Consider the following 65,863-nt stretch of genomic DNA (forward strand, 5'->3'; position numbering starts at 1 on the left):
AAATAACTTGAGGGGGCAAAGCACAGGTGAATTTTCCAGCTGACTAACAGGTTGATGGTGGTCGGAGAATAGGTATAAAACATTTTCAAAACTTTGGCAAAGCGCTGGATAAATGCTTGACACTGTATATTTGCTGGGTCAAATTCTGCACTCTATCCAGTTAAACCATATTACTCCAAGGTACTATTTCTAAATTATCCCTGAATTACAGATATATGTTTCTTGTAATGAACTCTGGGAAGCCTTATTGTAAAAAGCGGAATAAGAATGCAAAATATAAGAAGGACATGGACCAGTTGGAGAAGATTCAGAGGAGGCCACGAAGACGATGAGAGGGCTGGAGCACCTCTCCTGTGAGGCCAGGCTGAGGGAGCTGGGGCTGTTCAGCCTGGAGAAGAGGAGGCTCCGGGGAGAACCTATAGCAGCCTTCCAGTGCTTAAAGGGGGCTACAGGAAAGATGGGGAGAGACTCTTCAGCAGGGCCTGGTGTGACAGGATGAGGGGCAATGGTTTTAAAATAGAGGGAGGCAGATTCAGATCAGATATTAGGAAAAACATTTTTACACTGAGGGTGGTGGAGCAGTGTCCCAGGTTACCCAGAGAGGCGGTGGATGCCCCATCCCTGGAAACATTCCAGGCCAGGTTGGCCAGGGCTCTGAGCAACCTGATCTGGTTGGAGATGTCCCTGCTCCTGGCAGGGGGATGGGACTGGATGACCTTTAAAGGTCCCTTCCTACCTAAATCATTATATGATTCCAAAATATGGTGTGGGTTTTTTGTCTTACTGGTGCATTATACAAATGCATAATTCAGTCTAATTACAATAATTTCATTTTGATACAGAAGGTCTAATGAAGTTGCACCTTTGCTCAGTACCACGAATCTTACTTCTGAAACATGTTTAAAATGTAATTTGTAAGTAAAAATGGAGGGTTTTTTTTTTCTCTATAGAACTACAGGACCATTTTAATCTGCTTAATTTTTTTAGAAAGAGAGATTATTGTGTTTCTGACAAGGACGGGCCATATTGATTCTTTAAAAATTGTGTCTTCTGGTCTGTTTGTTCCAGATTAGTGAAATTACCATGTGAAATTCTACACAAGTTATTACACTTTAAATACATTTGTTAATGCAAAAGTGATAAAACTGAATTCCATTTGCTCTGAAATGACAGTCTCCAAACGGCAGCAAACAAATTCCTCAAAATGCTACCTCTATTTTTGCCTGTCCATTCCGTATGGTATTTGTCAAGAGATAAGTTAACACAAAAATTCAAATGAGTCATTTACTCAAAGTTTAAGTAAATACTCTGAGTATTGAGCAGAACATTTAATGTCACATTTTCCCACTCCTTTTTGCTGCTGAAGTAAGACATTCAAGTCAAGAAATCAGGATGCCATTATGTTTTTACAGATCATATATCAATGTAAATTTTGAGATGGGTGCAGAATTTTTCCATAATACTTTTTAGTGAAAAAAAGAAAAGTCTGTATAAAAGCTATTAGAAGTGTCCCAGTGAGGTAGTGATAATTTTTGTTATGAATTAATGTCTTAGAAAATTTCAAAGTAGCAAAAATCCTGAACTTTTACAGAAATACTGCCACTTTTCGAACAGTTCTTAACTATTTGGACTAGCATAACCCCAGATCTGACTTTGAAAGGTACTGAATACTCCTAATTTTAATTGACTTCCAATTTTTTCCTTGGAAAATAACAAATTTCAAAATACGTGAAGGTTTGGATATGTGCATTACATTTTAGAGTTCAGAGCAGAGGCTGTCTGGCTGTATTGCTGGCAGATGAGCACAGCTGTACTTCTTGGAGAGCTCTTGGTATATACGGAGCATCTCGTGCATCGCCACTCCTCAGGAGGAATTTTGACAGCCTAAGGAAGGCGGGTTTGGACACACGGTATTTTGCTTGCATTTGCTTACATTTTGAGCCATTACGTGCTTATCAAATGAATACAACAGAATATGACTGTAGATAATAGCTTGAAAATAAAGATGTAGACAATATTTCCTCACTCGTTCATTGCATGTGATTTGCTAAGTCAGAGCCGTGTAAGCAATTTCATGTTAAACACTTGGCTTCGTAGTGATGATCGCTGCTGGTAACGAATTACATGGCCCAGTTACTACAGGCGTCACAATAGCTGACATTGTTAGTGTTGGCAGTTTCCTACTGTACCAAATAAGGAAAAACCAGCTGTAAAATGTCTGTGTAGACCGTCACTTCTGAATGAAAATGCTTCCCTACAAGGCTGCTTGGTTTCCCTGCTGCTCATGAGCAGGAGCAGTGCTCTCCTGTTAAGGAAGTTGGGTTTGGATTTTGCCTGGGAAAACTGGGCACATTGAGACTAGTGGGTGCAGAGAAGGAAACCTCTTGAAAGCCTGACTTTTGAAGAGTTGACCTTGTACCACAAGGAATGACTCCAATACGTGGCTGGAGAATTGTGCCGGAATGCCGTACAGCCGGGTGCAGCAATGCCTTGGTGCGTACTGCTCTGGGATAGGCCCTGGGATGCGACTCGCAGCACAGCTGGTCCCCAACTTTCCGAGTTGGTCAGGAGTGTGGAGCTCTGGCCACCTCCTTTCCCAGCAACAAGCAAAATGCCATGATGATCCTTTTCTGGAACAGATGGATTTATGATTCCCACTCGGCATGGTGGCGTTGGGTTGACGGTTGGACTTGATGATCTTAGACTCTTTTCCAACTGTAATGATTCTGTAATTCTATGATTCTATGAGGAGAATAGCTTTCAGTCCCAGAAGAAAGTGACTAAAATTCCTTAAAAATTTGAGCTGCCGAAGGAGGAACTACTACAATATATATAAGCCATGAACATATGAGAAGTGCATGAGCTGCAGTGGTTAGCATGATGCCTCCTGGGAAATAGATTTTGTTTTTCCATTTCTTTCAAGATTTGTTGTCCTGGTTTGAGTGACAGAAACTCAGATCTATAGAACATGGAACAATTCAAAAGCGAGTATGTTCTTTCCCCTGGGCAGCCACTCTGGTCTCCTGAAGAAATACAGATCCTCCCCCTTGGGTGATTACAAATAAGACAGCCTTTTATAAATGCCCCCAAATAATATTTTTATTGCACAAGTATTGGAATTTTTATGATGAGCTTTCTCGATTCCTGTGGTATGACAACTTTAAGTATAGGCAACATAAACATCATGTCTTTTTACTTCAACTGCTAACTTGAAACCAAAAAAGCATCCTTTGGCTGCAGTTCTTGGACTTTGTTCAGTCAACCTTTGAAGAAACAAAGTGTGTTTTTTGTATAAATCAGGACCAGACTTAAACATACGGGGCAATTTGCATGCTGCATTTGAAGCTAAGATTGGACATAACAAAGGATATTACAAGGAACTATGGCGCAGTTTAAAAAAATCAGTACAAAGCGAAAGTTTATTGCCAGTACTGTTCTTGCAGATCAAAGCTATGCTAATGTGGGCTAGGGTTACTTTAATATTTTGCAGCCTCTCATCCCCTCGCTGCGTGTTTTAAGCATGCAGATCACTCACTCACTTTTATAATAAAATAACTTGAAAAAGCCTTGTGCTTTCTATTGGCCTCCTGAGGTAGAAAGTCACCGAGATGTTAAGTCTCACATTGCTCGCTCCAGCTTCATTATGTTTGATGGAAGAAATGTCTTGGTCGTGTCTTGTAACGTGCAGTACTTCCTCAGTAACGGGACTGCTGTAAGGAAGGACCTTTTTTACCTGGATGATGGCATTTTATCCTAGTTTTTTCCCTGATCGTCTTCGTATGATCCATATAGGAGGCTGGCAAGATATTGACAATGACTGCGCAGCATGATGGAAAGCTTTGAAAAGGAACTTTGTCTTTAGGGAAGGTTGAGTGGAATCTTTATGGTCTTCCTGAAAGATGTACTGTGCAGCTTTTTATTCTCTGTGCAGGAAGAGGTGTGTGTATATTCTAAATATAATTACGGGTCAGGGTGTAAATGTTAGGTTCGGTGAACTCCGTGACTAAAACCAGACCTATCAATTATGTCAGTGGGAGGTTACTGCCGAGATCAAACGTAGATTATAGGCCTGGCTAAGCCTGCGCTCCCGCAGCTCTGCTGGTGCGGCAATCTTGATGTGCTGCCCTAGCAAAGAGCAGGTTACTAGTGTGGATGCTGCCTACTCCAGGTTGCTGTGAGTGGAAGATGCTCCCTTGAAAAAAAATGTTGTCTGTATAACTGCCTCTGTGCTCCGGCTGTTGCTTACGCACATAGTCGTGTGTTGGTTTTGTCCGTGTTGATGGCAGGAATATTTACCAGCATTGACTCATGACCACAGTACTTCACTACATGGACTAACGGGCTAAGCTTTGCCCTCTGCCCTGGGGAAGGGGTCGAGCATCCATCAGATCCTTTATGCCACATGGGGCAGGGATGGAAACAACGGACAACCCCAGATAGTCCTAGGGCATCCAAATCCCCCGGCAGTCATCAAGTTAAAATTACAAAAGACCCTTCTCTTTCTGCTCGTTGTTTTGCTAAGGAAGTAGGAAAAGCAGGAAAAGCAACACCTAGCAGAAACCTAATTTGCCCTAAAACCATTGGGTGGAAAGTTCTTGGTCTTCCTCGTGGGTATCAGACAAAATTATTAGTTTTTAAAAAATAAAGGCTTTTCAGTGTACACACTACAATATAATTACTCCAGTTTCTTCATTTTTGCCATACTAGAGCACAGAGTTTATAACTAAGGGATTGCAAGGCCTTGAATGGAGAAGGAGTGAGAGATGATGAATGCAGAGTCACTGTTACACAAAGAAGCAGAAAGTATTGATCAAAAAATGCTCTGAGGCAAACCAATTAGGGACCCTTTGACAGCAAAAGGGCCCGCTCATCCATCTTTCAAATGGAATGTAAAACTTAGGGCCACATCATTTGTGGCCATTTTAAACGCTTGGACGTATTTACTGAAGTCTGCACGCTGCTAATTTTGGTCTCCGGGCCAAACTCCAAACCAAATAATTATTCTGTTTGCTCCTTTCCTAAATTGCAGCAACAGCTTCGTTGGGAACAAATGCATTTGTAGTCTGCTGACCTGAACTGCTCTTATATGGCGATGCGCCGTTCACCGTTGCTGCGTTTCAGATCATGCTGCATTTCCACGGTGGATTAAATGACCTCTGGACACAGCATGAGTATCTTTAGCTTGTTTAAAAGGCTTTGGGGCAAGAGGTGTTGTAGGTATAAACGCTATCTCAGAAATCATTTTAGAGCCAGAACACGCAGGCATTGAAGCGTGTTCTCGGAACAGGGGAAACTGCTGGCGTTTGGTGATGTAGCTGGAGGAAGGACAGAGACTACTTGGGAACAGAGGCTCTGTGCTTATGGATTGGGAAGCTGGTGGGCACTGATTATCATGAAACAGGTACTTTCACTGAGAAGCGTTGCAAAATTACAGAGGAAAGTGGAAAGCACAGGGAGAGTGGAGATTTAGTAGAAACAGGAGGCTCCGTGCTTTGTGGGTACCGGTTTCTGTATAATGAGGATACACTTCGGGTTTTTTTCAGAAGTAAAGGAGATGAAATTGCTGAGAAGTCTGATAAACTATTCCAGAAATTCCACACATGATTTCTTAAGGTTCTATATTGTGTTGTAATTATGTATAGCTTCCTTATAAAAGGCCCATAATCTGCCTGAAAGGTGAGGGAAAGCTCAAAACAGGGTAAGATACGAGCAAGAGGTTTTATCTTCCTACTGAGCTCTTTAGCTACAGTGTCGTCCTTGGTTTCCAGTGCTCTGGTCATTGTATGGCACCTGAACTGCCTGCCTGGAGTGTTTTTAAGCTTAGATGCTCAACTGCACAGCCGTTTCTAAAAAAAATAGAATAGTCGAAACACAAAGAATGAAATGAAGAAGTTGTTTGTGTGAACCTGTTCTGGTTGTGGGAGAGCCACGTGGCAAGAGGACACTCTTATCTCATCCACAGCGTGGTCACAGTGGCAGCAAGGAGCACATTTCAGCCCAAAGGCCGTGGCTTTCATTAACCTTTGTCTCTGTGTTGCGAGCAGAGCACCTTCCGTATGGCCTGAAAGTGGACTGCGGCGTCACGCTGGAGATTTTTCTTTCTGTAGATGACTTGAGTTTAGCAAGTACAAAGCAGAGCCGTGCTCCCATTCTCTTAAGTGTAAGCAGCTTCTTTCTCCTGCGCCGGTTAGCAGATTTATAGTCGGGGAAAACTAGAAATTTATGAATGAGGCTGCCGCCTCCAAACTGCAGCGAATGGTTTGAGCATTAGTCTCTTGGCTGTGGATTTGTAAAGCACAGCAGAGACCTGCAGGAAGTGCAGTATTCAGAGACCAGCAGATATGGATCTGTGGGTTTTAAAGTGCTATATGCTTTGGAATGAATGTGCTGTGTTTGGTGTGCTGTATTCGGCGTGCTACGTTCGGGTGTTCCCACTGAACCTGGATATGACTAGCCAGTATCTCTCAGTTGTTGTGTGACTGGTAGCAGAACGCCAAAAGTTTTGCTTTCCTAACATTGAAGCGTTTATACCAGAAGCGTTCAGTTCATTAGTTGTTATCTGAAATTATTATCATGCTTCTGTACATTGCTAGGATCTATTCTTGGCACTCTTTATTTTCTCTCTGACGAAGCTGTACTGAAAGTACAGTGTTCTTTATAAATAGGAAAGGAACAATTCCCTGCAAAATGTCAAGGTTTGTCCTCAGTGGAAAGAAAAAAGAAATAATATTGTGCACATTACCAATCAAAGGGGCAGATGATTGTTGTGGATGGTCTCCTAGTCCCTACCAGACCAAAAAAATGCATTTAGAGGAACTGAAGCATCTTTGAACAGTCTGCTGTGAGCAAAATGGGTTCATTTTGCAACAGACTTTATTTGCTACCAATAATTTGATGAGCTTTACTTAACTGGCAGACACAACAATAACCAATCATATCACATTTCCCACGGGCTCTGAATCATGTTAGAGCCCTTTTGCACTGTTAAACGGTTACTAGTTTTCCTCTTTCAGCATCTGTTTTAGTCAGTTTTGCCAAGTATCCATTCATTGGTGTTATCACATGATGTTAAATATTTAAAATCACAAAACAGCTTTAGGATGGTGTGCCTTAGCAGCATTTGTCTATCATGTACAGAACTTTAAAAGAAAACACAGAAATCTATTAGTAAAAGAAAAAGGTAAACACAGGGAGTACATCGTTAACAATTTCTGCAGAATTGCAGATTCTCATTTGGATTTCAGTAGAATATAGACATTTAAATCCCTTAGGAAAATCAGCATTTTTAAAATCCAAACAGAAACAATCCACAGCCTTTTCCCTCCTTTCAGTAACAGTCCCATTCACTGATGTTAAATTATATTGGAAAGCCTCTTAAACCTAAGTAAAATGTACAGTCATCAATTCTCAGTCTGATGTAGTATATAATGGAGACTCAACACGGCAATATTTTGGTCCTAGGATGAGTCAATTCTTTTGGACTTGAAGGACCAGCCCCTATTAACAGTAGATTCCTAAACCTCTTCTACGAACCAATTAGTCTTTTCACTAATATTCTCGTTCATAAGCGACAAAGGATCTTCTGCTCATGTCAAGCCTCCATTCTAACCTCTCTGTAAAGAAGCAGCTCCGTGAAACACCTTCAGTCTGAACAGAATTTGGACCACAAAGCACTATTTATTGTATACAAAAAACATGTGCTTACCCAGCTTCGCCTGACTTGATGATATGTTCCAGTCTGGCACAAACTTTTTTAATAAAATGAGAATTAAAAAAAGATGTTAATGAAGATTCCCTCCTTAGAAACAGCGGAGAGATATCACAGGCAAACATTTCTCAATTTTATATCCTCTTCAACAGAAGGCACAACTCTGTCATATTTGAATGGCTGCTTTTCCAAAATTGGCATGTTCTTCAAAATATTGCTAAATAAGATCCTTGTGTACCACATTCTTGTGCCAAAATACACCAAATGCACTATATAAGTCACTCACACATGCATTTAGCCATCCAGGACAGGATCTCAGAATTGGCTTTTTTTAAGTGTAAAATAACAAGCCTCTGTGAGGAGCTAAATGCTATTCTCTCTGTGAGACAACCATAACATTTATCTGCCCAGACTCAGCAGAACTGCTTCTCTCAAATTATAGCAAGCTGTCAGAGACAGAGGGGAAAGGCAGAGAAGATTTAGGCCCAGATCCTGGCCATTTTTAAGTCATTCCCTTAAGAGAGAGCAGTATTTTGCGGATAATGAGCAGTTACTTTGAAGCTGGCTTTATGGCTGAGTAAAAGAACAAGGAATTGCGTATCAGGGAGATCAGATTTCCTCTTCTGACCAAGGATGCTTAAGCTGGTATGCAGAGAAAAATGTGCACAGCAGTTTTCTACATGCTGGATATCCTACAGGAAAACAGGTCTGTGTAATAAGACACGAATTTTGAAAGAAATAGAAATAAAAATGAAGGCCTAACATGGGATTTAATTGATCAGATCCAGGGACAAATACAAAACCACTGTCAAGGGAAGGTTTATATGATGTGCAGAAGCAGTTAGTGAGTTTGTTATCTTACCATCAGTTGTGACCGAGAATATTTTCAAAAATTTTTTTTAAAAAGTCTATTTTGCAGGATTTCATGAAGGAATACGCTGAAAAGCACAATTTTGTGGAAGGCAGTCAACCTGGCTTTCAGACAGAAAGGTTCTGCCTCATTAATTTTCCTTCGCCAAGGATCCAGTGCCACAGCATGGATGATACAGGGGATGTAGCACAGCGCATGCCGAAACAGAAGATGATTCTGTGCTTTACCGAGAATTGCACAGCAGGAGAAAAAGCCTGTAATGAATAAAAATCCATCTTTGAGCAGGATATTGAGTATGATTATTAGAAAATGGTACATTTCCTTCAGGATCTGAGAGAGACCTCTCTTGTTTATCACTGCATCTAACTACATGGGGTGGCAATATCCATTTCAGAATAATCAGTTGCTTACAAAAACAAAACTGAAGGTTAAAAAATTGCAGAATAGTCCAACTCTATCCTAGGAGACTTATCTGTTTAAGATTATAGTGGAGCTAAATGATCAGTCAAGTACAATGCAAGCAAACTTGAATTAATACTCTTGAGTTTATATAAATATATACTGTGTGTATTAAAAGTGTGTTCACAGTAAAACTGAGCTAGAGGACTTTAAGAATTCTGGCTGCTTTCCTCTTGAAAAAAACACTGGAACAGCTGTCCCAGTGAGTTAGAGAAATGAATGCTGCAGAGGGTTTGAGGGGAAAAGCGGCTTAGCTGAGAGTTTCTGAAGAACGTATTTTGCAGCCTGGGGAAATAACATGGAAATGATGCTTGGCTAAGACAAGGCCGTTGCTCTTGTTTGCTTTCCCAGGGGAATTTGCCTTTTGGTTACGATGAGGGAGTCCACAGGTGTTTAACCGCCGTTCTGGAGACTTTGCTCTGGCACAAACTCTTCACCCCTCCAAACCGCAAGCCTGGTGTATCACTTTGCGTATCTCCTACAGCTTCCCTCTTGTCAGAAGCCCAGCCACCACGTGTTTGCCGAGCAAAGGGCACCCACGTCTCCATCTCCAAAGCACTTTAGAGCCACAGCTCTCTAGCCAAGAGAATATTCACAGCAGGTGAGAAGGAAATAAAATGTGAGGAGGGAGAAAAGACAGAGAAAAAAAAAGAGGAGGCTGAACAGAAGCGTTAAACTTTCATTTCTAGTTTGTGAGATAAACGCAGGCCACTCCATAGACACAGCTGCACCTCTGCAGATTTCATGAAGAGGCAGGGAACTCAGGTTTGTAGTCGAGTTCGTGTGTCTGGATTTTATTCCCCCCGACACTGCCCTCGTGTGGTCTTTGTTCCAGCAGAAAAAAATGTGCTGGAAGGACAAAAAAATGACACTTGGGGTTTTGGAGCAGTATGAAGCCGGTCACATCAGATTCTGGACCGGATTCAGGTGCTTAATGCAGGATTTTTTAACCAATCCTACTGTTCTGGGCTAAAATCTGTCACTGAAGATCAGGATCTGTTGTTACTGGATCAGAAGAGTGGTTCTGGATCTGATTTTCAGCCCCCGTGCTCTGAGAGCAGGCCTCACTGTGATCTAAATGCCCGTTTCGTGCCCTATTTGAGCCTCTGGCTCTGTGTCTCCTGGCTGTTGTGTGGCTTGTGTGAAATGAGTTGGTGGTTGCAGTCCTATCCAGTGATTGTGTCACGAAAATCGGTATCTCCAAGCAATATTTCTGCGCTGGTGATTTGCTGGGCAGTGTTTAACTGCTGCCTGACCCAATACTAAAACACAGCACAGAGAGGGCACTGGGCCAGAGCTCCAGGTTGTCTCCCTGGCTCGGCCATGGTCATGCTCCATCTGTTCTGCTGTCAGATGGGAATCGTAATATGGAAATTCCCTTGTAAAGTGCTTATACAGCTGCAATGCACTAGGTGAGAATTAACTGGTATTACTGTAGCCAAATTTTGACCCTTCCGTGCACTCGTATGTCATCAAATTGCCATAAGCCCGTCTGAAGAGATAATTTAACCAGCAAGGTGTGGCAGAGAGAGGACTGCAGAAACCCCTCACCCCACAGGTCTAGTTGAAGGCTGTTGTCCCACCATCGAAACGGAACAGGAGAGGACAGATCTAGACAGGAGCAGCTCCTGGCAACCATTTCACACCAGCCCCTCCGAGGAGAGGTGAACTGATGGAAGCTTATTTGTGAGAGATTTGAAGAAAAATCGCAAGAGAAGCAACAGATAAAATAAGCAAGTGTTGTGAAAGTTAACAGGACGAGGCCTGTCAGGCCTCGTGACCCTGGCTGTCTCCTTGAATCTTTTTCTGCCGGTTAGTGAATACTCCTTTACTTCAGTTCAGGCACTCCTCTCTTTAGGCAAACACAAATAACAGCTCTGTACTATTACTCTAAGGGAGACAACGAAGCAAGCACAAAGAACAAAAGTAACTTTTCCATGCAAAACTACTGTCTGACCTTTAACAGGCCGGGGCAGCTCTGGGAACAAAATGGCTGATGCCCCTGCTCACAAGCGGAGCCCTTACAGCTTTACAGAGGGAAAAGGCACAGGGATTTCATTGCACCACATCCCCGTGCTCTGACTTCCACATTTAAGAAAAGGCAAAGGATGCTGGTAGACTATATCAGAGCAACATCCTTAGAAATTAGTAACAGAATGTGAAAAAAATTGCTTTTCAATCACGAGTCACGATTTCTCAACAGTGCATCTGTTACAGAATAGAATACTACCCAACATACCCTAATTGTCAGTGTGCAGGCCCTAGTTAATCACTGAGGAAATGTTTTAACAGACATAAAAATGAAAGTACAATTATTTGAAGATGATCTGATAACGACTGGTTTGTGGAAAGAAGGTTGGATTTTGGTAACTCCTTCCAAAGAGAATTCCAACCTGGAGAGAATATGAGTTGCAAATAGCAATGATCTCTACTTTCCAATTGTATCAGAAAAGAAGGCATCTGAAATACACGGCTGTGAAAACAGAAGTTTTATGGTTCCTCTTCTATTTGTTCTCCCTAATTTTCTGTGAATTTCCCATGTTCAACCAGTGCTCCCTGTTGTTGGCCCCGGTCCCCTTTCCCACTAGTGCTCTCAGATGTTCCTTACTGCCTCCTTCTATGATCCATTATAGGCAGATTGCCACAGGGGCTTCTGGCATCCTTCATCACAGTGATTATCAACAAATGCAAAAGTGGCTTAGCAAAAGTTAATAATTAACTGGCCAGAGAGATGTACAAAGAGAGGTGGTAACACGATAAGTGCCTGCTCCGTGAAAGATGTACTGCTCACCTCAGAAATACCGGGAAATACCTCAGAAAGGAAAGAGAAGAATTTAAATCCAGCCTTCAGGATGTGGCTTTCTAGGTTATTTCCGATTTGGATCCTACTTCAGTGTATTTCTCACTTTTAAAAGAACAGTAAATCACCACGCCACGTTCTGAGTAGGTTCTGATGCTCTGTCCCAGTCCTACAGCAAGTTATTGAGCCAGGGCACAAACTCACTTTTAGCTGCTGGCTCGCCACAGTCCCTTTTCCTGCCCCCCAAAGCGGACGCCGTTGTGGAGTGTGCCCAAGCATGGGATCTCGCTAGCCTGTTCTCCACTAGTGAGACGATGGATTTCCAGGACAGAAAATGTCCCAAAACATTTTACCTTTTGGACTATGGGCCAAATTTTGCTTGATTTCCCTGGTGTGAGTCAGAAATGGCTCAGTAAGGTAAGCCTATTGGCCTCGATGGGATGGCTGAATTTGGCCCATTGCTTTACAGCTCTGTTATTAAAACAGTCAATCTTCTGGCTGCAAGGAGTAAGGTAAAAAAAAAAGTAAAATTCACCTGTCTTGGGATGTGCTCTGAGTACCATTGTAATGGGATAGAATATCAGACTTCATCTCGTTTTGTATTATAGTGCTGCCACACACATGAGAAAAAAAGCAGCTTCCCCGTTATTCTCAGTGCGCTTTGCAGCACACCGCGGCATCTGGGCAAGGAGACTCTCAGAAGCACGGCGGGGCTGGAAAAAATTGCCTGAAATGAGGTGTAAAGATGAATAAAGAATGATTTCCTCGTTCTAGCTTGAAAAAGAAAGTGTCTTTTTCAAAAAGCGGGAAGATAAATTAGAAAGATTTGCATCTAATGTGAATGCTTCCATGTATCTCCAATTAACGGAAAAAATACATCAAAATTTATGATGAATGATACGTCTGCTTGGTCCTGTTCTCATTATACATACATCTGAAGTGGAACCAATGCATTTCTGAATAATTTAATTAAAATAATGACAAGTACTATTTTTGTAGCATACAAAACTGTAAACGTTAATTTAATAAGGCTGAGAATCATGAAATGCAATCTTGATGACTAGAAACTAGAATAATTAGCCAAAGGGAGGCAGACAAGACAATTAACTCCTTCGAAAGGTGTTTACAGCTGCGAGAGTGGAATGAATGTTCTGAGAGCGTTAGCATAGTCGTTACTTTGAAGTGCACAATGTTTTGGAATAAACCATAAAAGCAAGGTAAGATCTCTTCATTCTGCATGTGTTTTGATTCTTCTGCAGCCCTTAGAATTTCTCCCCATATTTTATGTTTCTGTTGTCTGCCAGCCCCAGGGCTTCGTAATCCGTTTCCTCGCCAGCTCTCCTGCACAGTGGTGGCGAAGCTGCCGGCAGGTGAAAGTGCAGATGAGATGATGCTCCTGGATCATCGTAGGCATTCGTGTCACGTCATTCCTCTCCTATCCAGAACTATCACGGTCTTCTTAATAGTAAGCAAAGTGTCTTGCATCTTGCACTCTCCTGGGGGCACCTTCACTGGCCTACCAGGTAGAAACCTTCTGCTGATCTCGCAACTGTCGCCTGCTTTAAGGTGGGGACATATTTATAGCTGCTTCTCCGTTCAGGTTTTTACCCTCACCCTGATGTATTTAAAGAAAATAAGCATGCTCTTTGTACTAGCAGGATAAGCAAAGAAGATGTTAGAGCCTCCTCTTGTAAGAGGGGCTCACCTTTCCCCTGATTATAATTTTTAGTTTGATTTCAGCTTTCTTTAATACTGGTACCAAAATTGTGCAAAGCTCTCTGTCTGGCTTTTCAAACTGGGTCGCCCTCTGCAAGGGTGAACTTTTAGTCCCAGTTCAAAGTGAAAAGCATCAGAAAGCTGGGAGTTATCACCCTGAGGAGAAAATAGATGGAGCTTTTAAACTATAAACGCTGTGCTTGACAGCATCTCTGTTGCCTACAGCAGGCCACAATGACACTGTCTGCTCGGCAAGTGACACTACTTTTTTTTCTCAGTGTGTTCATTCCTCTGCTTTTCATTCTCTGCTGTCTCATTTCTGACTCATCATATGAACTGAGCAAAAGAAGAATGGGAACTGGTAGCTGAGGCTTCGTGTTTTCCTTCCGAATTCACCACACACTCACCCTTGTCGGCCGTGCTGCCCCTGCATGCCGAGAGCCAAGCCAGTTCTGTAGTTCCATAAGTTGCGACAGAATTACAAAAGAAGGGAAAATGTGATTTTTTTTAATTTTTTTTTTTGTGTGTGTTCTGATCCCAAATTACAAATGTGATTGACAAATTGAGATGGCATTTAGACTTTCTGAATAAAGGGGTGATTTAACCTTTCCCACAGTGTTTTAAGAGCTGGGATTTCGGAATATGGAATCATCATCATCACAAAATTAGGTAAAATAAAACAGGTTAAAATGAGAATGCAATGAAGAAGTGCTCCTCTCGCACAAATAAACCTCGCAGACCAGGAAAAGCTCTTGGTGAGGTGACATCTACTGGCTGCACAGCCACATGACTGCAGCTCAGGGGGGGCTGGCCCCAGAGCAGGACTCTGCACAGCCCATGGAGGGCAAGCCAATGCAGCTGCAGCAAGAACAGCAAATGCCAGGTAATTTCGAAAGGAAAATAGCTCAACACAGCTTATAAAAACTCCTGCTGTTAGCTGGCACTTGCCTCTCGGAGAACAGAGCATCGCTGGAACACCAGGCGAATCATCTTCTGACATGAGAAGTGATGAGAAGCAGGTCCCACTGCAGTCGTTGAAATATTAACATTTACTTTGATGGGCAAGGATTTCTGACCCTAAATTTTAATTCTAGATTTAATACTGACCAACTCTGTGAACCTAATTCCTCTTGGCTCGAGTTTCTCTATCTGCAAATGAGGGGAAATTTTTAGTTTCAGCACGGCTTTCCAGCAGTGCTTTGTTATAAAATGTTCGACATTTTCAGGTGGAGAATGCTGCTAAGGAGCTTGATGTTGTCAGGCATTTTAAAAACAATCTTCTAATGACAGATAATGGAATCGATCGTGTACAGGAGATGGAGAGGCTGCTACGCTGCTCAGACTAAAGGGAAAGAAAGTGAAGACACGTGCACAAGTACACAAGTTTACACAAGTAGATGGGAGGAGCATCCGCCCGCAGATCTGGTCAGTCAGGATCACGTCAGCCGACGGAGCTGATCTGGTAGACACCTGGGATGGTAGCGCCTCTTCCCTCACCCACACGCAGAGCAGTGCGATGCTGCCAGGAACGGGAATGCTGCCCATCTCTGTATTCCACTGGGAACTTTTTCTCCTAGGTTTATAAAAAGTAATATTTTTTTTGTTTGTTTTTTAATTGTTAGCACAAATTTTGCTGCTCTTGGCATTTTCTCTGTGTGTTGAAGTTTCCCTTCCCCTTTTGTTTTGTATTTTATATTTCTTGAAAGTTAATAGGATTTTTCAATACAATTCCCACTTTGAGGGAATATAAGGAAAGTAGAATTTGATGGTTTGAAGTGCTGAAATAGTACAAATTTCAGCAATATCTGAAAGTCTGTTGCTCATTAGTTTGAATATATAGTATCTTGATTTGGTTTTATTTCATTCTGTGTGCATTCATCAGTTTTGAGTCTCTTCAGTAATGACAACTTAATATTACCACGTCACATTGGCCAGAAGCACTGACGTTTGTGTGTTGCCAAGAGCAGTTTTACGCTGCGGATGAACATTCCAGGGCTCTTAAATACAGTTTGTAAAACCTCACACAGAATATGTTGTAGCGGTGGCCAAAGAATAACTTAATGCTGGAAAACACAGAGAAATTCCTTCCCACTTCACCAGAGTCTTTTAAATGTTTCTGTAAAGCAGAAAGCCAATGACTACTGTGTTAAGGACTTGAAGAATACTGGCAAATTGCCTGCTAGGGCAAATAAGGACATCTCGCAATCCAGTCTTCACAATTCTTCTCAAACAAGAGGGAGAAGCAATTTATTGCATTCTGTCATTAGAGAAATATTCAGATATGACAGTGCTGAGTATTCTATTGAAACTTGTATGCATCGGCCCGCACTCTCCATATGGTCAGGGTTTTACAAGCTGTTTCCATTATGAAAAGAAATTGATGCTGAAACTAGATAGTTAGGTTAAATCCTTAGCTGGTTAAATCCTTCTTATTTACCCAAAAATGTAGGCAAAACACTGTTCCCCTCAACACAGTAGGCAGAGTCCTTGTTTATGCTTCCAAACCTTATTTTCCAGAAACCATTCTGTTTATGAAGCTCTCTCTGAGGGGGGTGATTCTTTTGCTATGTCTTTACTTTTCAGTTGTTTTTTTTAATTGTACCTCATTCATTAGGGCAAGAAGAGTGTTTGTCAGCCATATAGAACCTCTAAATCCAACTCTTTGAAAGGCCTGTTCATTTCTGCTGCCTTCTGTGAGAGTGAAATTCCTAGGTAGGCTGTATTTTGTATGGGATACTAATTATGGATACTAATCATGGATCAGCAGAAAGCATTTCAATTTATGTTAACTGATACTGAGGGTCAACGTTCAAGTTGTTTTCTTAATTTCTGGTGGCATCAGCTCACTTACATGAAAGTGAGACCAGTGGAAGAGAGCAGTCTGAGAGATCAGATTCTACTTGTGCAGCACAAATAGAATCATAGAATTGTTTGGGTTGGAAGGGACCTTTAAAGGCCATTTTGTCCATTGACCACAACTCTTTGAGTGTGACCATCCAGCCAATTTGTTACCCACCGAGTGATCCATCCGTCAAACCCATGTCTCTCCAGTGTAGAGACAAGGATGTCGCGCGGTTTTGATCGGTTCCAGTGCAGGTAGGAGCTTAGGCTGCAGAACACGCAAGCTTTCTGTGTAGCAAGCTCAGAAATCAAGAGTGTTTTGCACAGGTTAGCCACTTGAGTCACTTGACTTGCCCAAAGGCTCCCGTGGTCTGCGCCGCTGCCAAAGGCCACCGTGGTCAGTGTCCCAGACAGCTGATACAAAGCCTAGGTTGCACCTCCATGAGCAGAGCTCTCGTTGGCACTGTTGGGGAGCTCGGATGGAGCAGCTGCTCCTTACCCACCCTTCCTAAGCACCAGTGCTGCATCCCAGCCTGCCTCTTAGCAACTGCTGGGACAGGAGGTCCAGCAAATTAAAGTGTGCTGTCCTTTCTATACCATGTCTGTCTCATAATTCTTTCCCTCGCCCTAGAGTTAGGGCAGCTTCGTGTATGAAAAGCCATCTTGTTTCCTGTTCAAAAAAAGAAAGAAATGAGAATTTCTGACTTGCTGGATATTTCTTGTGAGGCAAATCCAAACATAAAACGCCTCATTACCGATCACAGTGGTGTAATTGCTATTGTAGAGAAGTTAATTTTAGATTTTTTTTAAATTAAAAAACTCCATTTTGTTTTACTTTCATCACTTTATAGCCAGCAGAGGCTCAAGAGCATTTCAGAGATAATTTTTTCCCTTGTACTGTTGTTCTGTGAAGTGCAGGCCAGACCTGCTCCGTAAAGTGGAACAGGTCAAAGCTGCACCACCAGCTGTGGTCTTGTCCCTTTTTACAAAGTGCTCTTTGAACACGTTTTTATCCCAGCTTTTCAGAACACATGGTACACCCCTTCTCTGAAATACAGGGCACAGATTTCCCGTTCTGGAAAGCAGTGTTGTCTCTTTGCGACTACCTCTGAAGAGCACCTCTGTGAGTTTTGGAGTTGTAACTCCACCTTGCAAAATTAAAAGAAAAATAAGTACTATGATGTTTTTTAAATCTGTACCTGATGCTCCAGATAAGCTAGGTTCTACATAAGATACTTTTTTGCTAATTAATAATGGACTGTGAGATTTCCTAGCTGGCTGTTAAGAATTCCATTTCTTGAAGTAAAATGGTTACACAATTGCCTTAAAATTCAGCGACAGCAGAATGCATTTCAGTAGGAAGAATTCTAAAAAAATTAATCCCATAAAAGAAAAAAGGGCAAGCTGGAGTGTATAGTCATTCCTTTAAACTAACATCTCCTGGAAAGTTGCATCACCAGTCAGCTGATTGATCCCGTGCGGGAGGAAGGGGTTTACTTGGCGAGGTGAAGGCTCTGTTTGCACACAGTTCGGTGCGTGCAATTTTATTGAAGTGAACACAGCCCTGCGTAGGGAGCAAGCTCTTAGACCACTGCCGCTCGTGTTATTTCCCAGTGCCTACAGAAACCCCTCCATCTTCCAGCCTCTAGGTGCGTTGCAGAACAAACAGGGAGAACAAACAAAAAGTACTTCTGACTCTTCAGATTCTCCCGTGTCACCTGGGGAGAAGTAAGTAGCACCCAGTTCTTCACAGACCTGCCACTGACTGCACTGATAATCTGCAGAAGGCCACACTACATCAGATCTTCTTACTCCGTCTCTGTAATTCAAATGGAAAACATTTCATTTGTCCTGAATATGAATCCGTCCATTTATTTCAATGGTCTTTAAATCAGGAGCTTGTTGTGTAAGCAAACATGGAGAGAGGATGAGAAGCTACCTGTTAAACAGAATGGTTTTGGCTATGACACAAAGGCTGAATTATATTTAAAAAGAAATCTGGTTGGAAGTTATGTAAGACTATTTTATGATGTTTGTTTCTGACTTGGGAGAGGAGGAGAGCTTGGCAAGGAAATGTTTTGTTCTAAATCCTGGCAAGCCTGTTCATATGCCAAAAGTGCTGTTTTGTCTGTTTTTCCGTTTTCTGAATTCTGTAGACATCAGAAAAATACCCGCATGTGTCTTTGTGGACCTTTAGTCTTTTCCGAGAACGTAGGTTCATCATGTGAATATGAAATCAGAGGATTAAAATTTAGGTATCACGGCTATTTCACACGTACGTGTCGGAAACATACCGTTTTCTCAGTATGCATTCTGAAGAGAAAAATACCCAACTCAGCAGAAAAATTGTCTTGATTTTTCCATTCACTTATACAAATTTTACATTAGTGCAACCTTAATGCTTTCATCGGCCTTACTCCTGATTTGCCGCATTGCAAATGAGCACAGAATCAGGTCTGTATGCTTTTGGAGGCTTTCACTGATTTTGGTAGGTTGGTGGTTTAGCTGGAGAGCCATAATCTCAGAAGAATACTGATCAAATGATCATTATCAAAAATACCTCAATTTCTTGAAGACATTTTGCATAACTTATTTGGCACCTTGGCTGATTTGTGCTCTGAGTCTGAGATCTAAAGAAGCTGAATAATTGTGTCCTCCATGGCAGAATTCTGTCTCTACCTTACTTGTTGAGTGATTTTGTTGCGGGGAACATCCAACCTTTACTATCCAACCCAGAACAGTGAAAATGGTATGTGCAAGTATTTCAACAGCTTGTGTAGCAGCTGGGAAATGGTGTGTAGGAAGGTTTGTTCTCCTGTCTGTGTTCATGCTAAACACTTACTGGTCCCCGCCTTTCAAATATGAAATACTAAATAATGAAATTTAAAGTAGTAGAAGCTCTTAGGAAAAATGTGCTTTTATGTAATAAGTTATTATGCAATGAGGATACACCTAAAATGTCGAGAAATGACTTAACATTTAATCTTCACTCCCACAGTAGTCATCAACTTGAACTCCGTGTGAATCTAAGGGCATTCAAACATATTTTGGAAAACATGGAGTGGCCCGCTGTCTATAATTAGCAAAGGAACTGAATAATGTATCGGTATTTGTGCTAACCAACTTTAAACCTCAGAAAGTTCCCGTAGGGAAACCTTTAACAATTATTTTCTACAACATGGACTAAACAGGAATGGTGCAAATAGGTTGTAGTGCCTGGTTTAAACGTTGTAGAACCAGTAAGATATCTAGGTGGTGTACTAAACAGAAGAAAGTACAGTCTGAGAAGCAATACGTTTAAATTAAGTTTATGATTAAATAATTTTGTGTTGGAATAACTTCTTGTGTATTTGCAGTTTGCCTACATCCCATTATTAAATAAAACCCGTGATGCATTATAAATGGAAAATTCTGAAATGAACATTTCAGCATCTCTTATGTTAAAAATCTATAGCAATTCATCCTTTGACAGGGAATACAGAGGTTATTTTACAAAACATTTGTCGTAGTTTAGCCCTGCTCAGGACCAAACTACGCAGTCTCTCACTCACTTCCCTCACCCTCCGAGGGAACAGGGAGAGATAATACAAGAAGAAAGGCTTGAGATTTGAGATAAGGACAGGGAGAGATCATTGAAGTTACCATTATGGGCAAAACAGACTCCACTTGAGGAAAACTACTTATTTATTATTTTTAATAAAACCAAAGCAGGATAAGGAGGAAGAGCACAAAACCAACTTTCCTTCACCCCTCCCTCTTCCCGGGCTTAACTCCATTTCAGTTCCCTCTGCCTCCTTCTCCCAGAGCAGCACAGGGGCGATGAGGGTTATGGTCAGCTCATCACTTGTCGCTTTGCACCGCTCCTTCCTCCTCGGGGGAAGAACTCCTCACATTCCTCCCCTGCTCCAGCGTGGGGTCCCTCCCATGGACCACAGTCCTTCATGAAACTGCTCTGGCGTGGGTCATCTCTTCCACGGGGTGCAGCCCCTCCAGAACGGCTGCCCCAGCGGGGCCTCCACGGGCCACAGCCTCCTTCAGGCCTCCACCTGCCCCGATGTGGGGTCCTCCCCGGGCTGCAGGGGGATCTCTGCTCCTCCGTGGGCTCCCTGGGCTCCAGGGGGATCTCTGCTCCTCCGTGGCCTCCCCGGGCTGCAGGGGCACAGCCGGCCTCACCCTGGGCTGCAGGGGAATTCTGGCCAGGAGCAGCATTGCTGCTCCCCCTCCTTCTGAACTGACCTCGGCGTCTGCAGCCGTTCCTCTCACAGAAATCCTTCACAACGGGCTGGCAGACGCCTCTCAGGGTCTCTTCACATCTCATCTCCTCTCCACTTCTCTCAGCCGGGCCGAGTTGGGCCCAGTCACCGCCCGGCGAGAGGCCAGAGGGTGAGGGGTGCAAGGCCCACAAGGCTCGTGCCTCGCCCTCTCCGCCCCTGCTCCGGCTTCTTCATTCATTTTCTTTTCTTTTCTTTTTTTTTTTTTTTCTGTTTTTCCCCATATATTATGGCGGAGGTGTTATCAGGGAACATTCTATCACTAATTGACTCGCCCCTGTCCAGTGGTGGGCCCGCCCTAGGCCCGGCTGAGTCCACTGAACAAACAGGAAACTTCCAGCAGTGGTCCCACGCCCCCCCCGCCGCCCTGCCACTAAACAAACCCGCACACGTGCCCGTCAGAAGCTGGAACACATTAGGTACGCCAGGTTTTGGCGTGGATCGATCTGTAAGGAATCTGCTCTGTGTGCTCCCAGCTCCCTCCCCAGTACATACCAAGCACGGGAAGATGGGGAGGTTTGCTCTGAAAGTGCACTCCTGGCGAGTTCACTCATCCTGGTGCTGAACAAAAATATTTGTGTAGCTGCATATTACTAGTACTTCCATTGAAGCAAAATGTTTCCGTTCTGCTCTCACGACACAAACTCTTACCGTCTAGACTAGCTTGAGAACAACGCATTTCAGACGGATCCTTATTTGCCAGATCTTTTCCTTGAATACAGTCCCTCCGTTCTACAAGAACACAGATATGTCCTAAAGCCCTCTCTGCCCCTGCTCCAGCTTCTTCATTCATTTTCTTTTTTTTTCCCCATTTTTCCCCTTCTTAAATATGTTATGGCAGAGGTGTTAACAGGGAACATTCTGCTACCAATCGGCTCGGCCTTGGCCAGCAGCGGGTCCGCCCTAGGCCCGGCCAAGTCCACCGGACAAAGGGGAAACTTCCAGCAGCTTCTTGCAGAAGAGTAAGAGTGCTTTTCAATCCTAGAAACGTGCCTGTGTGAGCTACACCAAGTAGGTGTGCTCGTTCCAAACCCCGTTCCCTGCTGTTTCTGAATACTCATTTGGATTTCCTGAATTGACTTTGGACATGACTTGCTGCCTCGTATTTGTCTGATGACCGCTGGGGTTTGATGGAACCAGCTGTCGTCCCAGCTGTGCTCTGCTTGCCGCAACCACGTCCCGTGGGTTGCTGTCCTGTCTGTGCTTGACCACAGCTTCCCTCTCTTACTGTTCCCCAGCAGTGAGTTCAGGAAAGGACGGAAAGATTCCTATAAAGGAACAGGGGGATTTCTAGAGAAAGCTGAAAAAAAATCATAGAAACTGAGGGAAGAAGTACTAGAAAGCATCAGGAACATCCTCAGAAAAGCAGCCTGTGAATTCCTAGAACACTCTGTGAAAGTTCAAAGAAAGTGTAGGAAAACTTCCTGGAAAACAGATGGGATATTCCTAGAAAGCACCAGGTGAATTCCTAGAAAACATCAGGAATATTTCTAAAACAGACCAGTGTAATTCCTAGAAAGCACTAGGAGAAATCTAAGAGAGCTCTTGAAAATTTCCAGAATAAAGATTTCCCAGCAAACTGCAGAAAAAAACCCTGGAAGTGCCAGAAAATACCAACATTGGTTAAAGATCAAGTAATCTTTATAAATCTTCGGAAAATAGAATTTTTATGCCTTTAAGCACAGTATCTTGTTTTGTCTGAAGACTGGATGCTTCCTTCAGGCCTTAGACATTCCTCCTTTTGATTGTTTTATGGGCAATGTTCTCTCATCAGGAGGAATTTCACTTTCACAGTCAGCAGCTTGTGATTTCAGATGAAGGAGAAGGAATTGGAACTAATGAACTTTGAGAAAAAAAACTTGCTGTCACGCAAATCTTCTTAATAAATGAAGAACAGGGAAGCAGGAAAAAAATAATGTAGGCTCTCAGCAGAGTCAGTGAGATTCTTTTCCATGACAAGTTATTGGTTCTTAATGAATTACATGACTCTATTAAAATATACGGTGCCTTTTTCTGTGTCTCATATCCTGACTTTCTGTGCAGAACACACGACTAGTTAGGTTGTGCTGATGTGAATATTTAATAAATACATGCTTATAACCAGATTTTCATACCGGTGACTGATGAATGTGCCACAGGGCTTGACCTGGCTAAAAGCATTTCAGATATTGGCCATGCTGAGTAGTTACAAGCCGACATATGAATCTCTTGGGGCGTATTCCTTCTAGATAGGAAGTTCCCCGTTGTAAATGGTTTCCCTGCTTTAAGGCACCAGACTTATAATTCAGCCTTTATTGCAAATGCATCTGGTTAATGTTAAATTAAAATACCCCAGGAAATCTGTACTTTTCACTGTATTTGTTATTTATGTAAATCTTTGGACAGCATCCATTGCTCCAAAATCAAGTTAATTGGAAACATAGAGCTACAGGCGTGAACACAGTCCCAGCAGAGCATTCGATGTCTGATGCTGAACTGTTAATCTTTATTATTCTTCTAAGACATTCTCCAGATTTCCACCCCGTGAAACCTTCAGATGCCAGGGGAAGGCAGTCTTTTACACTGAACCTTGTCTTTTTTTTTCTGAAGGCTATTCCTATTCAGCAAATCATCTTAGGTAAACATTGTGAGTCCGGTTGACATAAATCTGTGCTGTGTTGACGTGGGGCTTTGGCCGATGGTTGCAAGGTTTGGGTGGATTCAGAGGTCAGGGTCCCCCTCTAAGGCCACAGATGCTCTGCTGGTTCACTCGTCTGCGGCCTGTGGAACGTGATTCTCCGAATGAATGACACCTCACCGTGAAGATCCACTGCCTCTCTGTGATGTTTCAGTGACATTTTATACTGACACAAGCCTTCGTAGACTGCTCCCAGGTTTTATAACAGGCCAACTCTCTGGTTTTTTTTCCCACTGCAGATTTGCGTAGCTTGGACAAAGCGGTTGTCTGCTCAGCTGAAACACTTACTTTCAGCATGACGCAGCCCAATGCGTTTGCCCAGAAAACACCACAGCAGCATCAGTGGTAAGGAGTCACGGCTGAGGATAGAGAGGATTTAGGAACTCTCACTTGGCTGTTTTTCCCTCCTACGATGAGCCTGTTTGGGTGAAGCAGCTTATTCTACATAGAAATGCTTTTGCCAGCCTAGTTGTGTTGATTTTAAATTTGACAAATCGCATGTAGGGCAGGGTGCTGACAGCGAGGGAGGAAGTTTGTTCTTCGATTGCAGGCACTGCCATGGCGGTTTGCAGATGTCAGTTTTCAGGAGAAGAAGCTTTCGTGGAAATGAGACGCGTTGGTAGAGAGCGGCTTTTACTCGGTGATGCTGGTTTGGAAACTGGTGCAGGGCTGAGAAGCGCCACATGCTAGAGTAAGGTAATTAGCAAAATTAGGTAATTAGGAAATGCCTCCAGTTGCTTAATCAAGAATTCTAAATAGTAGCAACAAGTAGCAGCATGTTTTGACTTTGCGAAGGGAACACAAAAGTTAGCACAGGTGCCAGCAGGGTGTCCACCTTGGCCAATTAACTTCAGGGACAGGTAAGGCTCGTTAGCCCCAGCTGAAGCCTTGTTAATCTGTCAGTCTAACTCGTGGGACCCATGCCATGACCTTCAGCCAGCCAAGGAGAAAGTGGGCTACTGCCTAGGGAAAACTGCAGCTTTTTTAGATAACAGGTCCTGCTCAGCAACCCCAGGACACGGGGGTGTGCGTTCAGACTGTGTCTTTAGCACTTCCACTTCTGAGGATGTTGTTCCCAGTCATATAGTTCCCTCCCTCCCTTTTGGCCACAGCTGTGCCTTGTTTTCTTGGCATCTCGGCAAGCCTGGCCGGTCAGCCTACAAAAGCAGAGAGGAGGGCTCCTGCATTCACAAAGCAGCTGTGAAGGTTGGTGAGGGTGTCTGCCTTGTGTTTCCATGCTCTAACAGCTCTTCCAAAGTCCTTGACAGCTTTTGAGCTTTATTTCATCATATGTGACCATAAATTTAAGGATCACTGTCTCTCTCCACAGATCCTGTGGACTTCATGAGGCACCTGGCTCCTTTTTGTGCCTTGCATCAGGCAGCCCTGATGCTGAGGAGATGTATCTGCGTTTTTTTTCTCAGGCATGCTCTCAGATGAAAGGTAAGCCTTTAAAAAGGTACTCGGTGCCCAAAGAACTTCATTGTTATTTAAAGACTTAGTCCCAGCTTTTGATTAAGTTTTCATTTAATGTAGAACAGACAGTGGCTGTTTAGTGGCCTGGACTCTGGAGGAATTTGAGAGTAGATTACAGGCTATCTTTTAAATAGCAAATTCCAAATGTGAAAGGAAATAAAAATTTATGTCACTTATATTTCAAAACTGAATTGCCTAGATTTTTTTAATATACATGCATTTTCTGGTTTTGCACTCATAAGGACCTAAAAATTGTAATTAAATTACAATCCTAAGAGTACTGGTTGTTTTTTGGTATTTTTATGGTATTTCAAAGTGTCTCCGAGGAGGTCAGATATGCTTTAGGTGTGTAAGAGGGATTAAGTAAACCGTGTCAAGATTTTTTTCAGCGTGCTTCACTGAGACTAAATACAACGTGTCATCAAGTCTTTATGGGCTAACGTTGAGAGAAAGTATAAATTACTTTGAAATGAGGCTGTCTGCTGAGGGTTAGAAATGTTAACCTCTCTGTTTATCGTTCTGTACTGCTGAGTTGTTAACAGAAGTGCAGGCAGCTCCTTTAAATATTACACATTTCTAGAGTTCGACTGAAGCACGTTATTCCAACAGATGGTTTACTGCTGGCAGTGCTGGCTGTTGTCGTGGGATAAACAGGTTAAATGTTGACTGCATCACTTCAGTTCCTGTGGTTGTAAATGGGCAACGACTAAAGTATGTAACTATGTCTTGTGAGTCTAGAGCAAAACAGTCTAGTATGAAAGGAATTAATAACTATCCATGAAATGTGTTAATCCCCCAGAAAATACAGTTTTATCCTAGGAAATACTGAGATGGAGAAAGTAATGTTTTATGTGTGCCAATGGAGACCCTGATTCAAAGCTTCCTAAAATCAGCGGGCTCACTTTCAGTGAGAATCAAGTCCTCGATTAATGCACTGCATTAATTCCTATTGCAAATATGGACCTAATCAATTAATCATGACTGCCGTTCAAAACCATGACCCTCCAGCGAGCTCTCAATGGTTGGGGAGATTCTTTCAGGAACCTAAAAATTCTGACGCATAGCATTGGAGCTATGCTCAGTCCATTTAGTGTGACTCAAGTTTTAGAGCGTTTTGAAGTATGTTTTCATTCTCTAATGTGAACTTCAAACCATGGATAAGTTTATTTTGAATCACTCACAGAATTTAGAGAATTTTGGAGTGTTTTCATACTTCTAGCTGTACTTCAAACTACAAATAAGTTTGTTATTAATCACTGTGATTGAAGCTGAGGCAAATTTATGAGAACATGATTTTGTTTGAGTTTCAAGTCTTTCCCTGAACATTACGCAAAACAAAGAACTTCTGGAACACAAATATGTATTGTAACGTTATTTTCCTCTCTCCTGGGAACCCATTTGTTTCTCATATCTCTGGCCTAAACATAATTTTCTATTAAGTAATTAAGCCATGAACTTGCTATCCTGTTTCTCACAGTGATATGCTTAAGTGTCTATAATTCTCTATTGGAAACAGTTCTGTGGAAACACTGCTGTGATTAAAAATAATTAGTTGATAAGAAAGAATTTAGTGACAAGAAATTTGTGGCCCCACAAGATCAGATGCTGTTTTGTAGCGACATTGGGCGATGCGCACGTAAGCCTACATGTTGGCTATAGCTTTCCATAGTAGTGTACACAATTATCTTGTCATATAATCAAATCTTTTGATAAGGTTTCACTTTCCTGGTGCTCCTAACATGACAGGGGCAGGGAACATACGGCCCAAGTGACCTCTCTTTATTGCCTGGTTTACATAATTTTTCTTCTATTTGGTCTCTGCAAGATGTTTTCTGGCCATGTGTTATTGTTTAATCCAGTGACTTTTGTTTGGACTAGATCTTCAGCTCCTGGGTTTGCTTATTGTAACACTTTTTATATAAACTGCCTGGAAACTAGGCAATGTCCGTACATTGACAGCTTTTAAACTTTCTGTCCTCAGAGTTGTAGTGTTCCTGTTGTCTCTACTGTTTTAAAACTTCTTCAATACTGAGAAGATAGAGAGTTTGCTAAGAGGGAAAAAATAAAATTAATGGGGGAAAAGTTTAAAATATCATATGATGTGTGCCTTTATTTTATTTTTTTTTCCAGAGGCTGGAAAGAGGAAAAGTCAAATTTATTACAGTTAAAAATTTCTTTTTTTAAAATGAACAAGAAAATATTTTGTTTTATTTTAGAACTTTCTAATAAATTAAAAAAAAGGTAATTTTGAATGAAGACCCAGTTTTAATGCACATCTAGTAGACCAGCATTTTTGGCTTAGCTGCCCTTTCAACAGTAATGCTTCCATGTACTCCATTCTTGTCAAGAGCCTGCTTTGTGCCCGTGAAACTTTGTTACTGCTTTACATACAGGCTGTTAGGAGTGTGGGTACAGAGAAGGATGTCCCTCAGGATTCACAGGAAGATGGAGGTTTTTTTCCAGTACAAATCCTGAGGAAGAGCTGCGTGTAGGTTTCTGTAACTTGGATGCTGGATTTGGAATGGCTTTGTGATTCTGCAGCTATTCCAGACGGTATGGCCCTCCCAGTCACAGATATGGCTGGTGGCTTTCTCCATCCTTCTGTGGAGAGCTGGCTTTCGCACTGTTCAGGACATGGAGGTCATTTTAAGGGGCTGTTCTGTTTTTCATGGGCAAATCTGTCTCCATAATTTTTTTCGCCCTTCAACATTGCAACAGGGAGAAGTAGTTATCCCTTAGGAAAATCTTAGATGCTGACTAAGGAGTAAACCATTGATCAGATCCTTGCTGGCGTGAGATATTCCAGCGTGCTGTGTCAATAATGAGCACTTGGTTGGCTTCAAAGATTTTTATTAAGGTTCCCAGGAGGCCAAAACAACCAATTGGCTTAACGACGAGCTCTCCAGCTCCCTCGGGAGCAGCGAGCCCGTGGTACCATATGGGTCACTTTATCGCTTTCCAGCTCCTTTCCTGCAGCTCCGTTAGCTGGTAGCTACTGGTGTAATGGAAGCAGCCTCTGGCATGTTAAGGTAGCTGTTCTTCTCTGTCTTTAAAAAGACTTCAAAACTTGTGACACGGTGTTGTATTTATATTAAAAAAAAAAACAACCATCCCCCCCCAAAAAAAAACAAAAACAAAGCAAAACAAACAACTAAACCTAAAAATAGAACTGTAGCTGGAATGGGAGCTACTTAGCATGGATTAATGTGTTTATTAAAAATCTAGGGATTTCGGATGGTCTCGTGAGATACACATGACCTCTTCATGATACTCCCCAGAGATACTCGTCGTACTGTCCAGAAGCAGCGTAAAGTAGTTCAGTCTCATGCAAGCAATACGAGTGAGGGCACTTTGAGCCCTTTACTGGTATTGTTTGTACGAGTGATTACTGAGCAATGAACACCGTCCTGCTCAAATCACCTATCCAGATGTGCCACAGTTGGCAAGTATCACAATAGTTAGAGCAAGGGTTTTATATCTCTGGATGTAAGTAAGTTTTGTGCTTCCACTGTTAAACATAATCAGTTTTTTTTCTCTTAGTAAGCTTATGCTAAATGTTTTTCTGTGTAACGGAACCAGAATGCCTCTCGAACTGTGCATGGAGTGTGGGGATCTCTGTTTGCCGGAATTTGAAAAGTTCGCTGGAAGTCGTAAGATCCAGCCATGGCTCTCAGCATTCGTTGAAAACTGTGTGATTAGCAGTCTCAGCAGAGAGGTCAAGGACTGCACAAATGGTACAGGCTAATATAGCTCCTCTGCAATAAAGGGCTAAGTTTGGGGTCAAGGATTCCTGTGGGCCAGTATGGAGAAGCTCCATATCATATTATCATCTCCAGTACCGTGGAGACTCATCACTGCGCTTAGCACCAGACGAACATACACACAAATAGTACACACTTGCTATTTGGAAATGGAGTGAAGTCTCTACATCTGAAGAGGGTGGTTGTTTTTTGATTTTTTTTTTTTTTTTAGGATAGCTAGACTTTAAAGTTTACTTAATATTTGGATCAGAAGTCTCTGAAGTGCTAGTGGTGTTTGCTGTACACTATGTTTGCGAATGGCCTGTCTTTAAAGCATTTTTCTCTGAAAACTCTTCATAGGCGTGAAAAGTATGTGTTTCTGAGTCAAGGCTTCTCTGTTGTTGCTCTCCTCCCTCAAGTCTTGCTGGAGCCACCTTTCCACTTGCTTTATCCCCTGGGATTCCACGGTAATCTGGCAGCTGGATCTTTTTTCCTTTGTGTCTCTGATAGCTGCTCTTCAGTGCTGGCATCTTCAAAACCACTGTGTTGTTTCTACAGCCTGAAACACACGAACCCACTGGGGGGTACAGGTGTATGAGACGCAGCGCTCTCTGCGCTGAAGCCAAGCAGGCTTTCTTCCTTAGATGGCAGAATGATTATGTAGCAGAAGTCTTCTGCAGTGCGTAGCCATCAGTTGCCAGTGTCTTGAACATCTGAGATGGAAATGAAGATAAAACAATTCAGATCTTTTTCCTACTGAAATCTGCCTTCCTTTTTTCATCTCTTTTTTTTCTTAACTTCGTTTCAATAATCTGAAAATGTTCAAATGCACAAATGTTTCTCTTTTACTATGGAAAACACCACCACTGCAATGTAGTCCTTTTATTCTGAAATATAATTTATTTTGTACGTCTATTTAAAAGGCATTGACAAAACACCTGAGTCTTTAACTTAGCGATGTTGTTGCCAAACGTACGCTGCTTCTTTGGCTTCGTGTTTGTTATGTGATGCCTCGGCCGTGCTACAGAAAGTGGTGCATCTGTTCAGGTCTGGTTGAGACTGCTCGTTTCCTTCGGTTCAGATGCTGACTGTTCAAGCCTTAACGTACTGCTTGCTTTGTTGCTTTTTCAGTCACAGCCCTGTTTGTAACTGGAAGGCAGGCGAGGTTTCCTGAGAAGGAGTTGTACAGTGAAGCAACGTACCAGCTTTTGAAGTTTTCTCTCTTCTTTATCATCTCTTTGTTTGTCAGCACAGCATGTAGCAGGATCCTTACTCGCGATTTCGGCATGGCTGGAGCAATGCTTGGAGTGTGAAAGGAAAGCTTGATTTCTGATGGTTTAAAACAGACTGCTCAGTCCCAGGCAGGTCAGAGAGGGACCGTCTTAGTCTGTCCTCCCCTGTCGCGGAAGCGGAGCGGAGCCAGGAAGCTTCATCATCGTTGATTTAAGGTGCTGCAGTATTCATATTCCATGTCTTAGAAACACCTTGTAAGGGAGCTGTGGTCAGCAAAGGGAGAAAAAGTACATACGTGTGGCATGTCTAGTTTCATACTACATGGATTTCTTCAATATTTGAATCGAATATTAAGGAAACACCAATGGCTAAAAAAAAATTATCTATGCTTTCTCCTCTGAGACTCTGCCACTAGAATATGCAAATAAGCAGAAAGACACTAACACTTAAGTACAATAATTATTAACTGTCATTTTTAGCAAGTTGTAATCGCAAAATAGAAGATAAAAATCCAAACTACTAACTGACGTGCACAGAATATTTTTTTCTGGATGATCTTGTGCTATTTTTAATAGTGGAAAGGCTTAAAAATTGTACGTGTTTGAAAGAAGTAATCTATTATGCAACAACAATGGTACTGAACAGAAAAAAACCAGCAGTTACTGGAAGTTACAGTTAATTGTTGTATTTTCCAGCACGAGGTTGTTTGGTGGGAACAGCCGGGAAAAAATGTGAGCAACTGCCAAAAAACAAGCGTGTGAGGTGAAGCTTGAATTTGCTCTCGTGAGAACTGTCTAGGATTCGCAAGTAACTGAGAAAAGCACGCTGTACTTAAACCTCTGGAGATGCGTTGTGCTGTATAGAGACAGAGCACAGCACAGTGTTGGCAGGAGAGAGGAAGAACAGAAGATCAGAAAGACTGATGGGAAGGTAAGGGTCCGTAGGGTGGATGGAGGATAAAATGCCTGCTGCCGCTTCAAATTGTGTTTGTGGTGGGTTTGGGGTTTTTTTTTTGTGGCTTAATGAGTAAATCTGAAGCTCCGAATCTTTCCCTCATCCCCAGGAACAGGTTTTATGTGCTTTTTAAATGAAACAAGCAAAGCACGTCCCTGTTACAAACCTGCAGAGTAGAAGATGGGTAAATCGGCTTGAGGCATTTTGTAAGCACTGCGGGCCAAGTCTGGTGCGCGTGCGTGCACGCCTGAACCGCAGTCTCTGAAGGGAAATCTCCCGCCTGGGTTCTGGCCGCTGTTACACCGGCGGGAAGGCTGTGGCAGACGCATCCCTCGGCAGAGGAAGGTCCAGAGGCGAGAGGCCTGGCCCTCTTGTTGCGTGGGTGCCTCCTGGCCTGGCAGTGGCCCTTGCTCGTGCGTGAGTTTTTTGGCTTTGGCACTGCTGCTGACGCAGGAAATCTGCCACGGGGCCTGCGCTCTGGGAACGCAGCTTGTTAGTCACTGCGCTCCCCCAGCGCAAGGCTGTAAAACACTGCAGGTCATAATAGGTGGCTATTTATTTCTTAATATGCCCTTAGGTGCCAGAGGGGAGATTTTTGAAATAAAAATAGTCCTGGAATGCATTTATTAGGGATTGACTGTATTGATTTTGCACCACAACACATTCATCCAGATCCATGTTAAAACTCCGAGAAAGTACAGTTCCCACTGTATCGGAGCTGGATTCTCTGAGCACTCATCCTTGCCCGCGTTGCCTCCCGTTGCGGATAACTCCATGAAACAACGAGCAGCAGCCAACCTTTAGCCCAGTACTATTTACAGGATCACTCTCCAGATTACTTCAGTACTAAGTTTAGCTCGAAAGAACAAACACATTGCCTGAAAAGAAAAAAAGAAAAAGAACAAACCCAGACTGAAAGTTGAGCAATGCTCTGGAACTGAATTTTTGTATTACAGCTGGAAATCTGTGTCTTGTTGCCAACTGAATATCAGTTGATATAAGAAAATTGCATTGTTTATGCAAAGTAAAAACGCTTTTTTGTTTTGCACAAAACAGATCATGATGCCTGCAGAAGTTATGGCATGAGATTATTACTGTTCCCATTATATTATGGATATGCTGGTCATGGCTCTGTAGTTAAGACTCAGCTGAGCTTTGTCCCTAAAGCAGGAATTCATTCTTACACTGTAAATGTAAATTGTGTCGGATCTGAGGCAGGGTGTAACACTTGGTTCCTGAATGGAATTCTGGGGTTTGTGACGAATTGTGCTATTAGTACTGTGCATCTTCAAAGAATTTACAAACGTATTTAACAAAGTTGAAAAATATTCTTTAAGCAAACACAGAAGTGACAAGAACTTGTTGAGAGCACATTTGAGGTATTGTAGTGCTAACACCCTCGTGTGTCACTGCCTACAGTTTGCACGTTGATAACTTCAGACAAGTAAACATCACTGATGCAGAAATTCAGTGCATAGGAATGGCACAAATAGGAGAAACAAGGTTTCGTGCTGATTTCCAGGCGGAACCTGTTGTGATCAGAAGGGTTTTGAGAAAACGTACAACTTCATGTACCTTGGCCAGTGCACAGACACGCAGCGAGTGCGGGCTGGTCCCTCAGTTGATGGTGTAAATAAACTGTCCCCCTTCACTCCTGACCTGTGCTCTGCTTTTCCCTGTTTTTCCATGATGTGTTAGAGGAAGCAATGTCGTGAGGCCTGTGAAGCCTACGGACTATGCAAAATTCCAGCAGAATAAGTGATAACCTGTCCCTGTCATTTTGGACAAAATCGGTTACTCCTGGTTAATTGGTTGTCTACTTTTATTTTCTGCACAGATCTTTCATGTTGGATGTTGGCATCAGTGGAAGAGTAAGTGCCTTTCAGACCCGAGAGCAGCCCTCTGACTGCCCCTGCCTGTGTAATCCCCATGTAATCGTGGCTTTCCAGGTCTCTGCGCAACCTGAGTTCACGACAGTTCTGTAAATTTTCTTCAGAAACGTAACTGAAATTGGAATTGCACTCCCTCGATGCCGGCCTGATCTGCCCAAATGCTCAGGCAGGTTCTCATCACAGTATTTTCCAAACTGCTTGCGTGGATACCTCACCAAAGTGCTCAGGCTATTACTGGAGACATGAAGGGTTCCTCCAGTCGGAGGCAAGATCCTAAAATGCTGCGGAATTCTAGGGAGCAGAATTGTAAGAATCCAAAGGGAAGAGCATCCGAAAATGAGTGTGTTGGACTGGTACCCTGAAGTTTTGCCATGAAAACAGCTCGGGAGCATCACTGACTAGGATGATTACAACAAACAACCATATATATATGTATACATATTACAAGTGAACTTTGATTTAATTGGATACATTCAATTCACAATGATTAAGCAGAAATATTTTCATTTTCCAAGGCTGGATATTTAGGAAGTGGAGTATGTCCAACCACTTCTCTTTAGCAAGAGACAAACCATGCTTCACAACTCTGATATGGAGCTGCCCTTCCTTGGGAATTTGGATTTGGGACTAGGTCTGAGACCAGTTTCTAATTTTAATTACTGCTACCAAGATAAAAATTACTCCCACAAAGCAGATAAAAATCCCCCCACGTAGATCAGCAGCGAATGCCTCTTATATGCTTATATGGACATAGGCCTTGTGTTGATCTCTGCACCATGTAAGCCTCTGTTGCTGGCCCGTCTCCGCAGGAGTGAATTTCATCCGGAAAGCACAAGGGAAGAGCTTCAGATTAATATTCTAGGTTAGGATTTTAATATTGAGTAGCGTACAGGTCAGGTAAATAGTTTAAAAATAACTGAACATTATTGCTGTGCGGAAGTACAGCTTTGTCTTTTTAGCGTTTATCTTAGTTTTTCCCTTTTGTGATCGTATTCTGTTACTAAACATCACCACTGCTGAGTTGATTCCTTGCTGGTCAATTAGTAGCTCCGTAAAACTTTAAGAAGTTATTTAAAACGGCTTCAGTTGACATTTAGGCAATTCAGGGATTGTTTTTAATTTTCAGATGAGCCATTCTTAAATAATGGCTGTAAGAAGTGAGTAGCGCTGTTACACGCTAATTCAGCACTGAACCCATTAACTATCTATGCGTGCCATTCTGTAATTATCTCGTGTATTTTCAGTTAATTAGGCAACATGATTAAGACAATATGTGTTGAGTTAACAAGTCAGTGCATCATCTCACTACAATTTAATCTAGGAGAGAACTTGACCTGGAAGCCGTACAAAAAGAACAGCCGTTTACCCTTCCCACCCGCAGGGTCCCAGTTTTGGATGTGAGCAGCCCGATGTTGCATGGAAAGAGGTCAGTTTTGAACTTGTCTTCTACACAGATTTTCTGCTTTTAAATGTGAATTCCGACTTGAGGCATACAGGCTTTATAAAATGGTCCAAAAAATAATTTCCATAAAAACTACACGACGAAACGAGAGAGAATTCTTCACTTCTTACTCCATATTGGTCAGTTCATACTTATCATAGACGTCATTTTCTTCTCCTGGCTGAGTATCTGAGTGATGAATTTCAATAAAAACAACATAGATCATTGCTCCGAGTACGCCTCCCAGCATAGGTGCAACTATAGGGACCCACCACCAGTTATTTCCAGCCCTGCAAGACAAAAGAAATGCACAAGAGTTATTGTTACTCCAGTGAACGCCCTGCCTTCTTTAGCAGTGAAGGAATATGGTGGCATGACGCTTGCTATACTGTGGACCTTTCTGTTTTGTCTCACATTTCTGTAGGTGGATGACGCCGCTGTCCGTCCTGCCCTTGTCGTGACTGAAATGCGAAGGAACAGCCTCCAGGCGTGGTGGTCTATGTGCTGTACTCGCACCTCGGGCCTCTTTATGGGGTCTCTCTTTGGGGGCAGGGAACAATTGCTCCCTCGTGGAAAACAGGCTTCCGTGATTCGCGACAAAATGAACCGAGACATAGTTATTGCACGGCAATCTTGACTGATGCTGTTGCCAGATGGTCATGAAGAGGTTTTCAGGAGTGATTAATGCAAATATACGTTGCAAAAAATGGGTTCTCTCATCTGCATGGAGATCTGCAGGTCCAGGCCCGCAGCAGTCAGGCGGTGTTCCTCCTGACAAGGGTAATGGATTGTACTTGGTTTTGAGCACATTTGCCTTGAGGAATGTAATAAAACACAGGGACTGTGGAGTGGATTATGCTTGCCTAGAGTGGTCAGGGCTCAGATTCCATGATGTAGTGCCTTTGTGTTTCAAATGTTGGGTCTCTGGTAAGAGGTAAACAAGTGTCTAGAAGTTTTATGCACCTAAAACTCAATCTTTCTTAGAATTGTTGTGTTTAGTAAGAGAGTCCGGCATGTTGGCTCTGCCGAAATCTTACATTCCCTTTGCACAGCTACTAGGACTTAATTTTAAAGTGTAGATTTATGAACACTTTTAAAGCAAAAAAAAAAAAGTCCACTATTCAAAGGTATAAATCAAATACCAAACTCTTTATGCGGGAGCCCTGGGCTCATAGAATTGCGCTCCCTTTCCTGAAGGCCTGCGTTCAGACAGTGAATTACTGAGTACTGGTTTCAGAGCACAGATTTTCTTACCTGTGCTGGTGCATGAAGGTGGTTTGACTTGATAACACGCTGTATTAATTGAATATGGCAATCTGCAGTGAAAAACCTGCCGCCTCAATTTCATGCATATTGAAAATGGAGAAGTAACATTTTTTTTTTTCTCCCAGAAATACAAAGGGACAAATTCATCTGTGAGAGGAACTTTACAGGGAGCTGCCAGGGGAATTCTTAAACTGCAAGGATAATTATTCAGCACTCGGTTAGATAGATTTATGCAGAAGAGAACTTGTGGTTAAGTCACACCACAGGAATAGAACAGGGCTCACCTCCCGTTGCCCTGTTGACAATAATACTGTTCCTTGGTCAGAAATGCCTTGCTTGTGTATGTTTTGCCTTTGGAATTATTTAGATTTTGCCCCAAGGATATCAAATACCTCCTGATATTGTTCTACGGAGTCTGTTTGCTGTTGAGTCATGAATGTCTGTTAAGCCCCTGAATTTCTGGAACAAGCCCGGACGAAGGTTTTAGTGAATTAATTGTCACAACAAAATCTGTATCGAGGACTTGCACGCATTCCCTGGTGTGTGCCCACGTGTGTACGCGGGCGTGTAATGAAGGCCTTTCTCAGCAGGTTTCCCTCAGCCTGTTCCATGAGCTGACATGTGCCTTGCTGGCACCTGCGTGACCTTCTCCAGGTCATGGCCAGGAACTGCAGCAGCTGCTGTCAGCTGCACTTCAGACACCCTCTGCAAAGGCGACGGGTGTAAAGGCTTTACAGAGGGCGATGCCAAAGCTGAAATGGGATCAGGACGCGGCTGAGTTACGAGTTTCCGTGACACTCAGTCCTCCTTCATTGACACGGGAGCAAGAACTCTTTGTGACAAGCAGAGATAGCTTCGCCGAGGTAACCTTACAGCTTTGTGGTGGAGTTAGCGGGGAAACATCCAGCTACGCCTCTGTCATCATCGGGTGGTTCTGCTGTTGGGCAGAGCAGGAGGGAGGAGGCACGGGGACAGGCCTGGCAAGCGGCACTTTGGGTAACCACAAAAATTTCTGGGAAACTACAGCGTGCAAGCTATATGGACGGGGACCTTTGGCCCATTTTGGACTTGGAAATGCTTTTCTCACCTAGCCAACTGCTGCGGGACGGTGCAATAACAGTGTTTGCTGTAAGAAATGCCAGGATAATTCAGGCGTTGGGCAGGGTGGAGGGTGTCCAGCAAATGTTCCATGCTCTGGGAAGAATGCAACGTATTTCAGAGGCCGCTTCGCCATCTGGATCCCAGCGGAGACAAGAGGTGTGTCTCCTGACCGTTCCCACTGACGGTGAGAGCTCCGTTACGCTTGTCAAAATCCACTGTCTGGTATTTGTACTTCAAGCTCTGGCTGCTTTCTTGCTACAGACAAAACTCCACTGCCCTCGAGTTTTCTTAAGCTTATTAGAGTAGCATGTGCTTAAGAAAGACTCCTGTTTATCTCCATTGTTTTAGGAAAAATTGTAAGGAACGCTTAGGTCTCTAAGGTCAGCAGCTGTCTGACGATGGGGACAGTTGCCGTCTGTGACACCCACACGCAGCAGGCTGAGGAGCGGTTTGCAGAAGCAGGCTGCAGTGCTGACGACAGCTATCGCGTGTGAAACGGTGCCCTCGATAGGGCTCTGGAGAGCCACCTCCTTTCCAGCCGCAGTGGGTCAGAACCGCTCCTAATGGGAGCCTTTAACCTAAACAAATCCAGAGGCACTGGCTAGGGGAAACCACAGCGTAGCCTGTGTCCTCTGGCTTGATCCGCAGAGAAACTGCTCCTTCAGGTGCAAAATGTAATGGCATCGACATTTAGAACACGCCTGCTCAACTGCCTCCCCACCCTCTGGACAACTCCATGGTCCAGCAGAAGACCTCCTCTCCAGCCTGCTCACAGTTCCCTGCCTGAGAACATGATAAAACCAGAATTCACTGGGCCTGCAAGCACAAGGAAGTGGGTAGAGGGGACCTTCCCTGGGTGAACTGATGATCTCCATGTCTAGAGCATTTGTTTAGGACCACGGCGTTAGTCTCATACCTCTATCCGATCTCTTCCAAAGGGAGTTTTCCTGGGGCTCCCTGGCTCTGTAGGCAGCACTCCAGCACTCACGGACCCGGGCAGAGCGTGACTCGGACACCTGGTGAGACGCTTCCACCCTCACTCAAGTGAAAGGTCAGTGTCCCTTCCGTGTTCCCTACTGCTCAGTTTGTGCAGCGCCACTGAGGAGGCTTCGTGCGTAGGTCCCAGTTCCTGGGCGTGCCTTTTACTGGAGAGCCTGGGCACCTGCCTCAAGGCTGTGAGTTCCAGTTAAGCTGAGACGTCCAAGGCTTAGCTGCCAACTCGTCCTGCATCACTGCAGTCACTCATGAGCATGTGAGGCCAGCAGAGCATCAGGCGGTTCGGGATCCCAGCTACAACCATTCAGACTTCTCCCGTGGCCTGCAACTGATCCAAAGCTCCCAGCTACCTAACAGAGCTTCTTCCTAAGTCCCACCTGGATCTGTGCTGCAAATACATGAGAACAAATTCCTGTCATGTCATTCACTGAACTTGGTAATAGCTGAAGGTGGGGAGGAAGCCTTCTCCCTCAATTTATACATCCCTGAGACTGCTCTAAGTTTATTCTGGCAGTGACCAGATATCTCATATCTCTTTTTTTTTTTTTTTTTTGTTTTTTTTTTTGTTTTTTTTTTTGTTTCCCATTTTGATATTCCTTAGCATAATCTTTAGTGTAGGGATGCATTCCCATCCTGAAACTAACTTAGGGAAGAGTCTGTATTGGTACAGATGTAGAGTTTTCTTGTAATTTCTTAAATGTAGATGACAAAGACCTTACTTTTGGAGAGGAGGGGAGTTCACAGATATCCTGTGACTAGACCATGGTACAATCAGGCTTCCAAACTTTTTCAGCAACATAACAGCCAACTTCATAATACATTAGAGATTCTAGCACACCACACTATAACTAACATCACAGTCAACAACCACTGATGGTTCAGTAGCCGTGAGAGAGGAGAATCCTAGGTGTGGGCTGTCCCTGTGTGCTGCTGGTCTAATAAATAAATAAATAAATAAAATTTACAGTCTAATGGTACACAGCTGGGGAGGAGAAGTTTGGAGGTGAGTGGGTTAGAGAGCCGCCCTCCTGCCCGGGGCTCACCAGAGCCGCGTTACGTCCGAGCTTTGGACCTGGCCTGTGGCGTGACTGCGCGCCCGTTTCTCCTGTGCCCTGTGCCAGGTTTTTTGTATGAGAAAAGCTTTGCTGCTGCTCTCCTCTACTAACGCACGTGGTTTCTGTGATGGAAGTCATAGTAAATAAACTGAGTTTATTTGCACTTGGTGAGGTAGCTGAAACGAAATCTCTATTAACCGAGCTCTCTAGAGGCCTGCAGTACTTCTGGGGGTTCCTACTTGTAAATAACTGGAAAAACAAACTGTACAAAAATAACCCAGCAGATCTACCTCCCGACGACAGATCGCTCCTGCTTGGCTCTCCCAGAGCGCCTCTTCGCTGGCTGTGTGTAAGCGGGGGGTTGGTGCGCAGCTCGTTAGCTGCGCGCTTGGCCAGCCGGGAGCGTGTGTGTGCGTGCACACACGCATGCACCGGGGTTCCCGAGCGTGCTTGGAAATGTGGGAACGTGAAGGGAGCTTGCTTTCGCTCACTCCTTTGCTCCCAGGCAGGAAGTGGGGCTTTTAGATTGCTGTCTATTTGTGCAGTAGCTCAGCAGTAATAATAAGCTAAATCAATCTGATATGTCTGCGTGTTTTACAGCACCCAATAAATATTCCCACCTAACTCTTTCACAATTTCTTTTTTTTTTTTTTTCTGAAAGCTGCAGGATGAGAGAAGAAAGCACCCTTATATTTGCAGTGACCTTTAAGAATCTCTAATATTTTGGGAAGGGTCTGCTTGAAGCAATGATTGATATTAGAGGTAATGCGCATTTGGTCTGCCCTAGGAGCAGGAAATCCTTTTTAAAGCCCGGTTCCAGGAGGATGTCTGGCTTGAAGTGCACGAATAGCTTCTTTTGGAATGCAAAGAATTGCCTGTGTGTCTATAAAGTATGAGTTGGTACCACGTAGGATCAGGATCCTGCTTTCCTAGGAAGCAGTTTTAGCCAGGAGCACTCAACCTCAGATCCAGGCGTACTTACGTGAATACTTCCATCCCCCATCCCGCGACGGCTGTGAAGAGCCTTGGGCCCAGGTCCCTGGCCGGGTTCATGGCACAGCCGCTGTTCATTCCCAGGGAGCAAGTAAGAACAATTATCAGGAGTCCCACGGCAACTGGCTCCAGGCCCTTTGGTACGCTGTTATTTCTGGTGTCAAAAATAGCAAATATAGCCAGGAGAAGAACAGCTGTTGACATCACCTGGCCAATGCAAAGAGAAGAATATTGCGTAAATACATGTAGATTCCTTCCAGTAATGAAAAGAGGGGCCGTGGCAGCCCCGTGGATTGTGGTGGCTTAGCACTGGCATTTAGATTTATCCCGCTATCCAGAGTAGCAAAATTTGGACACGCTGCCTCTTTGCTTCACAATAATGAGAAGCTTTGATATCTCCACTGAAAGAAAAAGACAAGAAGTGTGCTGGGGATGTTTGGAAAAAAGTCTGCAACAAGGTGGTGTGGAAAGAACAGAGGATTTAGAAGGCAGCTCCTGTGTGAGGTCTGGTGCTTTTTTTCCACATTTTCTTCCTATCAATTTAACAGTTCCACTTACTTAATTTTTGGTGGTTCTGCTATGCCAATACAATCAGTTTTATTGATACAAAAGTTTTATGTGACTGTAGCTCACACGGATACCTTAGACAAAGTACGCACCTCCTTATCCAGGTATTGCATAATGTAAGGAAAAAAGTCAAAAGCTGAGAAGCTAAAAAATTAGGAATTACCTAAAGGTTGCATGTATAACTGTAATGTGAACTCCGTATTGCATATGCTAATTGGAAAGTTTCTTGGAATTACTTTGATGGAAGTGCTGCTTTCCCTAAATCAAACTCTTTGTAAATGTTGATTTTGCTAATAATTAACTTAGGGGGAAAAAAGATCAAGGTTGGAGCGATGACAAAACATTCCATTTCTATACTCATTTAAAGAAGTTTAAATTTGGAAGTTCTAAAAATTATTTTTATTTCATCTGGTTTTAATTTTATTTTATAGCATCCATGGGCAAAAATATCTTACGGAAAAGTCTGTTGACTGATCCAAAGCAACAATCAGAATTGTTTTTCTTACAGAATTTCCAAACAATGTTTGGATTTTTTTTAAGCCAGATTTCACAGTCTTCAAGTCCTTTACATAAGGAATTCCTGTGCTCCATCAATCCCTAGTTTTTCATGGCTTCCTTATGCAGTGTTTGTTTCATGGATGCCTGAAGATTTTTCCAGATTCAGTCATTTGAAAAATAACAAATACCACGATTCTATTTGCAATGAGAAGGTTGGAGAGGCGGCTTATGGTCGCAGGAAACTCAGTAACCCCTGCAAACAGCATGGCACTCTCATTGCTGCTGCACGCAGTGACGTATGACCAAACCAGTGAGACTCATCATACACGTGAGACATCTCTGTATTTTTCACTGCTTGGTTTTACTGTTTCAGTATGTTTACTTTGTAGACTGAAGACAGCAAGCGCACTCACCTGATCTGCAAACCCATTGATGAGGGACAGGTACGGAGCCGGATACGTTGCAAAGATGTGCGCTGTTGCGTTGGGGCCTGTGACTTCCAGCGTCCCGTTGCTGTACTCCATTAAGGCATCTACAGAAAACAGCCGTTACCTGCTTGCACTTCTCCACAAACAACGGGCTTTCTGGGACTAGAATATCCGTGATAGGTCTGTGCACTTCCCATCCTCAACTGAAAGTGATCTTTTTCTTTTTCTGGGAGCATAGTTAATGGGTTTGAGGTGATACACCCTCCTATCTCACCTCCCCTCCTCTGCCTTGAAGTACTTGTTTGATGTATTGCAGATTTCAAAAGGGGGGTTGGTTTTTCCCCTGCTCCATACTCCAAACTCAGTGCCCAGGAGCATTTTCTGACTGTGAAGCCAGTTGTGTTATTCTGTAAGAGGTGCTGGATTTGGCACGAGGCCCCAAAAAACCCGTAGTGTCCTTATCGAGCTGTTGTGGAGCCCCAGCCCCCAGGAATTACTGTTATTGCAACGACGACTTCTGGGGATGAACTCTCCTGAGAGACCTCCTCTTCTGAAGGAGTTTGACTTTTTTGCCCTGTGTGGGCTTTACACCCCGCTGTTATGCTGGTCATCCAGGATGAGAGGGGACAGGCTAGCCCCCAAACTCCAGTTCTCAGTATATTTAGGTCAGTGTATTTTTATATATACTGTAAAGATTTGTGTATATTGTAAATACATGTAGATTTATGTTCATATATTTAAAGTGTATTTTAAATAGTGTAATATGACTTCTGTCTCGGAATAATTGCTGCCTTGCAAGCCCTGAAATGTTAAAAATAGAAAGCCACTGAGATGAACAATTCAAAAATCTGCATAGCCAGAGATGAATACCAAATGCTATGTGTTTATTTGGCTAGCAGATCCAGGGATGAAGTGATACTTGTGAGTAAAGGCACAGCTCCCCATCTCCCGTGGAAGAGAGGAGGAAGACAGGAACAACAGCCCGACATTCCCTGTCCTGGCTCCCTGTTCTAGACCACCCTTTGGCAGAACAGTGAATCCACCCCTGACCCCACGTGCGTGTTGGCGTGCTGCTGCCGCTGGCCACAGCCCCCACAGCCCTACTCCTGGCTCTCTGGCTTAGGAGGACTTAGATTCTGACCCTCAAGAACAGGGGTAATCTCTTTTTTTTAAGTTTTTTTTTCCCCTCCCTTCTAATATGTGACCCCTTTATCCCTTTACCTGGATATCAGTGCCTTGGAGAGCTACCTCTCTAGGGTGGTCTGAAGTTTGGTCAGGAGGGACTTGATCTCATATCCTGTAACCTCAGCCGACAGAGTTGGTGATACTTGCCTGCAGGCACTTGGGTCAGGTCTTTAATGTTTCTAATTTGCTTGGAAGATGAATTGCCCTATATCCTGGCTATTAAGTAATTTAAAATCCTTACTGAGAAATATATGATCTCAGAGTATCTGTTTTCCCATGAATATTTTTTCTAAATTTCAGAACACTTTCTGGAGTACTAGTGTTTCAGAAAAGTTGTAGGATACCTGGAATGTCTGAGCCTTTTTTTTTCCTTCAAACTCTTTACGCTTCTGCCTGTATGTGTTATGGCTTTAGCTTCAGTCCTGTCGCTAGCCCTGTGTGAACGGAGTCCTCTCCCTGCTTGGCATTCATTGAAAAATTGGGGACTGCCTGACCTCTGGTTTGTCCTGTGAGCTTGTCTAAGGTGTACTCACCGTAATAAACCCCAAAGACAGCCGCTGCTCCAACAAACGCTCCCAGGAGTTGTGCTAATATGTAAATCGGTAATTTGGTCCATTTTAATCTTCCAGTCATGCACATGGCTAATGAAACGGCTGGGTTTATGTGACCACCTGAAAAATAAATCGTAAAATCAGTCATATGAGTGATTCAGATATATGAGAACAGGTGAAGGATTTGTAAAGGTGTGGGCACCTTTGAGCACGAGAGGAGGACGTGCTTTTCTAGATGTTGCTGCAGTATATAATCTGTAGATCTATAGATAACTTCTCTAGAAGAAGACCAAATCTACCCTGTCAGTTGTGACGAGAGGGTCCATTGTTCTGCACAGATTCTCCCCTCAAGGGCTTTGGCTTTTTACTTTTAAGGGAGGATGGGGCAGCAGAACACTCGTTCCGTTTAGCAAGCATGTATTAAGATTAACGACTACTGCTGGTTTGACCATATGTCTTGAGGCAGATCTGGAGTACCCTGGATTTAAGTCAAGTTTATGTCATTGTCTTCAACCTAGGGTTACATGGGAACTCAGTTTTCATGAACATAAACCAAAATAAGGTTAGGGCTGTTCAGCTTCACGCTGACTGCCGGTGAGCTATGCCCAGATGGGATCTGGGGACAGCAGTGCGCAGTTCTTTGTCGCACGTATTCATCATGCTCTTACACCCTCCAGAAAGGTCGACGATAAGGAAACTGATAAAGTGGCTGTGCTGAAACACAGAGTTCTGTTTCCTGTGGAATTTTCTTCCTTTGTATTTCAGAGTAGCTACACCTAAACTCAGGCCTGGAAAAGATTTCAGCAACACTGAAATTTGTTGTGACAATTTTAGTTTCTAAAATACACTTATTATTATGTCACATGCTCGCCACTTCCCTCAACATCTTTATCAACATGGAAAAAAACAGTGTTACATGCTTTTGGAAAATTTCATTTTTTACAAACATGCAATTGCTACTTAAGAAATGCAAATTGCCCAATAAATAAACAGATGAAACGGTGCTCCACATAAAAGTACAGTACACCCCAAGTTTGCAAGGACATAGCAGATCCATTGCTTACCTTCCAGGTGAAGTCTCATTTCAGCCTGCATGGTTATCAGATAAAATGGCCTTTGTCTTAATAAAGTAACGCAAAGAGCACGACCTTTGTCTGTGAAAGGCTAGTGCTGGAGAAAGGGCCTCTCTGTATGGCTTCTGTGTTTGCTTGCACTTCAGGTCAGTGAGGCACTACCTTATGAAATCCAGGCACCTTTGATACGTAATGAACTGACAAACACAGATAACAAGCAGGATAAACCCTTCTTTGTATCATTTCCAAAACTGTGACCTAGTAGCACCAGTCTTGAATTAATTTTGAATTCCTCACTGGGTTTCGAATTCTTCAGCACAGAGCAAGTAGATGGATGGCACCTTATTTAACAGCCCTTCATGTGAATGTTGATAAATTGTTGTCTTGTCTTTTGTTCTTTACTTTGGCTGGAATGACTAATTTTCCTTTCTTTCAACACCTGATATTGTTCCCCACCTGTATATAATACAGGGTGATTATGATGGCCAGGACAAGTCATAATAATATTAGAGATGTCTGATTAACAATAAATCTGGAAAGGAAAAGTCTAGGTGAAGGCTCTCGTGCTGACATAGGGGAGTTAAAGGTTCTTGGTTCCTGTGCCACTGGTAGTTTCCTAGTTTGAAAAAAAAAAAAAAGTCCACTTTGGAAAGCGTGTTCCTCATTCTTTTGTAGTTGCAGTGATCAGAGTCATGAGTTAGTCTGAAATGTTAAGTTAGAAAAAATCATGGGCAGTTATCTAGATGTTGAGGAAAATTAGATGGAGGAAAAGCTTCCTGGAGTGTCCTTTCACCAAGTGTGCAGACTGTATATTTTATGTTACCATTAATCTAGAATTTCATAAAGAACTGATGCAAAATATTTTAGTAGTACTTAAACATGAGACTTTGTAGCCAAAGAGCCACAGAATTTGCTAACAAATTCTGTATAGGAGCTAATATTCTAAAGCGTCCACTAGTGATCAGATGTTGGCCAGTCATAGCCTGTTGAAATACCTGTTCCTGTTATTTCCCAGGGAAAATGCAGTGCATGCAGAATCCTTTGTCGTGGGAAGCACAATATTGCAACATCTGCCGCTGCTCTGCCCTGCTGGGACTGAACTCTAACGTTCTGCATAGCATAGATGAATATCCCTTAAAGATATTTAATGTAGGACAGGTCAGTGTCTTTACAGGGTTGTTTTTTTCATGATATTGCGTAGGAGGATTTTACCTGCCTACGTGTAAACCAAGAGCTGTAGTTTCAGGCTGTTCAGGTAACAGGGACGCACTGCTGAATTGCCTCTGGGGTACCAAGGAACCATTCCGCTCTGTCTCAGCAACAGAAACAAGACTGCCTGGTTTGCAGTACCTTCAGCACTTTCTAATGTGAATGTAGAAACCTCCTCGTGCATGGTGTCTCTGTTAAAGACTTTGTAAAAGAGAAGAGAAATGGCCACAGTAATTTCTGCTCCAGCAGAAACTTATAACGGCCTAGTTATATCTAGAGATGTCTGCCCAGCTTGACTTTACCCTCTCTAGGAATGGTAAGGAACTCCCCTGAGAACTGGAGTGCAGGGACACCGTTTGCTTTAAGTGGGAAATAAAACTCCACATACAACATGGAGTATTGTGTATTATAACACAACACTGTGTTATTACAACCCATCATTTTCTATTTTAAAGGGAGAATTTACATGTTAGAAGCGGTTTTGCTGATGTTCCTGGTATTAATTTGGCCAAACAGCATGGTGTAAACAGGAGACATGGCACAATAGAGCCTTAAATCCGTGACGATAAATGCTATATAAGACAAAAAAAAATCGCTTACCGGAAACGCCCCCAGACACATACACTGCTATGGTGACGGCCATCGCAAACCCAACGGACACAGTCGTGGGCCCTCCGTGGGCTCCTCGGCTGAGGACGGCCTGTCCCACACACCCACATCCAAGCGCCTGTATTTTGAAAGAGAAGTGTAAAACTGTATGTGTGACTGTCCAGTGTTATGGGTTAGTTTGCAACTCCTCCTGCTGTCCAGGTATAGCTGAAAATGTTGTTAAATAGTGAAGCAACGCTAGAATTGGAGATTAGTGGCACTGCTGCCTTTGCTGCAATGAACGTTTTGCTCTTTCTGTTCCCCCGCTCTGCGACCAGGAAGAATGTCTGCAAATGAGGACCTCTCTCTCCCCAGAAAAGAGTTTTCAAGTACAATGATGGGATACAGGTCAGAACTTGAAGCCTAAGCAGGATCTCACAGGCGCGACAGCAAATCTCTGCCTCTGACAGTGAAGAGGGAATTAATTCTGTGTGGTAAGTTTTCCGTTCCAGATTGTTGTTATAAGCAATGAAAAAAATTACTATAAACATTATGAAACACAGTTTAAAAAGCTTTTAGTGTTTAATGCTGAAACTCTGGAACGAGACAGGTTCCTGGAGAGTGGAGCGTGTGTTACTGTTATGCTGCCTTGATATCAAATATTGCTCTGTCAAAATATGAACTGTTAGACGTTAATATAGTTTACTTAAAATGGAGACAATAAATGACAAAGTTGGAACAGGTAGAATGATTCTGAGCTATGCAAGAAGAATCAAGACTCAGGGCAACACAAGTGAAAATAAGACTTATTATGGACCAAGGCAAAGAAAAGAGAAACTGGGGCAAATCCTGGTGAAATGAGGCAAATAATGTTTGTAGCTTCATAGATCAGAGAGATTTAAAATAAGTGGTTACTTACATTGCCGAAGTATTAATTCTCCCTTTGCCATGCTCAGCTAGTTTTCTGCAAAACCTTAGGGGAGGCTATGTTCAGAGGAAAAGGAGAGGGGGCCTGGCTGTGGAGCACAACAGCTTAGCTTCAAGCATTTGTTTAGGTCCTGTTAAAGTTGGTGGGAAAGATTTTCAAAGATACAAAAGGGCTTTCTTTTAAGATAGACTAGCTGACCCATTTCTGCCAGAAATCAATTTGTGTCTTTGAAAATCTCCTCTTAAAATATATGCCTAAGTGCTTTGCTGCATCCAGATATCAAATAACATCTACCGTCTGAAATCTCCAAGTATAATTTCCCTGAATCATACCATTTCTGGGATGTGACTAGATTTATCTTGAGCAACCTTAATTACTGTGATGTTCAACTGGATATATATATTATATATATTCCTCCTTTGATGGTACTGTTTTTTTTTCTTCCTATAAAATCATTCCATCTTAGCCAAGCAGTTGCTTTGGTTCATCTCCTTGCGTGGCTTTAGTGTTCTGCCATTACTGTGTGTCACCAACGACCGTACTGCAAACATTCTTCCTACCTATGCATATGTGAATACATAACATTTAGTTATTTTCTACACGCATATTTTCAGTAGCAAGGCAGTTGCATTCAGAAACTGCAATGTCATGGGAAAATCTCTCCCGCCTTAGAAACAGATTGTACCAAAAAGACCTGGTGACTGAGGTTTAAGCAAGTCCTGCTAGAACAGATGCAACTTAAACAGGCAAAATCATACTTTTGTTTCCATTATTTCCCCAGGGGTTTTACCTAATCCCAAAATGTGAGAGAAAAGCTCTCCATAAAATGACGCTCTTAACCAGGTTTGCGATGCACAGCATTTCTGTTATAAAAGTGCCCCGAGACCGTGTCCTGCACCCAGGTGCAGTTCTTGCCCGGAGGTTACAATCACGCAAGCAAACAAAACGCTGGCTGGTGCCAAAGTCTGACAGCTGTCGGGTTACGTAAGCGTGGGTGGTGGTAGATAGCGGCCGTTTATTGGGCTGTGTAATTGGAAGTTACAGTCCTGTATTCCCAACCGCAGCAAACCGCGGTGCGATGGGTGACACGGGCGTACGCCAGGCATTCCCTCGTCGCTGTCGGTGTCGTACACCTCGCAATCCCAGTGGTACGCACAAACGCGCACACAGGTATAAAACCAAACCAAAATCCATTTCCGTCGTTCACAGCTGAAATGACGTAGCTTTTTTAAAAGTTCATGTGAGACAATTATACTCATCATGTATTTATATGTTTAATTAATGTGGAAAGAATAAATATGCTGGAATTTACAAAGTTTACGATTAGAGCGCAAGTCTAGAGGAGGTGGACTGAGCATGCTTCAGCGTTCATTTCCCAGGCTTTTCCAGGGGAGCACTCCAGAAATCGCACCAAGCAAGATTTAGGGAGAGATAGGGCTGAGACGCAGAGCAGGTTCGGTAGGCTGCTCTGGGGTCCCGTGTACGCCAGGACGCCGGCTGCACTCAGGCAAGCAGTCAGATCGACAAGTGTGCACTCGCGTTCTGAAACGGCAGGGACAAGGTTTTGCCGATTCAAAGAAAAGGCCGTTCTTTGGAAAATATTATCCCTTTCTGTGAGGATGATGAAAAAAGTGAGCAGGAGCTGGGGAGATGGATATAGGAAAAGGATAAGGGACAGTAGCCACATCTGCGTATATTAACTCCAAATTCACAAGAAGAGGGAAGGAAATGACAGAGGCAGGCTGTGGCCTCCCTTCCCCGATTGCCAGAACTGAGGAGAATCATACAGAAACAGCTGCGTGGTCCTCTTGCATCAAGCTTCTGCTCTGCATGTCATAGGGAAACACGCAACTCCAGACACTCTATTTTTGTGCTAACCAGTCTCAGAAAGCTGAATCCACAAACAAAATGCATACAAGGCAGCTTGAACGTAGCTGCGCTGGCTTCTTGCTCGGCAGACGTTGGTAAGTGACTGCCTGCTCACGGACGATGAATGAACACCACTGCAGGCGCAGCCAGCGCATGCCCGTTCTGGGGCGGGAAACTGGGAGCTGAACCTGCAGCTCCGTCATGGTAATATTTTCTCCATCTGCTGTCATTTTGAGAAGGAGAGAAAAAAATTTTCTCATACCTACTGCAGCTAGGTTGACATAACTGGAAACTGTCACCTAATCATGTAATTACATGAGCAGCAATTTAATACCCTGTGAATCTTTGCTTGGCTGAGTTAAGATCAACTAGATCATCAGCTTGGAACTACATATTCTAAGTTTCTAAGCCAAGCTCAGCCATTAGCTGCACCCACACAAACTCGCTGACTGACGCAAGTGGAGTTGGTGGGAGTTTAATTTACAGTAGAACAGAGCCAGGTCTCCTTATCTTCTCTTGTCCTAGCTTATGTTACCAGGTTTTCATCTTAGCAGTTGTCCGTAGCCTGAGCTGCTCAAATTTACTGGAGTAGCTTCAGTACTGGGTTTTTGTTCACGAAGTAGGTAGATTACTGTCATAAATAACACATTTGGGTGTAGAATAGCTGTCTGCACATTCTCTGCCAAAAAACTTCCTTCGTAGTCGTTAGATCCTTGTCTTTGTCTGGAGTAAGAAGGCTAATGTGAGGAAAGGAACACAACTGGCCTCCTATGAGAATAATGTTCCTCCTCGGAAGCTTGCAGAACCTCCTCTCTGTCCCACTCAGCCGGGAGACTAAAGATCATTTTGCCTCCATCGGTGCTATTTTCAAGATTTTTGCAAATGTTTGTAGTAGCATTTTTCAGTGTGAATAGGACCCCTCCACCAATTCACAATTTTTTGCCCATGAAAACGTTAGAGGGTTGTTTGCAGTTTACTGTAGTCTTGTACAGTTCCCCCGGTAATATTTCCATATACAGTTTGAGTGTTGCTTACAAAAGCAGTAAATAAACTTTTCAGATAAGAGTCTTATTACTAAATTGATGATATCCTTCTAAAGGTTTCTAATTCGGAGTGTATTTTACAACTAACTTTTACTTCCAAACTCGTTATTTACAAAGCAAGTCTGCTTAAGAATTTCTCTATTGTATTTCGTAACAAGGTGTTTTATAACGGACTAGAAACTCTCTCCATACAGAGCCATATTTTTGCTGGTTTTGTATCATGCAGGGCCTCAATTCAGACTGGGCTCTTAGCATTCTTTCAATAGGGACGGTAATGCTGACGGCAACAAAAATAGAGACGTGTTGTGGTTTAACCCCAGACAGCAACTAAGCACCACACAGCTGCTCACTCACTCCGCCCTGGTGAACTGGGGGAGAGAATTGTAACAGTAAAAGTGAGAAAACGCGTGGGTTGAGATAAAGAGTTTAACAGGTAAAGCAAAACCCACGTGTGCAAGCAAAGCAAAACAGGGAACTTGTTCACTGCTTCCCATTGGCAGGCAGGTGTTCAGCCACCTCTGGGAAGGCAGGGCTCCATCACGCGTAACGGTTACTTGGGAAGACAAGTGCCATAACTCTGAGCATCCCCTTCCTTCATTTCCCCAGCTTTTTATGCTGAGCATGACACCGTGTGGTGCAGGATATCCCTTTGGTCAGTTGGGGTCGGCTGTCCCGGCTGTGTCCCCTCCCAACCTCTTGGGCACCCCCAGCCGCTTGCTGGTGGGGTGGGGTGAGAAGAGGAAAGGGCCTGGGCTCTGTGTAAGCAGTGACGAAAACAACCCTGTATTATCAACGCTGTTTCCAGCACAAATCCAAACAGAGCCCCGCACTAGCTACTGTGAAGGAAATTAACCTTATCCCAGCCGAAACCAGCACAACACGTTAGAGCTGCTAAAATTCAGGGCATTAACTCTGCAAGAATTCCAGCTGCAGGAAATTCCTGTTCTTCCAGGAAAGAGCAATCTTCATCTAATTTCATGTTTAATATTTGCTGTCTTTTGTAAAATCAGACAGTACTTAATATCTTTGAGGTGAGATAAAAATACAGCTTACCAGTCAAGTTATTTTAAAGTACTTAAAAAGCACATGGCTCTTATTTTGTCATTAATTAAATATTTAGTTGAGGGTGGGGAGGATTTCTATACATTACAGTTTAATCAAACTTGGAGTAATAAAAAATCGCTGTATCCGTTCTTCTGATGATCTCCTGGGACACAACCAATATCCTCTTGGGTTCAAATGGATTTCCCTTTATTTTTTTTCAGACTCCCTATCTAATAAAATAAGGGTTTGAAAAAAAAACACAACTTATCATTTAGTTAATTGAATAGTATAGACATAAGCCTGAAAATGATTGCCATTTTGAAACCATTTTTTAATGACAGAAAGCATTACTACTTGAGACATGAATGTAAATTTAATAAGGCTTTGGCTGAATTGTGCATATAAAGCTTTTAAAACATATATAGATCTGGTTCAAATTGCTCTGTGGGAAAAAATACAGTGAAAATATTGAGGGACAGACTATGCTGTGTTACATACACTGATGCTTTTAAATTTTTATTATTGCTTTTGCACATGCAATAGGAGACAAATAAAAGCTTGAAATCACCTGGAGAGAATGCAAAGGTCTGCATTCTCTCGTATTTTATTATTATTAATATTGCACTCTTCATCCTGAGATACTAAAATGCTTTTATTTCCTGAATTATATAGGGCAACTGGCTTGAGTCAGTTGCTTCAGTGAAGATTACTTTTATTTTCTCACTCAGTTTTAGAAATTCAGGAGAGAAACAAAACATTTCATCTTCAAATACAAACTCTGAGGAGTGAAACACGGCCCCTTGCAAAGGGGCTAGGAAGAAGAGGCTCGGCAAGGGGAGAAATTCTTACCTAGTAGCTGCTTCTTCTAAGCCTTTTTCTGTTGGGGAAAAAAAAAAAAAGCTGAATGCTTTCAATAGTAAAGAAACCTTTGAGGAATGGTTTAGAGGAACTGAGTCAAGTCTGCCTTTAAACCTATCCTGGTTCTGGCCAGGATAGAGTTAATATTTACCTGAGCTGGGTGGAGAACTGAAGCTGGTAGCCCCTATGGCTGGGATAGTTAACTAATTAGCTAACAGCTGGGGTTAATTTACCCAAATTAGCCAAAGGGCTATTCCATCCCATCTGACATCATGCTCAGTATATAAGTGAGGAGGGTGCTGAAGGGAGGCCCTGCTAGTTGGAAGAGACTGGATGTGGAGATCTGTTGTGAGCTATTGTACTGTATTTGTGTTCCATCACTGTCTTGTTTTCTTCTGTCATTACTGTTAAATTTACTTTTTGTTCAATCTTAACCTGCGTGTTTGTTTTGTTTTTTTTTCTGGTTTTCTCTTGTTTGTCAAATCTCCTCCTATTCTCTCGGAGAGTGGGGGGAGTGAGAGAGAGACTGCGTAGTCTGGTCCCCATTGGGGCTGAACTACGACAAAACCAGACCGTGGATTGGAGAGCTCGCTAGAACTCACTTTTAGCCAGAACGGTTTATGGAAGTGTTCGATCCCAAAGGTATAAACTCACCGCATGGCATGAACTGCATTTGTTATCTTTTATTCTGTTCTCCAACTGTTTAGGACAGTTTTTAAAAGTTACTACTTTTATTACCTTTTTTAATTTGGCAAAACTTTTGAAAAAACAGCTGGTAAATTTGTGCCTGTCAAACGGAAATTCAAGTTTTGCACTTGCTGTTGGGTGTTGGACAGATGCAAGCCTTCTGTGAGGCTCAGGGACAGTGCCTGCACTTCTGTCCTCTAGGTGCAAACTTTCTGGAAAAAAGTGTATCTGCAGAAAAAGGTCTTGGAAAATTTAAGTTCAACTTACTGGAACCTCTTGGTTAAACAGTGAGAGCTGAGTTATGTGTTGGGGCTGATGTTGCGGAGATGAAGATAATTTTCTTTTAAAACTTTCATGCAACACAGAACATCTGAGTCACCTGAAAGTTTAAAATGTCATATACTGGAAAACTTAAGTTTGTATTGAAAACAAAACATTTCCTGTGACTTTTCAGAGTTATCTGCTGTAATAAACATTTCAGGGTAAAAGAACAATTAGGTAACCTTCCTTTCAATTCCTGCACACCGCTAACTATTCAGCTGAATCAATGAACGACTTCAGGGAAACAGAAGTGTTATCTAGGAAAAAAAAAATGTAATTGATTTTGATAATAATAAAATTATAGAAATCATACCAGTGTGCAAGAACATCCCCTTAACCTCAGCACAACTAAGGGTCTTGATTACTGGTTGTGATGATGATTTAATAAAGTTGCAAGAAAGAGGAAGAATTTGCACATTTTCAGCAGAATTGTTATCAAAATTTCATGCCATCAAAATATATGCAACTGGTACCTCTGCAGAAACAGAAGGGACTCTGAGTTGGTGACAACAGGGAAAGGAAGCATCTTATTCCCATAAAATGAGTGGGCTTGGTCTGGAAGTCCAGGATTAAATTCTGGGACATTAGACTCACGAGTTACTTAGGTTATTTACTGCTTGTACTGTAGCGTTGCTGCCAGAGACCCCAACGTACGGATCTCTGTCACATATGAGCTGCTTTTCAGAGGGCAAACATTGCTAAGGCCCACGGTATTTGTAGTGTTATATAAGTTTTTGAGTTACTCAATACAATGTTGAGTGACCTTTTTATCTAGCTTTGGCAAACTTAAGTTCACTGTTGAAGAGCTAATTACACAGGATTCTGTACTCCAGGAGATTCATTGCTGATGGCAAACAAGGCAGCTGTACGAAGCTACTACTATTTAATTTTCTACCTCAAACAAAACTTTCTGTAAGCAATTTCATCCTATAAAAAGAAACAGTGTCCCTTTCACTAAAATGCAGAACAAGTATTTGCTTTGATGAAACAACATCATGTAATGAGGATTCTAGCGCATGTTTGGAATAAGGGATATATGTTACTGTACAGTACTGTAGTTAACATGCACTGGAATGTAGTGCCACAAAGACAAACATATGGAAAAGTTGTTTAAATGTTAAACTTCTGAACTGAGCAAATCCATGGAATGTCGTACTTAAAGATTTTTCAGGCAAGACTGAACTCTGCAGCAAAGCAGGAGTGATAACTCCTGTAATGAAGTGGTCAGAATAGGAAAACAAGACAAAGCTGTTGATGAGCAAAAGATAAATAGCTTTTCTTCTCATTCCTCGGACTCCTTGCAGCGTGGGGTCTCGTGCATTCAGTTCTTGCTCATGCACTGCATCCTCTATGTGCACACAGACATTTGCTTCAGCGGGAGCTTTGCAAGAGGCTCCCCACCTCCAGCTGGAAACTAAACTTTGGGATAGGAATATATATACTACTCACTTGTCTTTATGTGGTACATGGAAGCCTGTGTTCGGTTTCAGCAAGGAAGCCTACGCTGCTGTGGACTCAGGAGATACTGGCTCCTGTGCAGCTCCTTTCTGGGAAACTGCATTTAGTAAGACGCTCTTGAGAGTGAAATTGAAATACAAACGATGTTAGGTGAGCAGTAGCCAGTAAAGGAAGCCACATGGCCCATTTGGCTTCTCTTTTTGGAACTGATCCAATTCAGATATACTTAATGGCCTAAGCCAGAGTGAATCCCATTTTGTTGGAGAGCAATACAGCCAAGTTCTAAAGAGGAAACACGGAGAGAAGCGTGATTCAAAGCAGAGAGGCAGTTGGATAGGTGAGTTCCAGACAGACTTACCGAAAAGTCACATAAAGAATCTGTCTGATCCAGCATGGCTTCTTGACTCTTCTGTGCTGGCACCCAGATGTTATCCCCCAGAGTATCCCGCAGGAGCCCCCAAAGGAAATGCACTGAACCAGGAGACATGTTGGAGAGCAAAAGGCTCTCCAGACAGCTCTTTCTCAAGGGAGGCCTCAGGGGAAGCCCCAGCTACGGAAGGCTGGGCTGTGCCGGAGACTGGGAAGCGTGTGTGCGCACTGGGCCCTCTGCAACCATGGCACCAACGGGTGGGTGTTCTCCCACCTCAGGGGCCTGTGGCGTAGGTGTAGGCTGGAGGGATCAGTCCCGCAGCTTGGTTCCAAATGCACTATGTAAACCCCACATTACTCAGTATCCATTTCCCAGAAACCAGTTGTATCCTAACTTAGGTTAAAACTGCATCACTCCATTTCTTTTATAGAAATCACATAAGGGGTGAAGTGCGGCATTTTCTCAGCTTGATGGAACCTTATAAAGTGAGTACAGCATGGTTCAAACAGTAACCAAAAGCTCTGCATAACCAAAACCACACACAATTTACACTTGGTTATGGACTGTACATTTTGGGTTTTCTGCCCCAATTCTTGTTCCAGAGTGCAATTAGAGAAGCTGTGCTATGCCTTGGGGAATGATTCAAGGCTTAATACCAGACATCTCAGGAGGGATTGCTTAGGAGCATCTCCAGTCTGATCCACTGGACTGAGAATCTATTAATGGTCGGCACATTTCCTGCGATTCTAGAGCTCACCTTCCACTTTAGTTTCATCTGAAAAGAATTCAGTTTATGTGTTCTGAGACCATGCTGCAAGGCAAACCACAGCATATTAGGTAAGGATGACCAAGAGATGTTATCCAAACTGTGTACCCAGTGACTGTCTCAACACTTCTTGTCTCAAATCTGTTCAACACTGCAGGCAGAGCCCTTCTCACCCCCAGGTGAAGGCTTGGGTTTTGCCTGATGAGCGATTTCACTTTCTAGATGTCCTGAAATTAATCTTACAGTTTGCACATTTGCCAGTTTGGAAAATAATGGTGCAAGGCTTGACAGTTACCAAAGATGGTAGTTTAAGCTCTCAACAGTATGTGATCTGTGATGTTGTCCTCCAGAAAAAAACAGAAATAGGTGAGGGTGGTGGAGCACTGGCCCAGGTTGCCCAGAGAGGCGGTGGATGCCCCATCCCTGGAAACGTTCCAGGCCAGGCTGGATGAGGCTCTGAGCAACCTGATGTGGTTGGAGATGTCCCTGCTCCTTGCAGGGCTGGAGGGCTGGATGGGCTTTAAAGATCCCTTCCAACCCAAACCATTCTGTGATTCTATGACTCTGTGATCTAGGGGGACAGAACTTCAGCTGGTTAACTTCCAAAGGTGCTAGGTTGGTCACAAATTTGGGTATGGTCACTTCGCACTGATGTCCAGACAGAGCCTGTGGGTACCAGAAAGGTTCGTCCCTGCCTTGCTCCCTGGCGCAGGTGCTCCCCGTGGGCTGTAAAACCCACCACAGTGATATGGAAAGGCTTTCAGCAAAGATCTGAATCAACTGTGCTGTAGGCCGTGAACTCTCATCTTGCTTTCACTTTGTAACATGATTAAGAGCTACTAATAGGATGGTGGAAGAAAGCTGTCACTTCTTTTGCATACAAGGTGTCTGTTTTTCAGGGATTTCTGCCCTCTGACTTAGCAGGGTGCCCCTTTCATTAGCTCCAATTTAAGTTAAGGGTTTCATATTTATCTGTTCTTAAGGAGAAACTACTTAATAGCTCACAGAGCCTAAAAGCAATAGCAATAAAAAAGAGCAGAAAAGTCAGCTTCTTCACAATAAAAGCTTTGTACTGCTGCTAACGTGCGCAGTATAAACATCAACTGAGGTATCCAAGCACTTGGGAAAGCTGCAATTTAGTCTTTGTGAGGCTCTTCTCCGCTTTAAGCCAAGGCTGAAACTAGACAGGGTAAAATTGAATTGAGAAACTCGGATTATCAACAACAATTTTGTAGCTTCACTTGCTACTATATTGATACGGTGAATATACTAGAAAATGGGCTCTGGGTTTGCATTTCCTTCTAGTCTTGCACAGCAGGACATTAAATAATAGCATTTGCGGTCTAATCTGTGCTTTATTACGTTTTCTTCACTTACTTAATTGTGTTAATGGAAAGAAGAGGATGATCTTGTGGCGAGGACAGAGTACTGGAAGTCAGGTGATCTGGGTTATATTCAGAGCTCTGCCACAGGCTTCCTGTGCAGTCTGCTGTAATCAGGTTTGCTAACATATGAAATGAAGATAATGACATTTCCCCTCCTTACCAGGGTGTTGTGACACTTAATTCATTAATGTTTGTAAAGCGCTTTGTGCCCCTTGCTTCCAAATGTGCTCCTTACTGTCAGGATGTCTTACGGATGGTACTAAAATGGAGAACAACGTTACTTTAGTGCCTGTGCACTGCAGTGGGCTGAAATGTAGGAAAGACCATCACTTTCGTGTATTTTACGAGCTACTGGAATTTTTTAGATTACTTACTTGAAATTTAGCTAATACAGTTAGAGTTGTAAAATACACTATGTCAGTTCCATGCCTGCTTCCTATTTTTGTCTGTCATTTCATTATGATGAAATATTTAGCAATAAGCAAGACTGTCTTTTTCAGACTAAAAGAAAGAAGAAAGAGTTTGGCACAAATACTCTAACTGCTTGACTTCCAGCTCTGCTACTGAGCCTGCTCTCTAGCCTAGTAAATCACCAAGGAGCTCTGTGTCCCAGTGCAAAATGCACAGAAAAATTGCCCAAGAAATTAAGTTTTAAAAATCTGGGAATATGAAAATGGGAAGTTTTGGTATTCCCCTAAATTGTGGCAGCACTACAAGACCAAGCAACTGTACAATTTATGTAGTACAGTTGAAAACAAAACAAAAAATAGTGAACTTACAAAAATCTCTGAAGGTTCCGCAATGCAACTACCAGTAAATTCACTACAAATCCCACAGCTAAAGTTCTGTATTGCAGAGGAAAATAACTCGGCAGAAATCCTCTTAATGTGCAAGACTATGTTTGTTGAAGCAAATGGAAGCTGTGCATAGAAGTGAAAGTAGAATAAACTGCTGAGTGTGTTAGAAACAAAAGCATGAGTATTATTAACATTCATTGTGCATATCTGGATTTTTCAGAATTCCGCTCCCAAATGAAATCAAATGCTTATCAGACAATTGTAATACATAAAGCTATCTGTTTTTAACAGCCAGTGTTAATTACATGAGGTGAAGAAAGGAATTACAAACTTACCGTAAATAGAAGCAATCCATTCAAGGCTGCACAGCGTTTGTCAGGCAGCAACCACGCTGCTGGTACAGCGCAAGAAAAAGCGTACTTGTCCCTGTACAAGCACTGTCCAACATTAGATTAGGAGGAAGAAAGGAAGGCAGCTGACACTTACTATCAATATAAAAGTTCCCAGGAATTCCGAGAGGGCTTCTTTCACAAAGCTGTTCTTCAAGGCAAATTTCTCCTTTAAACTCCTTTTGCTTTTCTGGCTCATTTTGGCTTCTTCTGTTGCGCTGGTGTCCTAGTTACAAATACACACAAAATTTGTTCTGTATTCGTCCCCGCTCCAGCTGAACTTTGACACTTTTACTTATACATTGAAATATGAGATTTCATCTTGCACAGCCAGTGAAATCATCTGACTGCAGGCATTGACAGAACCAACTCAACATGCCCTAACAATTCATCATGAGTTTTCCATCCTGTGCCTTCTCTGACTACACTTCTATTTATACTGGTTAGATAATACCAGTAAGTTCACAATCAGAACTCTTCTTTTTTTTTCTTGCAGAATGGATTAATCATTACCTTTCCTGCTATGTTACTACTTTTTTTTTTTCCTGATAAAAATGAATAAAGCGTTGTTCCTGCCACCCTGATGAAGAAAAGAGAAACCACAAAGTATGGAACCAAAATGTGGGTGAAAATTTCTCTCTGACCTAGATTGGGATTTAAACCATGCTACTACTAGCTGTCCAAAAACTTTTCAAGGAGAGGTTGTAAAAGAGAGCGAATGCTTGTGAGAATGCTGTGCTCTGCCCTGTCAACAAAAGCTCTGGTCTCATCACTTCTGAGGGACTGCAGCGGCTGATGAGGAATCTTACCTTGATAGCACCTTGAATTTCTATATTGACTCGTAATGCTCTTTTTGGACTAAATGCCTTGCTCTCTAGTGACCTGACCTGTTTACGAAAGAGCAACGAGGCAGAATAGATTAGGAACATTTAATGCAATCTGCTTTGGTCCAGTGGCTCCCTATAATGCAGTATAGGCCTGGGGTGACTATACGTCTCCAGTGTGTTTAGCTTAAAAGTGCACAGGTGCTACAATATGAAGCATTATAATATTATTTTCCGGGGTCTTAAGACACGAAGTTGCTGAATATCTCAAAGAATTGAGCCTCCTAGGGAAAGATATTACACTCTCTCAATCTCTTCAGCATCTTGGATGGTTTTATCAGATGTGATACGGACTTGTCTAGCGTGCCGTCTGTGGATTCACAAGTGTTTGCTGTCATTGACTTGCCACCAAAACCTTAGCCCAGTTCTGGTACATGATTTTGGCATCTGTTGTAGATGCTTGGTGCCTTGGTTTGTATCAGTCCTAAGCCTTTTTCACCTTGGTGGTAAATATGTTTAGGTTTGTTAATGCTCTTGTCTGCTGTGAATGGGACAGAGCTTGGCAGGACTGGGCAAATGGGCCACTTCTGTTCTCCCATCAGTGCTCTTCCTGGCCTCAAGCTAGGGCCTGACGTATGTTCCCTGCAGCTCTAGTCACCTTGCTACCACCAGTCTCATCCCTTCACCACCCAGTTCACCCTCACCACCCAGTTTTGACTCTTAACTGCTTTTCCATGCCCTGTTACTCACCTCTCTTTGCCTCTGCATTCAAATACCACTCTGCCTTTATCTGATTCGGAAAACGCTGGCCTGTGGAAAGCCACATTCTGACGAATTCTGAGATGAGTGCATCTGTACTGGTGCGGCAGGAGCCAGGGTGAGCCCCTGTGCAGCAGCAGGCACGCTGTGTCGTAGGGGTGCTACAAGGTCTGCACTACGGGCACTCACACAGAGAGCTGGGAGCTGCCGCTGGGACGCCCCTGAAAATGGCCTGTGCACCGTGGTTTGAAAACCTTTCCCCTGTACTGCTGCAAAACAAAGATATTATTCAGAAACTTAATTATCACAGCATGCTCAAGTACATGTTTATTATGTCTGTGAGAGAGGTCTTTCAGAATTACGTATCAAGTAGAACTGAGGGAGGATGCTAAGGAGGCCATTCATTACAGCAGGAATGAGATAAACCGCTTCCTCTCTTCCAGGAAAATGAGAAATAAATAAATACGCTTATGAAAGCAATTTTTAGTTGTCTGTCCATAGCAGTTCTTTCTGTTACGCAGATGCAGGTCTCCCTCACAAAGTAGTATGCAGATACCCCTTAGTTTAGTCTCATTACACCTGTGAAGGCATTAACACTATTTTTCAACTAACAGCAGGGCAATAACATGTCAGAGACGGAAACCCCTACTCATTTGTTTAGATCGCGTTGCCATCCTAATAACAGTTCTCTGTCTTTGCAGGGTGGAGAACTGACACAAATATTTGTAGTTTACATCTGCTTTCTTCAGATTTTCTTCAATACTTTATAGAAAACACGTTATTTAGCTCCATTAATAAGAACTGTGATGCTAAGTTAGCTCCATAACCGGATTCAAGGAGATGCTCTAAGACAGTATAGAAGAACAGAGATGATTGCTCCCTTTGTAAATCCTTCCAGCTTTTGACAATTGGCAATTTAAAGTCACTGCCACACTTTGGAATAATTTTCAAACAAAAAGGGGGGCAACACAGAAAATTTGAATTAAGTTTCTTCTTTTACTGTATTCAGAAAGGGGTTCTAAATCCAAATCTAACAAATATGTACGTAGCATTACAAGAAAGACAAGTAGCATGTGAAGATAAGCACCGTGAAAGCTCCAACCTTAATTACTAACTCATAGGATGCATGCTCTGTCTTACTGCCTCTTAATCACACGCAGTGGACCACCTGGCTGAACAGAAAGGATACTGGTAGTGCCATCCCTAAATATTAACAACTGTGGCGTCGGAGGGAAGAAAATGCAGACATCCTTCAAAAATGGAAGTTGTATATAAGCGAGGAACATAGAAATACCATAAACTCTGTCATATTAAATGTAGAACCACAACAGAGCCATCCAAAAAGATTTTAAGATTTTGCCAAGAATGTGGAAGTAATAATTTAAACTTTTTAAAATTCCATTGCCAGAGGAGTCCTGCAAGACAGTAAGTGAAGTTACATAAGATGAAAGGGTGCATGAAGCATTCAAGGTGGCTAACTCCATAGCTAAAAAACTAAAATAAATATTTGCCTTGCTAAAGAACCAAAAGTTAGGTGGGCTGAGCATGAGGAACTGTCCTAAAATGAACTGTCAGCAGGAAAGACTTCAAGGGAAATTGATGAGTTAAGCAGTAACTAATTGCTGGAGCTGTGCAGTGTTTCCGCCAAGGATTCAAATGGTTAGCTACTGAAGAGCTAGTGCCAGTGGGTTGTTTTTCACTGAACCTCATCCCAATGCCAGCAAAAAACAACACAGGAAACGTGCCACTGATCCACTGGTCTTTCAAAAGAGCCCTCCAAGGGTGATCATGGGAACTACAGAACTGTCAAAGTGACTTCTATACCAGCAAAATTAGACGGACTGTGGTAGAGAATAAAATCCATAGACACAGATAAAGCTGATACTGTGTAGAAGCATCAAATGGATTCTGTTCAGAGAGGTTATGCCTCACAAATTTATCGGCATTCTTTAGAGACGTCCAAAACCACGTTGATAGTATTGTTCATGCTTGAACGTGTAATCAGCGTAACCTTAGACTGCAAGACTACGACCCTTGGGACCCTGTTCTGGTTTTGTTAGTGAGGGGGGCCTAAGGTGGCAGCTGCTGTAGGAAACTGCTCGAAGTCGCTCCCCTTTGTTCAGTGGACTCGGCCAGGCCCAGGGTGGACCCGCTGCTGGCCAAGGCCAAGCCAATTGGTAGCAGAATGTCCTGTGATAACGCCTCTGCGATAACGTATTTAAGTAGGGGAAAACAGAAAAAGAAAAAAGAGAAGACGTGAAGCAGCTCAGCGGGGGCAGAGAGGGGGAGGCGCGAGCCTCATGGGCCTTGCAGGCCTCACCCTCTGGCCTCCCGCCGGGCGGCGACTGGGCCCAACTCGGCCCGGCCTGGCTGCAAGAGGTGGAGAGGAGATGAGAAGTTGAAGTGAATAAGATGTAAAAAGATCCTGAGAGACATCTGCCAGCCTGTTGTGAGGAACGGCTGCAGACGCCAAGGTCAGTGCAGAAGGAGGGGGAGGAGTAATGCGGCTCCTGGCCAAGATTCCCCTGCAGCCTGTGGTGACGACCATGGTGGAGCAGGTTGTCCCCCTGCAGCCCATAGAGGTCCATGGAGGGGCAGAGATCCCCCTGCAGCCCGGGGAGGACCCCACACCGGAGCAGGTGGAGGCCTGAAGGAGGCTGTGGCCCGTGGAGGCCCCGCTGGGGCAGCCGTTCTGGAGGGGCTGCACCCCGTGGAAGAGATGACCCACGCCGGAGCAGTTTCACGAAGGACTGTGGCCCGTGGGAGGGACCCCACGCTGGAGCAGAGGAGGAATGCGAGGAGTTCTTCCCCCGACAATGATATAGCGGCATAAAACAATGCGTGATGAACTGACTGCGACCCCCATTCCCTTTTTCCCCCCTGTGCCGCTCGGGGGGGAAGGTAGTAGAGATAATGTTAAGCCTGGGAAGAGGGAGGGGTGGGGGGAGGTTATCTTGTTCCCTGTCTCATTCTCCTGCTAGTTTTAGAAATAAATGAATAGTTTTCCCCAAGTTGAGTCTGTTTTGCCCATGACGGTAACTTTAAGGATTTCTCCCTGTCCTTATCTCAAACCTTGAGCTGTTTTTCTTATATCATCTCCCCCTGTTCTCTCGGAGGGTGGGGGGAATGAGAGAGAGACTGCGTAGTCTGGTCCCGATTGGGGCTGAACTACGACAGACCCTTACCCCAAGGCAGTATGGACTGACGTTATTTCTTCTCTTCACTTGGATTCAAGCAGAGCAGGAATTCACACAGTGTATATACCGTAACCATTTTATAGTAATCTTCACTCCTACAGAAATAGCAAAGGAGAGAATAATATACACAGCTCCCACAGTTTAAATCCCATGGGTAGCAGAATATACTAAATTTTTAATAGCACATTATTCAGAGTATCACATAAATTGTTATTACTGATGTAATAAAACCTAAACCAACACAGCTGGAGAGACCAAGGCTATAAATACACCATATATTTTTTTGTATTGGAATAATATGGGCCAAATAATTTTTAAATCTAAATCCGCCGATTTTAGTTGAATTAGACAAAGTCTGAATGTGTACATCTACTATGTCCCTGGTCAAATGCCTTTGCCTAATTTATACTTATGTTTTCATACAGAAACGGCTGCATGCTCCTTAAAGGACATTCTCGATGTTATGGCTTGATCCTGCTGGTGGGGAATGAAAAGAAAAAAGTTCAGGTGAGAAAGATCTGAACTCCCTGCAGTTCAGCGTGCCAAGATTTTGAGAACCTCCTATTTCTTTAGTTCTCGTGTTTTCTGATCGTTCCTGTCTCCGCTGTAGTCCTTGGTGACAAAGTGCTCACGGGGGCAAACATCTGCCACGTGCAGCCCAGTGCTAGCTGAGCCCACCCGCGCGCAGGGGCAGGGCACACGAGGTGACCCCTTGAGAATGTCTGTCTTCTTTCTTCTCTGCTTCTGCGATCTCAGTGTCCAGATAAAACATTTCAGTCCAGATCATGAACAGGAGGTCAAAACCACACCACATATGTGTGTTTCAAGCTTTTTGCTGATAATCTTTAAGGCTTGATTCAAAGCCTGTTGAATTCCGCTGTGGCTGATGCTGATGTCAGAGAGAATTACACTGGACTTTCTCTAAAGCAGGACCCAAACCTTCTATTTGTTCTTGACTGGCTGGGCACACCATCAGGCCTCCGTGCATAGCCGATGTCACTACATGCATATATATTACATATAGTCATATAATTGACGATAGTACATGTTAAAATCTGTGGTACAGACATGTCTGCGTATAGCGCAGGCCCCGAGAGTTTCCAAGCCAGTGTAATCTCTGCGATAGCCGCGCGGGCATCGCGGGGCACAGATAACATTCCGCGCCGAAGGGCTCCGTGACAGGGCTGTCAGTGCTGGCAAAACATGAAAGTGTTGGGGAAATGCTGTGCAGATGGTGACGTGCACCGGCGTTATCTCCTGCCCCTCCTTCTGAGCGCGCTGGATACACTTCTAGTAGAAGCTTATCTGGTAGGTTACAGTATGGGCAGGTCTGAATGCATCCGGAAAAAGGCTGGTTTGGTACGAGAAGAATTCTGCTTTTAAGGAGTAGACCACTTTAGTACAGACAAACGCTTTGTCGCAGCCAATTCCCTGCTCTTTCTTCCTGCGTATCCCCTTTTCTCGAACAGTTAATGTACACGAGAAGTAAATGTAAGGGAAGAAAACAGACAGCATGCTCTTTCTAAAATAACTCTTTCCTTTTCCAAATGCTTTATAAAAAGCCCTCAAAACGGAGATCAAAATTTTAAATTCAGCTTTGCTGTTAAAAACAAAAGATATCTTGGTCAATATACCCACCCAGCATGAAGAAAACCTCCAAGGTTTTACTTATTTATCCTCTATCCTATAGAGGATAAATTTATCTTATTCTATTTATAAGAATATCGGATTGCCAGGCCCAGTTCCTTTGGAACTCCCCAGTCAAGATTTTTTAATGAAAAAAAAAATTGTTCTGAGATTCCTAGCAGACCCTTTGTAGGGTGTACTTAGGAGTGGACCCGGGCAGCAATCTTTCGTTACTTCCGTGCAGTATCTATATTCATTAAGGTAATGAAGCTATTAATTGAATATGTAAGTCCAGGTAATTAAATATAAGACTTATTTCTTTAGTTTAAAGGGTAATAATAAAAAATTTAAACTTGCAAACTAGATTGCACATTTAGTGATGACAAATGTGATCTGGAAAGTGCAATATTCCAATGTGAATTAGTTAATTGCATCCATTCATTAGGTGATATACATTAGCAGAAGGTCAATCCATTTGAGGCCCGATGTGTTTTAAAAATAATAAATTCAAACAGGTAAATTGAAAAGAAATTAAAAATGGAAAGGTTCTTTATCTATTTAAATTCAGAATAGGATCCCTCCAACCAAGAGCACACTGCCTGTAACCTCACCGTTAACGGCACGTGTTCTGTACAGCACCGTCCCGAGGCACTGCCACGTACGCTCTGTGGGAGAAGACGGGTGCGATTTTGCTAAATCGCTGGGCTAAACCATGCCGTGGCTGCCAGCTGGACGGTCTCAGGCCGTTCCCAGACGAAAGGAGTGGCACCTCAGGCTCACTGCGTAACTGGCAAAACCAGCCTTCCGCACAGCGGTCTAGTGAGGGACGCGTGAGATTCCAACCACCGACTTCCATTCTAATACCCAGTTTGGAAAGTGACCCAGTTATAAAGTGAGTCAACCACTGACAGTCTTTCCAAACAAATTCTGCTGTATCACTGTCACTGAATTATTTGTGGCTTGCTTAAATCCTTACATTTGGGTTTCAATTTAGGACTGAATTTGCCATAGCAGCAATCTACAGTCTTACTGGGTATAAAACGGCCAATATCATGGGTAAGAAAAGTGATCTGTTTGACTCATTTTTAGTAAAAATTACGTTAAATCAAGTTTTCTTCATTAGTCACCCCTGGATTTTCAGTAATAAAAATGATTGTTCTTGAAATCAGCATTTTTTTTACATTAAAGGTAATGTAGAAATAAGGAAAATAAAAGGAGATTTCCTTTTGTTTCTTTAGAACTTAAAATATATCCAGACTCATTCCTAAACAATTATTAATAAGATTCATAATATGAACACAATTGATTTGCTGGGATATTTGAAAGATTTCTTAAATAATATTTTACAGGATCACCACAGTGTTGTGGATGTTGCTTTACAGATAATGTTGCTTATGTGTGTAACAATATTTTTACTTTATAAGTATAAAATATCTTCATCTGGAGCAAGGACTGGTACCATTCCACACACAATTCGAGGGCCATAATTCTTAAGCGATTTCAAACAGTGAGCCTCTTTCAGATGATCAGGCTTAGAGACATTTAGAGAATTGATTCAATTAACCTAGAGGAAAAAGTGCCATAATGTGTGATTTATGTTTGAAGACAAATTAAAATACAAGTATCTCCTGAAGAACATTGCTGCCATCATGGTCAGTAATGAAAATAGCAGGCAATTAAAATTGGACACCGGAGGGTGAAGCTTTTACTCTATATATCAGAAAATGAAGTTCAGATTTCGTAAGTGGACATCTGAGCTGAAGAATAACTCAGTGGAACTTTCTTTTTGGTCTCTATTTTTCCCCCAAAAGTGATTTCTAAAGCATATAAGAAATAGGAAGGGACGTTTGCTGAGGTAGGAGGCTAAGAGAACAGAGGAGTAGATGCTCTCAGCCAATACTGAATTTGTACGAGGAACCAGGGATATCCTTGCTAAATGGTAGTGGGACAACA

At 42.9% G+C, this 65,863-nt stretch overlaps 1 protein-coding gene across 1 annotated transcript; it reads right to left on the reverse strand.

Annotated features, from left to right (window-relative positions):
* Positions 1-33,079: 33,079 nt before the first annotated feature.
* On the reverse strand, positions 33,080-57,902 carry AQP9 (aquaporin 9). Its single transcript, XM_010122248.2, has 6 exons — positions 57,602-57,902; positions 45,602-45,728; positions 42,702-42,839; positions 40,969-41,087; positions 39,480-39,697; positions 33,080-34,369 (listed from the first exon to the last, which is right to left on the reverse strand). The coding sequence occupies exons 1-6, from the start codon at positions 57,701-57,703 to the stop codon at positions 34,207-34,209; spliced, it is 867 nt and encodes a 288-aa protein (XP_010120550.1). The 5' UTR covers positions 57,704-57,902; the 3' UTR covers positions 33,080-34,206.
* Positions 57,903-65,863: the final 7,961 nt, after the last annotated feature.

This window comes from Chlamydotis macqueenii, chromosome 12 (genome assembly GCF_036417535.1).
Source record: "Chlamydotis macqueenii isolate bChlMac1 chromosome 12, bChlMac1.mat, whole genome shotgun sequence".
NCBI lineage: Eukaryota > Metazoa > Chordata > Aves > Otidiformes > Otididae > Chlamydotis > Chlamydotis macqueenii.

Excerpts from the sequence above, each read along its gene's own strand:
- AQP9 (XM_010122248.2), bottom strand. The coding sequence starts at position 57,703 with ATGAGCCAGAAAAGCAAAAGGAGTTTAAAGGAGAAATTTGCCTTGAAG. Across the intron at positions 45,729-57,601 it reads TGGGAACTTTTATATTGATA|GCGCTTGGATGTGGGTGTGT; the intron begins GTAAGTGTCAGC and ends TTCAAAATACAG. Across the intron at positions 39,698-40,968 it reads TCAATGGGTTTGCAGATCAG|GTGATGTCAACAGCTGTTCT; the intron begins GTGAGTGCGCTT and ends TGCATTGGCCAG.